This window comes from Castanea sativa, chromosome 10 (assembly GCF_040712315.1).
Source record: "Castanea sativa cultivar Marrone di Chiusa Pesio chromosome 10, ASM4071231v1".
NCBI classification, from domain to species: Eukaryota; Viridiplantae; Streptophyta; class Magnoliopsida; order Fagales; family Fagaceae; genus Castanea; species Castanea sativa.
The window spans coordinates 24,121,471-24,193,559 of NC_134022.1; the positions used below are offsets into that span (position 1 = coordinate 24,121,471).

The 72,089-nt window shown below is 35.1% G+C and overlaps 3 protein-coding genes across 5 annotated transcripts; 1 reads left to right on the top strand and 2 right to left on the bottom strand.

The window, feature by feature from the left end:
- Positions 1-13,659: 13,659 nt before the first annotated feature.
- LOC142612927 (uncharacterized) lies at positions 13,660-28,743 on the bottom strand. The gene is made up of 19 exons (XM_075785102.1): positions 28,423-28,743; positions 26,846-26,929; positions 26,540-26,767; positions 25,287-25,373; positions 25,054-25,143; positions 24,823-24,949; positions 23,674-23,777; positions 22,646-22,814; positions 21,978-22,099; positions 21,270-21,398; positions 21,063-21,161; positions 20,909-20,966; positions 20,756-20,831; positions 20,529-20,658; positions 17,718-17,875; positions 16,174-16,246; positions 15,883-16,077; positions 15,010-15,103; positions 13,660-14,746 (listed from the first exon to the last, which is right to left on the bottom strand). Exons 1-19 carry the CDS (start codon positions 28,705-28,707, stop codon positions 13,845-13,847), a joined length of 3,210 nt encoding a protein of 1,069 aa, XP_075641217.1. The 5' UTR covers positions 28,708-28,743; the 3' UTR covers positions 13,660-13,844.
- A 5,433-nt stretch (positions 28,744-34,176) lies between these two features.
- Positions 34,177-49,059, top strand: LOC142614274 (uncharacterized). 2 transcript variants are annotated; one of them, XM_075786858.1, is made up of 15 exons: positions 34,177-34,756; positions 35,366-35,493; positions 35,594-35,665; positions 35,741-35,854; positions 41,745-41,813; positions 41,905-41,961; positions 44,091-44,144; positions 44,266-44,328; positions 44,511-44,573; positions 44,704-44,868; positions 44,945-45,100; positions 47,645-47,725; positions 47,841-47,902; positions 48,059-48,207; positions 48,755-49,059. In XM_075786858.1, the coding sequence occupies exons 1-14, from the start codon at positions 34,561-34,563 to the stop codon at positions 48,138-48,140; spliced, it is 1,362 nt and encodes a 453-aa protein (XP_075642973.1). In that variant the 5' UTR covers positions 34,177-34,560; the 3' UTR covers positions 48,141-48,207; positions 48,755-49,059. The 2 variants fall into 2 exon arrangements, with proteins under 2 accessions (XP_075642973.1, XP_075642974.1); XM_075786859.1 differs by having other exon boundaries at positions 34,196-34,756; positions 41,745-41,804.
- Positions 49,060-59,507: 10,448 nt separating this feature from the next.
- LOC142611749 (NAC domain-containing protein 92) lies at positions 59,508-64,012 on the bottom strand. 2 transcript variants are annotated; one of them, XM_075783871.1, is made up of 4 exons: positions 63,875-64,012; positions 63,474-63,690; positions 62,624-62,895; positions 59,508-60,372 (listed from the first exon to the last, which is right to left on the bottom strand). In XM_075783871.1, the coding sequence occupies exons 1-4, from the start codon at positions 63,878-63,880 to the stop codon at positions 59,818-59,820; spliced, it is 1,050 nt and encodes a 349-aa protein (XP_075639986.1). In that variant the 5' UTR covers positions 63,881-64,012; the 3' UTR covers positions 59,508-59,817. The 2 variants fall into 2 exon arrangements, with proteins under 2 accessions (XP_075639986.1, XP_075639985.1); XM_075783870.1 differs by having other exon boundaries at positions 59,508-60,375.
- Positions 64,013-72,089: the final 8,077 nt, after the last annotated feature.

Here is a 72,089-nt window from a genome sequence, read left to right on the forward strand (position 1 = left end):
TTCAAGTACTTTTGCATCCTTTCTTCTTTGGCTTCATAATCTCCCTTCACTTGTCCAATTATTAGCTAAGAATCAACTTGGACGATAAGGTTCTTTGCTCTTAGAGCCTTTGCTAGACTTAGCCCTATTAGCAATGCTTCTTATTCTGCCTTGTTATTCGTTGCTGAGAACTGTAATATGACTGCATACTTTAGTGTTTCTTTTTCTGGAGATATGAGCACTACTGTTGCCCCTCCTACTTTCCTCTTTACAGACCCATCTATTTGCACCGTCCATGTTTCCATTGGAGATTCTTCTTCCTTATAGGAGTAAGTGAATTTTGCAATGAAGTCTGCTAGCACCTGGGGCTTTAATTACTGCTCGGGGCCGATATTTAATGTCAAATTGGCCCAATTCAATTTCCCATTGAATGAGTCGTCCTACTACGTCTATCTTGTTCATCGTCTTTCTTATGGGCTAGCTTGTCATGACGACAATGGGGTGTGCTTGGAAATAAGGATGGAGCTTTCTAGAGGCGACCAACAATGCAAAAGCTATATTTTCCATCCTTGGGTAACTTGCCTCTGCTCCTTGGAATGTCTAGCTAGTATAATAAACGGGCTTTTGGACGTTCTCTTCTTCTCTAATTAGTGTTGAACTAACTACAGTGTTGGATACTGCTAAGTAGAGGTACAACTTATCTCCTATCATCGAAGGGCTTAGTAGAGGTGGTTTCGTCAAGTACTCCTTTAACTTAGCAAGGGCTTCCTCGCATTCGTCAGTTCACTAAATGGCTTTCTTCAATGCCTTAAAGAATGGCATGCATTTGTCTATTGTCCTAGAGACCAAACTATTTAGGGCTACAACCTCTCCTATCAAGCTCTGCACCTCCTTCACTTTTTTTGGTGACTTGACCTTGATTATTTCTTTTACTTTATCTGGATTTGCCTCTATACCTCATTGGGACACCATGAATCCCAAGAATTTTCCTGAAGTAACAATAAAAACACACTTTGTAAGGTTTAACTTCATATTGTACTTACGTATTGTGCTGAAGGTCTCCTTTAGGTCATCTAAGTGATTGGCTTCATCCTTGCTTTTTACAAGCACATCATCCACATACACCTCCACATTCCATCCAATCTAGTGAGAGAACATATGGTTCACCAATCTTTGGTAGATGGCTCCTTGGTTCTTCAATCCAAAGGGCATGACTTTGTAGCAGTACAATCCTTAGCTGGTGACGAATGAGGTCTTCTCTTGATCGTCTTTGTTCATAAGAATCTGGTTGTATCCAAAGAATGCGACCATGAAACTCAAGAGCTTGTGTCCAACAGTTGAGTCTACTAGCTAATCAATCCTTGGAAAGGGGAAGTTGTCTTTTGGGCAAGCCTTATTCAGGTCTGAAGTCGACACACATTCTCCACTTGCCATTGCTCTTCTTTACCATAACCACGTTTGCTAGCCAATCTAAATAGAAGCCTTCCCTAATGAAATTTGTTTCTAGTAATTTCTCTACTTCTTTGGTTACAGCTTTGTTGCGTTCTAGTGCAAATACTCTTCGCTTTTGCTGTATAGGTTTACATTCTAGGTTGACGTTGAGACGATGTTGTATGATCTTCCTATCAATTCCAGGCATATCCTCATGTCTCCAGGCAAAAGCATCTTGGTTTGCCCTTAAGAAAGAAATCATTTTCTCTTTCTCTGCTATTGGGAGTGTTGTTCCAATCTTCAATACCCTCGATGAATCTTCGGGGACGATCTCAACTTCTTGTGGTGTTTTTGACGGTTTGGGAATGGGCTCTGGTTCATTGATCACTCATGTGTGGTTCTCGCTAGATGCTAAGGTAGCTTGATAGCACTCTTTTGCCAAAACTTAGTCTCCTCTGATTTCTCCTACCCCATAGGCCATTGAAAATTTCACCTTCAAGTAATATGTTGACGTTGTTGCTCTTAATCTATTGAATGCAGGTCTTCCCAAGATGACGCTGTTTGTTGAAGGACAATCAACTATAAGGAAATCAATATTCTTGGTAACTTGCGCTGGATAAGTTCTTGCAATTACAATTAGAGTGACGATGCCTCTAGGGACGACTCTATCCCCTGTGAAGCTTACCAGAGGTGAGGCGAAAGGCCTGATCCTTTTCTTATCCAGCTTCATCTGCTGAAATGCGAGCAAGTAGATGATTCCGCTGAGCTTCCATTGTCAATGAGCACTTGGTGGATGTGAGAGACCTTGCCTAAAGCGGTGCCCCTAAAAAAGGAAAGGGATTTTTGGGAGTGCTTTTTAGGGTACCTCTCTTTTTGGGTAAGTAGATTGAAGTCACCACTTATTTTTTATGTACAAAAAATAAGAAAAACTAAATACAAATTTACATGACAGAATTTTCTATTCATTAATTGAATAAATAAAAAAATACAAGTTCGAATATTTGAACTTTACATGGCTTTGGCTCCTAGTTACAATCTACCCAAGATAAAAACAAAGATAAAGCTAGATCTACTTAACCAAAAATCTAAATCTGGAGGCTAGGTTATGGAATGGGAAGATGTTAGGTACCCATTCCACCCAAATAGATTCTGGTCTTTTAGACTCTTGTGACCAATGTACCATTTTATGCATGATATGTTGAACATGTGAAATAAACTAATCACATAAAACCATTTATGAATGCATCCTCTTTCATATTTTAAAAAATTTCATACCTATTTTTATGATTAGAAGAAATTGATTTTGGCATAAAAAAAAAAAATCAGATTTGTTTTTGTATGTGGACAAGATTTTTGAAGAGAAAATTCAGATCTGTTTTACTTAATAAAAACAAAGTCTTTTGACTGGTTTAAAAAAATTCAGATCTATTTTTATATTTGAAAAAAAGATTTTTTATGTGAAGAGGATCTCATTCACAAAATGGTTTCATGCTTCATGAGTCAAACAAAACAAACAACAATATATGATCTCCTTCTTTATTTCAAAAATCTACATTCATTAAAAAGTCAGATTTGTATCTAAAAAAGATTTAAAAAAATCCGTTTTCATTTTAAGAAAAGCTCAGATCTACATCTAAGAAAGATGTAGATCCGTTTTGTTTTGAAGAAAAATCATATCTACATCCAAGAAAGATGTAGATCTGTTTTGTTTTGAAGAAAAAGAGTTAATTGCATGCAAATCTTTAAAAATAAGAAACATATTATAGTAACAATAAAAAAACAAGATCATATTTTCACAATCTACATTAATAAGTCAGAATATGAATGTTTAAAAACAAGACAGCATACATCATCACAATTCGAGAAATATAAGAACAAAAGGGTTAGAGAACAACCTCTTGCATGTGCACACTTTGTTCTTGAAAGGATGTTTTAGGGTTCAAAAAAATTTGTTCAATTCGCTTTGAAACCTAAAAACCCTAATTTAGGCAGTCACACTCGAAGAAAGGATAAAAAAATATGGGTGATTTGAGAGCCTAAAATGTATGCCTTTCAAAGCATTAAAAAAAAGTGCTAAATTATGAGGTTTAGCCTCTATTTATAGAGATTAGAAATCCCTAAAAAATATGTATGAACGATTAGGGTTTGAATCCGGATGCATCCTTTTGCGAAAAGGGTGTGCATTATCGCCACTCGAAGGCCGTTGGGCCAAAACCCATCCAAGTGCAAGTTGGCACTCCAAAAGTGCCAAATTGGCCCCTGGATGCCAAACGTACTTTCGTGTTTGAGTGCCAATTGGACTCTCTTTCTAGGGTTTTTTGGGCAATCCTTGTACCTAGACGTGTTTTTATCCTCCAGTTATGATTTTTTTTTATCTCTTTTCTAGATAATTCAGGCTTTTTAAGAACAATTATCTTGAATAATTATCTTGTGGATAAATCCCTTAAAATATATCTTGATAAAGTTTAGATTATCCACAATTTTATTGTTATCCAATCATCCCTTTTACTCCTATGCATGCCTCCCTATCTTAAACACTAATTATCAACCAATCACAAAATTATTTAATTAATTTTAATTGTTTGACCAATCATAATTAATTTAAATTAATCGTGTGTGGTCAACTCTTTCTAGACACAATGCATATGGACCGTGCAAACTTGATCATGCAATATCTTTCAATCCAATGGTCCAATTCAGAAACCAGAAACATCGTTGTGACCGATAGAATCTCAAAATTATTTTTATGATATGTAATGAATGACATGATGTATGTAATGTAAAGACAAAATGATGTATGTAATGCAAGAACAAAATGATACGTGAATGATTTTTTTCGGTACATGGATAGTCATTTGAGTCATTCTCTTTGATTGAATCATGGGTGCAAAATTGAGTGTCTACAATGGACGTTGAACTCTTCCACTCTAAGCATGATTACTAGTGGATCATCATGGGGTTGCCTGATGCCGCGACCATCTCTTTTTGAGAAAACAATATCAGGCTTGTCATTCTTTGGCATCTTCATTGGAGGGAGCAATCAATGGACGCTGTTTATTTCCCTTCCCTGTACCTTTTTCAAGGATTTTAGAATTCTGCCTGTCGTTAGTCCTCCCGAGATCATCCTTATTTCTCCTACAAGGGATTTGGTATCCCCTATCTCCGGAGTTCTGCCCTGGTCATCCTTTCGTTGGTACTTGTGTGGCTCCGTCTTTCTGATGTACTTCTGTAACTTCCCTTGTTAGATTAAAATCTCCACCTGGTATTTCAAATGCCTACACTCATTCGCACGATGCCCGTGGCCCTGGTAGAATCTATAGTACTTGCTCTTGTCTCTTCTTTCTACTGGAGTGCTAATTGGCTTTGACCATTGTAAGGAAGGATCGTCTCTTATTTGCATAAGGACTTGCTCAATTGGCATTACTAGAGGAGTGAAGTTGGTGAACTTGGGTTTCCTGTCTAGAAGCTCCCTCTTTTTCCTCGTGGTCTATCCAACACTTCATGTCTCCTTCTTCTTATCGCGATTGCTGCTTGTTCCTTTGTCTCTCTTCCTTTTTCCTTCCATCTCCTTTGCGAGTACTGCATCTTCTACATTCATGTACTTCTGAGTTTTATGGAGCAATTTCGCGACCGCTTTTGGTGGACTTTTAGTGATTGAGAAGAAGAAACTCCTGGCAGTAACCCTACTTGGAAGGTCGTTAAAATAACTTGATCTTCAACTTCGTCTACCTGTAGTAGCTCCTTATTGAATCGAGTGATATATTGTCTTAGTGACTCTCATTTTGCTAGCTGAATGTTGAGAAGATGACCAATTGATTTTTTTTGTCTTTGCCCCTTGATGAAATAACAAACAAAACTCTTGCTGAGTTATTCAAAGTTTGCAATGGTTCTTAGGGGTATCTTACTAAACCATACTCTGGCTGCTCCCTTCAGTGTTGTTGGGAATGCCTTACACATCACTTCGCCTGGGGTCATTTGTAATAACATCAGCGTCTTGAATGATTCGATGCGATCCAAGGGATCCTTGGAACCGTCATATGACTCCAACTATGGGAGACAGAATTTTGGTGGGAGAGGATGATTCAACACTTCATTAGTGAATGGTGAGTCTGTCCTTCAAATCATCCCATCCAAATTCTCTCCGCCTTTGTCCTTCATAGCACTTTTTAGTTCGTCCATCTCTTTCCTCATATTGTAAAGCTCATTCTCCACCTTGGTAGAGTCTTCTCCTAAAGTTCTGTCTCACCTATTGGCTTGAGAGTTTGATTCTTCTTCATCTTGGTTTTCACCTGTTCCCCGACGTTTTGTGTTTTGGGATTCCATTGTCTTTCGCAGTTCTTCATTTTGGCAAGTCAGCTTTTCCACATTGGCCAAAAGGGCTTGGCTTTGTAATTGTTGCACAACATTTAGCTGAGGTTTAGTCTTTGCTTCCATCTCGTACTTCGAGGAACTCTTTTGTCACTAGGAAAGATGGCTTGAATGATTAGTGTTCCTACAGACGACGCCAAACTGATGATGCAAAAAATCAACAGTTGAGATGCTTGTCGTAGCGGATGGACGATGTTGTGAATGGGGTCATCTCTAGGATGGAAAACCTACAAAAATGAACTGGGTGGAAGAGTAACACGCTAGTGTGGCTTTAGCCAAATCACCTCCGATGCTTAAGTCAACAAGGGAGAAAGATTCTAGAGAGAAATTGAGTATAGAGTGATTTCATAGAGTATTTGTGTGTGTGTGTGTGTGTGTGTGTGTGTGTGTGTGTGTGTGTTTAACTTCTGTTATCTTCTCTTTTATAGTTGTGTGCCTCATTAATGGGCAATGATGTGCTGCATTTATGCTCAACGGCTAGTGCGTTACGAAATCTTTGTCTGGATGTCACAGCTCATTCTGTGACTGTTGCTCCATCTGTTACTTTTCATCATCAATAATCGTAATAAATGTGTAACGTCTTCTCTGGGTGAATGACGATCTGTGTGTAATGATGATCATAAATTTCTAGTTCATCAATCGCCTTGCTCTATAGTCAGCAAGATGGACGAGGAGCGCTTATGCCTTTGATTTCCAATGAATTTATTGATGAACAACTTACTCAACTCCTCGAAGGAGCTAACAGTATTTGGAGGTATCTTACTAAACCACACTTGTGCTGGTCCCTTAAAGGTGGTTAAGAAGGCCTTACACATTATCTCGTCCGGAACCCCTTGAAGGTGCATTGTGGTCTTGAAGGTAGCAATGTGATCACATGGGTCATGTGTTCCATCATATGAGTCTAACGCAAACATCTTGAACTTGGAAAGCAGGGGATGACTGTTGATGGACGTTATGAAAGGGGAATCAATTCAATAAACTAAATCATCTACATGATTCGTCTTTCTCATATTTTCCCTCATCTCGTCCATGGCTCTCCTCATTTGATCTCTCTCCTTTTCCAAGTATGGCACCCTACGTGAAACGGTACCCCTTGAGTGATTCTCACGCTCAACATTTTCTCATTCTTTAGCTTCTTGACTCTAAGCTTGCCCTTTCACACACCATCCATGACATTGCCTTATTTGATTGATCTCCTGAGTTAAATCCTAATTCTAACGGGTTAACTCTGCCATGGTGGCTGCCATGGACTACATTTGTTGGGCAAAAGGCGGTTGCATAGTAGATGTAGACTGTTGAGCGTGATTGGGGTGGCTAGAAGCGTTTCCACTCTCTTGGTGGCCTGGACTAGTGGCCATTGACCTTGTCCAGACCATGTAGCCTTTTGTCAAAGAAAGATAAATTGTAAAGCACAAATTTAACTTCCCCACAGACGGTGCCAATTGATGATACACAAAAAATCAGTAGGTTGAATGCTCCGGGCTTCAATGGGTTTGAGGTTGTTTGGAAGGCCTGAAAAGAAAGAAGCCCAAGATTAAAGGTAACCGGGGTGAACCAGCCAAGAACCCTCCGATACTTAAGTTAGTTTTCTCTCTCTTGAACTCAGGAATTCCAACTCTATAAGTGGCAAAAAACTTACCTTAATTTGATATGCTTGAGTCCTTTTATAGTGAGTTTTGGAGTGGTTACTTGTTTAGTAACTTCCCCAACGTAGGTGGAAGTTAGAAGGTTCAGACTTAACTTCTACAATTGCTATTGAAAGTTAAGAACTTAGTGGGAAGTTAGAGCGATGAATAAAGATTTCGCTCCCACTTCAGAATAATAGAATGTGGTCCAAATTATAAGCTTTTGGATAGAGATTTACTCTGAAACTTTCTAAGTGTTGGGCGGTCGTCTAGGTGACTCCATGTTGAACGACCTCCTTGCACTTGGACGACCTTTCTGGTCTTGGACGAAATGGAGACAATTCAATTTTTTTGGTTCACCATCAATATGTAATTATAGTAGATATTAATAGATATATTTATAATGATTATATTTGTTATATAGAACTATCTATTATACTAATTAAAAAAAATATGATAGCACAAGATTCTAATTAAAGTGTTTAAATATGTAAAAGAATTCTAAATCAATTAAAGATATACCTTAAAATATTGACGTATAAAATCAAGAAACCTTAAAAGTTTGTGTGACATTACAAATTAGTAGTAAAATCTCAAACCTCCAGCTTCCCAAAAAGGTTACTATCCACAAATCAAAGTATCTTAAATTTCGAAAACAAATAAACAAGTAAAAAATAAAAAATAAAAAATAAAAAAGAAGAGGAAAGAAATGTGACATTTACAAAGCCAGCTGTCAACAAATCTCTTCCATTCTAACATTTGCAAAGCTTTGGGTGATGGGAGGAGTGTATGATTTCCAAACATAGTAGGACTACAGATTATGTATCTTTCATTAGATAAAATAAGTAATGATAGGATTGTCATTCAACCAGTGGCTTGCAAAGGAAAGCATGCATTCATGTCTTCATAATGACCTATATCTATTAGATAAGGAAACTAATGAAGGGTACATATGTACGTAGATTCATGATTTCATCACATATAAATATATATAAGGTCTCGATCAAACTCGTAGTACACCAAAACTCGAAAGCTTGTCAAGATGGTGATAGCCAGTCAAAATATGTTGTTCTTGGTGGCATTTGCTCTGTATGTCCTAACTTTTGCTTTTCCTACAGAAGCTAGAAGGCTTTCAACAAAGGTTTCTTCCAATTTGGAACACGTTGATCAGAATCAAGATAAAGGCCTTACTCTTTTTTAAGAGGGTGAGATTTGGGATGTTGGCCAAAATCCCAATATTACCTCCTTACAACTTGGTGCATGTTGAGAATGAAAATAAAGGTCTGACTCTTTCTAAGAGGATGAAATTTGGAATGTTGGCCAAAATACCAATATTGCCTCCTTACAACTTGGTGCATACTGAGAAGAGTATCAATTTTGGGATGTTGCCTAAAAATGTTCCTACTCCTCCATTTGAACCTAGCCCCATGCATAATCCTGGTGATCCTCCATTGATCCAATTACCCACAATTCATCCCACTTTAAAATCTGAGACTGTAAAACTAAGTCCTAATTTTGAGAGTATCAATTTTGGAATGTTGCCTACAAATATTCCTACTCCATTTGGACCTAGCCCCATACATAATCTTGGTGATCCTCCATCGACCTCATTAAGCATAGTTTACCCCTCACTAAGGTCTGAGAGTATAAAACTAGGAATTTTAAGAGTATCAATTTTGGGATATTGCCTATAAAATCCTATTATCTGGGCCTAGTAATGGTGGATAGTCTCCAGAAACTCTCCCATTACCCCCACATAAGGCTAAGAAAGTAAAACGATGTCCAAGTGGTGACTGAGAATTTCGGATTGCCAAGGACTAGGCAGGTTATTGGCCCACACGGAAAAATATTACCTAAATACCACGTTCTACTTCAACTCATATTTCCAACCACCTATTGCCAACAATTCTATGGTGTAATGTTATAAATCATAAAACTTCTTCTCGGTATTTGCAATTATTGATTTCAACTATGAAGTAATAATATATTTTGTGTTCTTTTTATTTGTTAGTCTTCTAAATAATTCATCCATCTTTTCACTTTGCTTGGCTTCAAGTTTACATTGCCTCATAGATTAGCATTGAACTTTTTACTCCATGCTACTTAGTTGTGTAATTTAAATGGGAACTTGAGATCACATCATTGCAATGTTGGCAATAGGGGTGTGTATCCAACCCACTAAAACAGCAAAGTCAATCAATCTAAATAAAGTCGATGCCTCTAGTGGAGTTTTTGTGGGTTAGTTTGGGTTGAGTTGGAATTTTATTTTAAGTCTTGAATTGGGTCGAGCTTAGGTTGATATTTTTTCAACCAATCTGGTCTAATCCAATTTAAGATATATAATTTTTTTTATTACCCTTATTTTAATGCATGTGTTTAGTTTGATTTATTTTGATATTTTGAGAACTAGTTTTAATGAATCTGGAAATTTAGAAAATAATTTAGGCATGTGAAGCATAATAATTTATTGACTAAAAAGTTCTTAAGATAATTTATAAAAGCCCAATTTTTACATGCTAATATAAATGCTCGTAAGGTCGTCAGAGAAAAAAGCTGGGTTTTCTTTTTTTAGGGGAAATAGATGGTGTTTTAACATTAACATTAACGTTGTTGTTTTTTTTTTTTTTTTTTTTTTTTTTTTTTTTTTTTGAGAAACAAACTAACTGTTAAACACACACGCACACATAATTACACTCTCTCACCAAATCAAACACATTAACATTATTAAACACAATCATTTATATATATATATATATATATATATATATATGAAATTTGATAATTATGATAATTATTAAAAGGTCTTCAATATGAGCAAACCTATAACGGCAGTTTTAAAACTGTCGTAATAGGTCATTTAAAATAAAAAAATACAAAAACTTAGGTAATATAGGTTTGGCAGAACTATAATGTTGGTCCCTCAAGTTTATCATATGTGCGCAATTGGTCTCTTAAGTTTCAAGGGAGCACAATTAATCCCCAGTTTTTCGTCACTAAGAACCTTTAGTGATGAAATCGGACTTTTAGTGACGAAACTCATTTCGTCGCTAAAACCCCGTCACTAAAAGTCCTAGTGACGAAAAATTTTGTCACTAAAAGTCCGATTTGATTAAAAAAAAAAAATTTAGAGACGAAAACGTTTCGTCACTAAATATTTTCCTCGCTAAAAACACCTTTCAGTGACGAAAATATTTCGTCACTAAAAACACTTTAGTTTATTAAATCATATTTAGTGACGAATAATTTCGTCACTAAAACTATTTTCGAGTACATATAGTGACGAAAAAGTTCGTCACTAAAACTATTTTTAAGAAAATCCAGGCATATATAGCGACCAAAATTTTCGTTACTAAAACAATTTTTTATTGCTATATTTGTGACGAAAAAATTCGTTACTATAACTTATTTTCTGCTTTTATTTTTTCCATGACTTTGATATTAACCTGTAACCTGTTATTACATTACTAAAACCTCATATTTGAAACTGAGTTGTATTAGTCTTTTTACTAACTGCCACTAGTGGTATTACTTATGTGACTAACAAAACAATGACTTGACACTTTTTTTAATGTTGTGGTATTTTTTTTATTAAAAAATTATAAAATAAATTTTCATGTAAGAAATTAACAAACCAATATCAAATTAAAACCAGTATTACAATTGATTCACAAACCCACACTTCTTTAAAAAAAAAAAATCACAAACCCACCCACGAGAGAGAGAAGGAGACTGACCCACCGCCGATGGAGACCCAAGCCCTAGCTGCCACCGGCGACAACCACTAACCGACGTCCCTACTTCTCTTGCACATTGGAAAAAAACAAATCCCACTATTACTTTGTTCATATTGGAAACAAACATGTACATACATAAGGGAATTCTCCACCCTAATTATCAAAATTGATTAAGTTAATCCCTATATATTTAAACGAAGAGAAAAGCAAAAACATTATATATTTCCAATCTGATTTAGAAAAGGGTGTTGGAACTTGCAAGTAAGTCTTATGTTTGAAACAGCGTGTTATTGCATTTGCACTTGAAGTAATTGAAACTCCGATTGCCATGGGAGTCTAGTCAAAGTACAATGAAACCAGAAAGTCGGAAACTATAAGGTTTTCTTTAGTTCTTTTATATTATTAATGGTTACGTTTTTATACAATAATGCACAACATTGCTGGTGTGGTGATTTCACTAATGTGCCCTTCTATATTGGGACCACCATGAGGTCCAAAGGGTAGATCATAAGGTGAATAAATATTCATTTTTGTTTGTTTCCAATAAGGTCACGAACTAGAATTTGTTTCCAATCTAGACAGAGTAACAGATTTGTTTGTTTCCAATGTGCAAGAGAATCAGGGACTCCAGTCAGTGGTTGTCGTTGGTGGGGGCTAGGGCTTGGGTTGTCACGGGCAGCGGTTAGGGTTTAGGTCTCCACCAGCGTGGATCAGTCCCCTTCTCTCTCTTGTGGGTGCGTTTGTGATTTTATTTATTTATTTAATTTTAGAAGCGTGGGTTTGTGAACAAGTTGTAATATTGGTTTTAATTTGGTATTGGTTTGTGAATTTCTTATGTGTAAATTTATTTTGTTATTTTTTTAATAAAAAAATACCACGTCAATAAAATAAATGTCAAGTCATATTTTTGTTAGCCAGCAAGTAACACCACTAACGGCAGTTAGTAAAATAACTAATACAACTCAGTTTTAAAACTTGAGGGACTACTTGTTCTCCCTTGAAACTTAAGGGACCAATTATGAACACATGGTAAACTTGAGGGACTAACATTATAGTTTTGCCAAAAATTAATTTCAAACCTGTAGTGACGGTTTTAAAACCATCGTAATAGGTCTTCAATATGAGCTATTACGGCGGTTTTAAAATCGTAGCTATGAATCATTAAGTTGAGACTATTTTTTTTTTTTCAAATTTTAAAGATCTATTACGACAATTTTAAAATCGCCACTATAGGTTTTTACATAATAAAACCTATAGCGGTAGTTTTAAAACTGTTGCTATAGATCATTAAGTTGGGACTTTTTTTTATCAAATTTTAAAAACCTATTATGACAGTTTAAAACCACTGCTATATGCTTTATCATATTTTAGAGCTATAGCGACAATTTTAAGACTGCCGTTATAGGTTTTATTATGTAAAAACCTATAGCGTCGATTTTAAAACCATCGTAGTAGGTCTTTAATATGAGCAAATTTATAGCAGCAGTTTTAAAACCGTTGTAATAGGTCATTTAAAATACTATATATATATATATATATTAACTTCAAACCTATAGTGGCGGTTTTAAAACTGTTGTAATAGATCTTTAATATGAGCAAACCTATAGCGGCAGTTTTAAAAAGCGGTAATAGGTCAATTAAAAAAAAAATACTAAGTTCAAATCTATTGCGGCAATTTTAAAATGCCATAATAGCTCTACCTATTGTAGCAATTTCTTAAAGCGCTGCAATAGGGTATCTATAACAATAGTTAGAAAAAACCCAACTTTAAACTATCATAATAGGTCAACCTATTGTGGCAGTTTCTAAAAACATTGTTTTAGGTCACCTATAGTGGCGGTTTTCAAAACTGTTGCGAAAAAAAAAAAGTGACTGTAGAACTAGTTTTTTGTAGTGATACCTAGGGCTGTCCATGGGTCGGGTCGGATCGGGTTTGGATCTAACCCGCAACCGACCTGATTGAATCGGGTGAACAAAAAATGGACCCGCAGCAAACCGAACGTTCAGGTCAAGCCCAACGGAGTGGGTCATCAGTTGAGCGGGTTGAAGCCAGATTTTGGGTCTCAACTCTCAAGCACAACAACATTTCAAAACCCAAAACAATCTTAAATAAAAAAAACCAAAACAATCTTCTCAAAAATAATAAATAATAAAAATCCCAAAACAATATGTAAGTTTAAAAAATTTAAGTGTAAGTACACCATATGTACTACGGCACAATATGTAAGTTTACAAAATATAACCTGTAGGAACAAATTTATGCCAGTACATATGTACTACAGCACAATATGTAAGTTTACAAAATATAACCTGCGGCAGGGGTGCATGGATTTTTAAATGAACTGGTCTCAAATGGTTAACAAGCATCTTGCGCCACTATATCCAACTCATCAGTATTTTGCGAGAAATTTTTAACCAGAAAGAATAAAGTGGAAAGAAAAACCCACAAAGATCCTGCACAAACACAATGAAGATACGAAAAAAAATTAATCGAAAAGGCTGTTATGTGCACATGCTGTCCATGCTCTTGAATCCAGTGTAAGCTATACTATATATATTAAGAACACTATAAAATCTATATTTTCCTTTGGTATACAACCTAATAAGAGTCGAAAGGCGTTTTTAAAGTTAAATATCAATGGATATGGTACAAGTTACAATTACAGATTACAATTTTCTAAAAGCTAGGGATAAAGTTTTCCCATTCTCAATTAATCAAAGGTCTCCCAAAACTCGACTCTGCATCGGCTCCCATCTCACTGAATCTTGAGAATTCAGCTGGCACTGGAATATTCAACTCCGAACAAACAAAATTAATGATGTTTCCAGTTACAGTGCCAAAAGACATTTTGTTCAGGGTCACAGCAATAGCAAACCTATTATTCATGTCAGCAAAGCCAGTTGATCCGCCCATTCCCGAGTGCCCAAAGCCAAGAAGGGAGCCCTCCTTAGATTTAGTCCTCCTGAACCCTAAGCCAAAAGCACTATTTGGCAAAGCGAGGTTTTCATATTCACCAACACCCAAGAATGCCTCATGAATTCTAGGATTGCTAAAAATCCTACCAACAGAATTGTTTTGAGGATTACTGTCTTCACTGCTGTCAGTCGTACTAATTCTATTGCTATTGCTGCTATCATTGACAAGCTTAGTAGAACCATCACCACTGGTATTTCTACCATGGCTAACATCATTGTAATTTGGTATCTCTTCAGATTCATTAGTTCTGTTAATTGAAACAGCAGATTCCTCCTTGAATTTGCGACCTTTCTGCCTCTTGCTGACATTTTGAGAAGAAGAGAATTTGGGAATGTGTGGGTGACTGCCAAGTGGTGGTTTGGAAGAAGAGGAATGGGGCCGGGGTACCACACCACCATCAGCTAGGGCTGCATAGTACCGTGCAAGTGCACGGGCTGAGCAATGTCCATTAGCAGCAGGTATGATAGCACGACGAATTTTGAGCATGTTAAATGCAACAGGCAGGGTGGTTGCAACTTGGGAAATATCACCAGGCTGGAACGTGGAGGGCATGTCAGGACGACTGCTGATCCCTGAGAGCTTCTGAAGATCATCTTTATCTAGTGTAAGTGTTGCAAGTCGAGATTCCACACCTGGAGAGGAGCCATTACACATGGTGATAAGAAAGATGATAACCCACTTACCATCAACACTATTTTTGATAAACAATAATTACCATAAACAAAGTCTGTTTCCCCTCTAAAAAGTACACACAACACTAAATATTATAACTACCAAAAACATAAACTAAACTGTAGTTCAACATGATTGAGGGAAGAATAAAATACAATCATTGTACAAATATATTTTACACAATGAAGCAAGAGAATCAACAAAGTATAAGTCCAACACTTGCCTGGAGGAATTCCAATATATAACTCTCCTTCAACTTGAAGGGGATGAACAAATGATTCTTCAAGAATCTCCTGAAATTTTTTCCCAGATGCGTGCTGTGATATCCAAACAGAAAATTAGAACAGCAGAAAAGGTAAGGTTTAAAACATCAAGAAAGTTTGCAAGAATTAAAAAAAACCACAAGATTAATAAAGCTCTTTGAGTTCTCCCATAGACCTGTCAATACAGATCAAACTGACAATCTAAACACAGAAGGCATGCTAGAAATCGATATCTGAAAGATGCACCAACCCCTACGGCCATTGCTAATAGAATGAAGGGATCACCAGTCTCCATGGGCGTGTTGAAAAGAGAGAGATAAAATCTATCAAAAGAAATGAAGTGGACATGTAGAGGGCAGCTAAAGAAAATATTTATCCAGCCTCAAAAGTCTTCTTTGTCATCAAGGAAGTCAGTAAAACTCAATTTTACTATGTTTTAGGGGTTACTAGACCATGTTCCTAAACAGAGAGGGCAAGATTACAGTTTCTGACAGAAATCCCTTCAAATCTTGGTATGTGCAGAAGCACTACAGAAATTGGGTCAGTTAAAAAGTCGGCAGCAATGTGAACAACTTTAGGCACCACTTCAGAGGAGTAAATGCCAACATTGACACTTATGATGACTAACTGCACGGTAAGGACTACAGACGCAGATTAAACTCAGCTTCTAGAGTATTTAACTTCCTCAACTTAAAATACCTATAGGGAATAATCAAAAACCATATTTTATTTCCCTAGTTTACTCAGAGATCCAAACAGGGCATTAAAATTTTCAGCAGAGTTTTTAGACAAATTTAAACATAATCAAAAGATTCTGAGGCAAGCAATTATACCTCAATAATGCCACCACATAGCCAGCCATAAGAAAGATAATGATACAACTGCTCCTGACCAGGTTCAGACTCAGGAACTGACACAGCAATACGCTTCAAACATTCATCCCAATCAGACATTAGTAAAGGATTTTCTCTAGGGATGTCTGATAAAGCATTATGAAGACCAGATGTATGGTTAAGCACATGATGGACCTAAAAAGATGAAGAAAAAAAATCAAACAAAAAATTAATTAAGAATGTCAGTTGATACAGGTAGAAGTTTATCAGTACGTGAGACAAAATTTAAACCTTGATGAGATCTTTCCTATTTGATCCAAATTCCGGCCAAATATTTGCCACATTTTCCTCGAGCGTCAGCTTTCTAGGCAATAAAATGTTCATAAACAAATATTAAGGTCCATAAATATGCCCAGAGAGCAATTATTAAAGAATTTCTTCATTCATGGAATATAAAAGGTTTAGGTTTTAAATTTGTGTACCTTTGTCAGTGTTGAAACAAGCATCAATACATGTGTAGCAGTACCCCCTCCCCCATCCCCCCACCCAAAAAAAAAAAAAAAAACCATCCCAAGTTTGACATGATTCATGTAGATATTTAGAATTGTGAATCATCGAGCAAAAAAATTATGATTTGAGAAAACAAGGGTATATGATATGGTTTACAATTACTTCATTCGAGAATTTCCCGCAATTATGTCAAACCTTATTAATTATAAAAGTAAATGTGAGTTGTGTATGGCTTAGAATGTTATGTTCTGAAAGAAACTATGTAAGAGACATTATGTTGTGGAAGAAGATGTTAAGAAATTTGTCATCCCAAGTTTTTCTTTTTCGCACCAGATTGGCTGTATTTGTTCATTCACTTGAAAATTGGGTGGAGTATGGAGAGTTGTATTCAATATCAATGACATCAAAATACTAGCATGATGTGCAAAATATAATATGCATGCCCAAACATCTGTGAATCTTAAATTGAAATATGATGAAGAAAGTGAGTAATGTTATAGTCTCTTCACATGTTCCTAGTTGTTCCTAGTTCTTCAAAAAAATTTAGGAACATGTGTAGAAACTACAAAATTACTATACTTTCTTCATCTTATTTCAATTTAAGATTCACAGATGTTTGGGCATGAGTACTATATTTTGCACATCATGCTAGTATTTTAATGTCATTGAGATTGAATACAACTCTCCGTACTCCACCCAATTTTCAAGTGAATGAACAAATACAGCTAATGTATACATTCACACATAAATACAAGTTGCTGACTCCACAAATCCAGATATTAGCCACATGCAAAACCCAGCATCAGAAAGACTGGCCTAAACAAGTGCCTGCATATCTAGAAGAAAGCCCTACTACTTTTCATGCCATGTTTAATGTTCTTAATTTAGAATGGTCAATTAATAAATTGATTTTTTTTACAGCATAAATGGCAGAGGGATGCCGCGATTATGCATGGACTGAAGTTCTGAAAGTCATTATACCATAATAAATTTACAAAATGAAGCCAATATACACCCATCATTCAAAATCTTGGATTAGGTTATGCAGGTCAAACTGTTAAAGCTCAATCCATGTCAACTAATTTTAAGCGGATCATACTAATATAAGTCAAAGGTGTAATAGATTCCTTTGATGTGTAGAATGGCTTGGACCGTCAAAACCAGAAGTAAAAATAGAAGATGAGCCCTTATCCTAGTGACCAGGGGATATATATTATAAGACCCAAAAAGGGATTCCAGTTATTTCTTTATATAAAAGTAAACAAAAAGGATTTGTATCATTTGAAAACATAGAACTTTGCTGTTCATAAAATTATGTAACGCACCCTTTGTCAACCAGCCAATGTAACATTCCCGCAGTGATAGCCTTTGTTGCAGAGAAAACAGGAAAAAGGCTATCAGGCTGCACTGGACGAGGATCATATCTTCCAAGCATTCCAGCGGCAGTGTCAATTATGACTTCTCCATCTTTGTAGGCACATACCTTTAGAAATATTATAAAAACTTTATCAGAAAAGAAGGGGAGGAAAAAGCTGGGGTGTTAATGCATTAAACATTGAAATACCAACCCCAACAACAAATTCAAACGAGATACAATTATGAATAACAGTAAACTGATCGTCAATTGTAATGGTTAAGAAACATCTAGATGCTTTGATTATACCACCCAAATTCATTTTTTTACCTGTGGTAATTCTATTGCTTCCAAATTTATAAAATGGAAAAACTTCTCTTGGTTCCATTTGTTTATTTTATAGATACATAGATCTTTTTTACTTTCTTTTTTTTTTTTTAAGCAGATACAAAGATCTTAAACACAGATTTCTTCTGAATTACCATATATGTGCAATAATGGAGAGGGGTGTTCATACTCAGGAATTAGACTTTGTATCAAGCTTCATGGATACCAATATGGCGCTACAATAAAGGGGTTTGATGTGGATAAGATGTGTTGGAAACCAGATAGAAATAAGGGTTTCATGGTTAATAATTAATATAGTCTACTAGTGGGCTCTAATGATTGTTGTTTTCCATGGAAAAGTATTTGGAAGCAGAAGGTCCCTTCTCAAGTGGTGTTCTTTGTTTGGACTGCCGCTTTAGGGAAATGCTTGACGATTGACAATTTACATGACAATTTACGTAAAAAGAAGGTTTGGATATTGGATATATGTGCAAGTGTAATGGTGAATTGGTTGACCATCTATTTCTTCATTATCCAGTTGCTATGGATTTGTGGTCTAAGGTTTTGGGTTAATTTGGCGTAAGCATGATTATGCTGTAGTCTGTTGTGGGGCTCCTAGCTTGCTGGCAAGGCAAACTTGATCGTCATAGAAATGGTCATATATGGTTAATTGTTCCCCATTGCTTAATATGGTGCCTTTGAAGGAAAAGAAATAGTAAGCGTTTTGAAGATAATGAGAAATCCATACTAGACCTCAAGCTTTTTTTCTTTAGAACTTTATTAGATTGGTTGGCTACTTTGCGAAACCAATCTTTCTCTTCCTTTCTTGATTTTGTTGATTTTGTTGACCCTCTGTACACTCCCTGTGTACTAGGATGTCCCTTTTTTTTATATCAATAAAACTTAGAACTTATCAAAAATTATTTCTTCTGATTTCAACATTACCAGAAAATGTTTCTAATGAAAAGAACTTAAATGAGGAATCTTCTAATGTATTTAAAAGATAGAACTTCTGCTTGCCGCAAAGGAACTTGATATAGGATTATCATCTTTATGAATGCAACATACAAATAACAATAACAGCTTCCAGTGAATTTAACCGAATCCAAATCTACAAATTCTCTTCAAAACATTGTAAGTCAAGCACAAAACTGAAAACTTAAACCTAACATCACAAACCAAAAAGAAAACCAAAAAAACTTTTTTTTTAGCACATAATGACCAATATACTTTTGCTTGTCCATTCAGAAGTCAAGTGCAGGAATCATTATTTGCTCTTTGCTAATGTTAGGATAATGGTTGGTGATTAAATTCATGTCCAAACAGTTTTAAGTTTTTTTTGACAATCGGTAAGTATCAAAGTAGGTGGTCCTGAATTTGAATATTGTTTCCGCCCAAACTCCAATTTAAAAAGTGAAACATCTCATTTATTAGCCCTAGGTATTAAAGGGGAGTCTGGGCCCACTCATATGTGGTAGTGTTAGAATAATGGATAAGTGATTAATTTCACCATTTCCTAACAACTTAACCTTTAGGGACAATCAGTAATTTATCAGCTACAAATCTAACAACCTTCAGTACTCAACCAATAAATGGATCTTCACTAATCCTCAATAGCCTATACCTTGAAGCATTAAATCTAACTAGAAATGCGGATACAGATAGTAACATATAACCAGATTGTCCAACTATGTAATGGTAATTCAAGATCTCTTCATAATCAGAACTGGCTACAGGGTTTAATTCCAAATTGCAAGGCATGAATCAATAGCCTACCATTGTTAAGTGCACTTTCACAAAATATAAAGCATTCCCATGGATCTGTAATTCGGTTTCATCTTGGAACACATTGGAGAGGGGCAAATGGCTATGAAAGGAAAAGATAAGAGCTCATTATTTGAATTTAGTATTTCTAGCAACTACTTTCATTAGTCATAGCTATTGAAATTCCATCAGACTTTGCTTTAAAAAGTGTTCTTCCTGGTCTGACAAGTGACAATAAAATTTCTTGACTGATGGAAAAAATTAAATAAAGTATGCCATTTCTAAAACGCCTCAAACATTTCTAGCAGTTACAAAAGCACCAAATTCCTGCCAGCAGTTAATAGTATTACTGAGCTCTCCTGTGGCAATAATGGAAGATAAACATGCAAAAAGATGTGGGTGGTGACAACATCATTAAACTAACTAGAGGAAGGAAAAATGACCTTGGCAATAAGGAAGCTATGCCTGACATGACAAGCTAGTATTCTGTATGTACCCTCAACCACATATAAGAATAAGTAAAGGCGCTAAAATTTTTCCTAAGGAATATTAAATTCATGTGTCTACAGTCTCATATCCATCCAAATAACTGATTACTATAGAACCAGTTCTTTCATACATTAAAGGACAACAGAAAGTAAACAGTCAAGGCAGATACAATACCCATGATTAGTTAAAAAGTGCTGCATACCTGTATTCCAAGTATTTTATCATTATTCCCCAGCTCAACTAGGAACTGCCTTAACTTGGCCTCCACATCAGAATGGACAGGTGTGTCATAGATCCACTGATCATTAAATCTTGGTCCCCTACTAATATTTCTGATAAGGGCATTCCGGATTCAATCAAATATAATACATAAACAAGAATTATAATAAATAATAAACTACGAAACACCAAGATTTAAAGTAGACTCACCCTTGCAAAACAGATTCCGCAAATGGCCTCATGATATCTAGATATACTATGCGAACATTCATCAAGGAAGAAAGCCCTAAATCCATAATATAGAAAATAATAAGGGACAACCATTGGAACCTATATTTAGCCACAGGTATTCCAGTTACAGACCTCTTAGAAGATTAAGGACCCGTGAAAATATTACAATGTCTCCAGGAAATGCATCAACCTGGAAAGAAAGGTTGTTACTGAATTGAAAATGGATAAAAATAGTCAGTAAACATATTAGAGAAACATTGATGAGAAAGAAGACACATTAGCTTACAGGATTAAAGCGTTTAACTTCTTTCTGGTTGAGTTTCATCCTTTCTTGTATAACCTTCATGTTTTTTGTTCTTTTCTCGTTCAATGATTTAATTGTTTCCTTAAGAGACCAACAAATAAGTAAATAAAAAGTCACGACTTATTGAAGTTGGAAAAACAATGAGTGAAGTAAGAAACAAATGCTCACACAAGCTTAGTGCATACTTACAAGAGATTCTTTTGCTGACGTTGAAGTTCGAAAGAATACAGTTGTTACCTCCATTGCCTGTTCTGGCATATCCAGGCGCAACTTAAGTCCCATTTCTGCAAAAGCAGACAAAAGAGCTGCGTGGTCCATCTGTGGCAAAAGCATCCAAAGTATTTCACCACTCAAAGAGAAAAGTTTGAACTTCAAAGCAATATTAGATGACAACACCAATAAATCGGTTGTATAGCAACAATCATAATTTATTGAAACCCCTTCAATCAATATCATATTGGTAAGTAATATTCTCAAATATATATATATATATATATATATATATATATATATATATATATATGCACCTGGAAAATTGCACATCAACATACTTTATTAGTCATGAGTGAAAATAGATTATTCCCAATTATTTGAACATGATTCATTATGATTAGTTCGATTTCATTTTTAACACTCATCATGACAACCTAGTGCTACATATTAAAATAATAGAAAAGAAGAAGAAAAGAAAATAAATATGTTGCCCTATAAGGAACAACCAAAATGAAACACAATAATACCATTTCATCTTGGAAAGCATTGACTGATAAAGGCTCACAAAATCAAAGTCAAATATTAGTATTACTCATCAGATATAGTTCTTTAGATGAACCAAAAATCCAGAAAAGTATCAGTTTTAGCAAAGAGAGAAAAACCACAAAAAAGATTTTTACAAACCTCAGCAGATGCCAGAAACATTTTAGCCAGTGCTTGCTTGACAGAACTTGATAGTTTTTTTGTAAGCCCAAAATCAAGTAAAATTGGACGATGAGGAGGTTCCTTGCTCACAAGGAAGTTTCCTGCATAATGCTCCCCAAAAAGCAGTGAATGCATTATTTCTTGAGCATGTAGACAATTAAAAATAGAGTCCAGCTACTACGAGTGTGCCCTGATTACAATGTCATCACGGTTTCATTTTGCCATTAAAAATTTTTATTATCACACATGCCGCATCACATTTTCATTGTCGAATTTGTCTCTCAAGCAAAAAATAAACAAATTAATCTCAAGATCAGGTCATATGCTCTAGCCAAATGTTACAAGGAAATATGATCAACCTAACAATGAAAATCGAACACTTGAAATTACTAACTGAGCATATGATTCCATTATCAATGTTTTAGGCTAAAATCTTGACAAAAAAGGCCCATTTGAGGGGATATATCTTCATGCATGGCACATGTATAAAGCATGCATCAAAATTTCAGATTACAACTTATAATTACAGCACATTACTACAAAATAATCCTCACTGAAAAAAATTATTTGATACAACCCCACACTAAACTCCAGCTGAAAAGAAGAAGGGGGGGGGGGGGTTGAAGGCAATGAGAGTGAGAGAGTACCAGGATGAGGATCACCATTAAAAAACCCATCAACATAAATTTGGTGGGCATATGCACGTGTTATTTCTTCAACAAGCTTTTTTTTGTCAACACCAAATTCTTCCAGTGCTGGCAAATCATTCAAACGAATGCCATCCATATACTCTAAAATAAGGACTTTTTCCGCTGACTACATTTGAAACAACAGGATGCAGAGTAAGGTACATGAAAATGAAAAGGCAATATTTTCTGCTTCAAAAGAAAAAAAGGTAAGTATTTAACCAAGTCAATCATCTGATCACCTCAGGTAAATTGTAATAAAAGGAAACACTTCTTTTAACCCACTCGAAGATCTACTATGCCAAATGTTTTGACATTACCTAAGGACTCATATAGGGAGCAACCAATAGATTTGCCTGGGAGGAAAGAGGAAGGGGTCTGTTAATTATAGCCAAAAGTTAAGAGCTTAGGCACGGTGGATCTGTTAGCAGATATCTTAACTAGTTGACTACTGTGCTACTCTAGTCTTATGTCAAAAGTAATTATAGTAGTGAAGAACTAGAAGCTTTTATTTTTACTTCAAACTTTCTATACTTCTTAGTACACCACATGCAGAACATATTTATAATTTCTTTAAATCAAAACTTGATGCAAATTTAAATGGCAATAGTCTGATTTTTAAGAACTCCCAACAAGACTACTAGTGTCATGACCCAAGAAAAGCACTAGCCACATACATGCTTATACCCCAAAAAGACCAGTCAAATAACAATTGGGGCTCCTAGTAATCACTTATATAATCCTGCTTGGCCTATTAAACACCTAATGTAGGATTCAGCACACACCCACACAACACACACTCATCCAAGCAAACCCACATAATCTGGGGTATGACAACCATTTTGAAATTTTGATATTATGTTTGGGATCATGTTTCTTAAGAGAAACCATAAGAGGCCTCTAATCCCTGTATCCAAGATTCATAACACTAAGCCCAATGCACTCCTGTGTGCAGACATGCAGTATTAAATGTTTGTGAGAGATTATACCTGAACAACACCTGGAATCAAAACATCCACTTGATTGGCATTTGTGTTATCATCATGTCCAGTATTTTTGCAGCGTAGATTTCTAGATACTGTCCTAGTATTCTCTACAGACAGAGCAACAAATGCCAATAAGAATCAAATTTTGGAACCTGGGGGGGGGGGGGGGGGGAGGATTGGGAGGGTGGGGTGGCATTTCCAATTTGGGAATAACTAATGCGAAGTGCCAAAATTTAGAATAACAAGATAACAGTTCATATAAACTACATATAAAGTAGGCCAAATTGGAAATAAAATGGTTATAACTGGGTAACAGAAGAAGAAAGTCAGGTTAGACAATAGATTCCAAGCACAGCCAACGTACAAACAAGATAACAGTTCATATAAACTACATATAGAGTAAGCCAAATAGGAAATAATATGGTTATAACTCAGTAACAGAAAAAGATCGTCAGCTCAATAGATTCCAAGCATAGCCAACATACAACCACCCAATTATTCAACTAACATATTGAAGAGAATATCTATCTATTTATGTATCTGATAATATAAAATAAAATAAAATAAAAATCATCCCTTAAATGCAAATCAATAGTTAATTAGGACAAAGTTACTTGGTTGTAGCCAACTTACTTCCACTAAAAAAATTAACATGACTACATAATTTTATAATCTAACCATTAAATTACATGTTCTTTATGTTCTCAACACACATGTCAAATTTCATGCCAAACGGATGTAATTTACTATTCAATTTATAAACTTATTTTTTATACAAAATTTTAAACTACAAAAACTTGAAATTTAAACATTTTATTGATGACATAGCCATTGATCTTTGATCATTTGGAAATTTTGTAAGGATGGAGGATATAAGTAGAAAATGTAATCCAAATTTGTCAAAATTCACATCCAATAAAAAAATATTGAGTAGAGTTGTAGCCTTACGCTACAATCAAGTTTGTTGCCAAACTTTATCCAGTTCATTATGTACATTCCCTTAGTTCAAAAACCTCAAATAAATCCTTAATCCTCATCCATACACACCCTAAATAATGCAAGTGGTCAACAGAGAACAGCAATTTCCTTTTAATTACAAACAACTACTAAAACCAATTCAAAATGACTATTCCAGGCAATAGCTGAGCATACCAGCCTCATGATTGAAGTCAAGTTCTTTGGGAGCTTCTTTGCACCATTCATCTATCATAGGATTAAAGTCATACTGTGGCTCTGCCCAAGCTATCCAGTCAACAATTGCCTTTGCATTCTTCAAATCCTGGAGGGGAGGGGAGGGGGAGGAGGGAAGCAAGCACAAAAACTATAAAATAACTTCGACATAATCTTTTCATCCCAATATCTTAAAAGCCAAGCATGCTAAACCTCCAATATGATTGTCTTGATGCCCTCATGTTGAACTTTAACAACCACCTCCTGCCCATCAAGCAGAGTTGCACGATGGACTTGTGCTATCTGCATAGAATAGATAAGTAACTAACAAGATTGTCCCAGAATATACTTACTCTCACTCCAACCTTCAGAAATTCTATTATTACTATCCTAAGCTAAGTGCTCATATCTATTCACAACTAGCAACAACAGTTCTAGGATCTTACTGATGCTGTTGCCAAAGGAACTTTGACAAAATCTGAAAAAAGATCATCCATTGATTTTCCCAGCTCTGTCTCGATAGTCCGACAAACCTGCACAAGTCAGCCAATGAAGCACCTGGAGGTTATCTTCATATATTATATTTTTTATAAGTAATACTAATTAGATTCTATTGAAAAAATAGAAGGGCATGGCGCTAGTACACAAGGCATACAAGAGGTACATGAAACGAAAGAGAGAAAAAATAATCTAAAATTGCAAACATCTAAAAAGAACAAAAAGGAGGAGGAAATGGAAGCCCCTAATGGCTCTCATCCAATCAAAAAGAGATGTCCGAAGCTTTGGTTACAGTTAAAGAAACAAGACTTCAATTCCATAACAAGTCCTAGCACTCCTCTCCCCCCAAATACAGCACATCAAACATAGAGGCAATGCATTCTTCACATTAACACTACATATCTTTTGGTGCCACCTGTCAACATGCCAAAATCTCCCTCACTTGATTAGGCCTTACACAAGATATCCCAAATAATGAGTAAACTAACAACCAAAACTCCCAAGCAAAAGAATTGTTGAAGGAAAGAAAACAATGACAAAAGAGTACCACCAAACGGCATCACTGATACAACCCACTTTATTTTTAAAAATAATAAAAATGCATTAAAAAGAGCACAAGTGGCGCAAAGCTAGTACACAGAGATTATACAAAAGTAAGCCCAAGTTTTTTTAAAAATCAAGTCAACAAAATAGAAAGAATACAAATACATTAACAACTAATGGAAGCTCGCTCAAAGTGTCCAGGAACTCTAAGAAGCTCATAGTAGAAAAAGTATCCATTCATAAAGAATCTTCATGGATAAGAACTTCAACTTCACCAAGCTTAGCACCTTCCCCTCAAAGCAGTGGGCAGTTCATTCTCTCCAAAGACACCACATGCAATAATATTAACTATCTCCCCACTTACTTTGTACATACAACACCAATCAGCAATGATTTTTAATACATCTGAAAGAGAGGTCAAGGTAAGATATCCACTTAGAAAAGATTTTCATATATCTATATTTACATGACAGGACATGGGAATCTTATTTTCAGAAGAGAGAATCAATGGGCCAAGAATTCACAATTTAAGAAGTCAGACAGATGTAAATAATGAACAAAAACAAGTACAAAGAACTTCAAAAAATCTAGTCTAGGGGAGAAGAATCAACTGAATCAATCAATCAAAAAATTTCTAATTATTTGAGATCGAAAAAACCTCTTGCAAGGGACGAGGAGGAAGAGAGTCCTGTAACTGCTTGAGACGTGATATATACGCCTCAGGAAGCACATCTGCACGTGTTGATAAATACTGTCCCAATTTCACCCACAGACCTTCCAACTCTATTATCAAATTGTGCACACGCCTAGCATTGCGCTCATGAGCTTTTTCCCACAAAGCAGATTTTTTAGCACTGCTAGCCCATTTCTCTCTTTGCTGTAAAGCCTTCAGAGATATCCAAAAAAACAAGGTAATAAAATGCTCCATTTATAAGAAACAGTAAGCCACATTCAAAAAATTTACCTTATAGTCTAGGTATATTACTACAGCCATTGTGAATACTCTCATGCGTCTTCTGTATGTGTTTCCCCATCCCATTCGTATTCTCTATTCACAAAATGGAGACAACAAAAGCATAAGTTAACAGACAAAGAAATGATCAGACCCTACACAATACGGATCCAAGCAAACCAGCATAGACAAAGTCAATCAATACAGCGTACAAAAGCAAAAATAAACTCAAGACATTAAAACTTTGTATAATGAACACATAGAAGCACGAGCCCAAAAAAAGGAGAAGAAATAGCAGACAATAATGGCAGAGCTGAATGCTTAAGGCACTTATTCATATGCTAAGGTACACCATGAGAGACCTTATAGCAAAAAGTTATTTTTCAACAATCACTGCATGAACTAAACTATATATCAGGAACGTCAAAGCTCGAAAACCGTAATAATGAAATTAAGATCAGATCCACTCAGTCACATCATTATTATTAGTTGATTGGCTTTTTACTTTATATAAGTAATGAGTTTTATTAGAATATACTGTAATGCACCAAGTATACAAGGATGTATACTAGACATACACAGCTAAGATTTTTTTTTTTTTTTTCTTTTTAATAAAAGCACAATGATCAATAAAGTCTAATAAGTTTGAGAAGGAGAAACTTCCAGATGCCGACAACCATTTGAACAGAGTTCTTAGAAAATGCAATTTCTAATTTTCTGCCAAATGCACCACATCAAGCAATGAGGCATTATTAAGAGAAAACATGTTCAAAAAATAAGTGTAGCTAAAATGAGAGTATTGAGATGGATAGGTGAAAATACAAAGAAAGATAGGCATCAAAATGAAGAAATTCACCCAAAGATAAGAATAGCCCCTATCGATGAAAAGGTACATGAGACTCGGTTAAGATGATTTTGTCATGTGCAAAGGAGAGTAACTAATGACGATTATAAAGAGTAAGTTTATTCAAGTCAAGTCAAGTCAAGCAGTCAAGGACTCGAGAAAATAAAGGTGAAAGAACAACAATAACATTAGTACAACTGCACAAGTAGCAAAAAAACGACATTTCAATTAAGGAGATGACTGAGCATTTGATTTTGGATACGATAGAATCAGAGAATTTATAGCTGACTCCAAATTTTTGGGAATAAAACTTGGTTGACTTTATAGTTATTATCGCTGTTCCCTTGAATTAATAAATTTCTGAATTATCAATTATGTAATAAGAAAATTAACCATCTGAGTGTTCTGTATAGAGTCAATTTCCAGAAAAGCAACAATAAAACATATTTCATCGTTAACAAGAAGTAACAACAATATTTCAATTATGTAATTTTGCAATAAACAATTACAACTCATAATCCACAATTAACTAACAACAGTAAATTCAATTTCTCCAAATTTAACAGCGAATTCAACACAGGGACACACAAAATTGACATAAAAAATCAATATAATATATTAATATTCATCCAAGAATCATGAAAATTTTGATAATCCAACGCTAAATTCCGATGAACATGTTTATTATAAAAAACAGAGAAATTATGTTAAAAAACGAAAAAGAAAAAGGAAGAAAAGTCTATACCATAGTTGTCACACTAATCGGTTTGGAAACGAGAGAGAGAGAGACGAAGAAAAAGCGAGCGGAGAATAGGAAAATACTATATATGTAGATATGGATGAGCTTCTTGGACACGAAACGATCTGAATTTGGTATCGTTTTAAACGTCTGGACTGTGATGCTTTGTTTCTTTTCTCTCGTTTTTTTCTCTTCTGCTCCACCGCTCAAAAAATAAAAGTAAGGAAGAAATGATGAGCGATGGTAACCCGCTACGGAAATTTCTTGATTAAAACTGCTTGTTTGGGACATGGAGCTTAACCAATAGGGTGAAGACACGACGACGTGCGACATGAAAAGTCATTACGTGTCAGTCTCTGGGTTAAGTTCATTTCTTTTTGCACTGGAAGCCACCGACAAACAGTAAACTATGTGGGTCGATTTTTAAAATAATTTTCAAACACAGGGATTTTTAGTGAGCTGGTTTGGTATTTTTGTTTTAATAACCTTGTTTTAAGGGTTATGAAAATCCATATAAGGGAAAAAATATTGAATAAATACGTGTTGTTTTGTTTAAATAACAAAAATTATTATTTAAATAACACAATTAAACAGATCCCAAAACTTGTTAGTTTGTGTAATTGTGAATAGTAATGCCCGTTTAATATGTTTATTTAAACAATAGTTTTTAGTTTTATTGAAAATATGAGTGGGTGAAAAAATGTGTGAAAATGAGTATAATATTGTTTAAAAACTAAAAACATGTGTTTAAACACATGTACTAAATATGCCCTAAACATGTTTTTCTTTTTTCAATAAATTCAATGCCAAGTCAATAAGTTGTATGTTCTTATAAAAATTAAAATTAAAAAAAGCCATTTCTAAAATTAAGAGCAGTGTTTGTTATACACCCTAAATTAAACGTGGAAGTGGAAGTGTATAATAAGACCAGTCTTCTGTTCATCAAAAAAAAAAAAAAAAAATACCAGTCTTCTTTTCCTTTTTTGACTGTATAATAATATTAAGCTTTGATGGTCTTCGTTGAACCTCGTGGTCTTCGCCTTTATTAGTCAATCGTCGAAAATGATATGAGACCGAAATAGTGGCAAGGCCAAAGAGTTAGCGTGGAATAACAGGAAAAAAATTTGGCCGTTGGATTGGTTGGAATCTGGTACGCTCAAATCGTAGAATACTAGAATGGTGTGGATTCTAGCTAGCCACTGTCCTCATCTTTCAGTAGTCAAACAAAAAATAAAAAGCTTTTTCTAGAAGAAACCTTTTTTTTTTTTATAAGCTGATCAGTCTCAGTGTCGAATTTCTCAATCCTCCAGTTAATATGTGCTGCCAACTGGGATGCTGTGTAGTATATGATTCTTGTTCTCCAATTGGACTGATAACGAATTTTCATTTTAGTTTGAGAATGATTGTGTGGCATCTTCCATATGTATTTTTGGAGTGATTTGAGTGACAACCATTGTGGAGTAGTTGAGTCGTGTGACTTACATTCTATCCAAAGAAACTTTTTGACACTTACTATTACATTCTATCCAAATAAATTGACATACCAAGCCTATCATTAAAATTTGAGATAGACACCGTATTATTTAACTTTATCAATTCACAATCTAAAGAAATAAACTAGTCGATCATTTTTGTCTACAGTTATGCTGAGATCCTAATTTTGAGACCCAAAAGTATGAGAAAAAACTCCACCGAAAATACTAGTAGTATTATAAAATATCGTGTGTATATTTAAGTATCAGGGAGAAGTTTAGGCTAGCATCACACCAATGCTACCTGAGTTATTCAGTCTTTGTGTAGGTAAGGACGTTGTCCTCATTCCAACTTGGTTGTGTGGTCGTTGATATTTTCTTCTTCATTTGGCGTTGTAGGTGGGAAAAGTGGGGAACTATAGATAAAATTACCTGTTTTGCAAAGAAATATTACATGGTCCAAACTTGGTTGATGGACATTGAATGTAGCCATGTAGTTGGAAGCTCACAACCATCAAAATATGACCCCTACGGAGAAATAGCTTAGGGTTTGGTTGAGAGCACACAAAATCTCACACAACATAATCATTAGCTCATAAAACAACTCTTATAGCACCACCCCCCCCCCCCCCCCTTCCTCTCTCACTCTACCCCCTTAAAGGGACCAAAAAGTGTCATCAAATAAGAAGCATAGTTTGATAGCCTTGTAGCAAGCAAACAGTAAATCAAATACCTGTCAAGTCGACTCTCAATCTCAAGATGCAAAAAAATGAAAGCAAAGATATATGACAAAGTCATTGGCCAGGACCTTGAGTATCATCCAACAATAGGCTAGTTTCCTTTCTCGTTCCCCCTTCTAAGCCAAATGCTTGGAAATAAAATTTCATCTCTCTTTCTTCCCTTCCTGCTCCATTTTTTGTTAAAATAAATGAAGGGAGAAAAAAAATGTAAAGGAGAGAGCCAAAGTAATGTTCCCCGTTATTGGCTACATCTTTACTATGTTAAATTATTATATATACAATGAACTACATACAATACACACACATGAGCTGGGCTAAGCTAACTCTACATGAGCTTACCCTAAACATAAGAAGTAACCATATATCTTTAACAGTGCCCCTCATAAATGTAGAGGCTTGATCATACCTTGAGTTTGGAATCTAAGACCATGAAGATGCCTTCAAAATGATCATGAATAATCAAATTGAAATTGAATGAAAAATAGACTAACCACAATTAGAGACGGAACTATGATCAAAATTTAAGGGGGGTCAAAGCCTCAATAATTTAAAAAAAAAATACAAATTAGCATATATTTAATGTTTAAAAAATATCAACAAAAGAGAGGAGAAACAAAATAACTGTTTATTAATTCATTTTAAATTAGTAATTTAAAAATATAATTCAAAATTCTTTTAAATAACAAAAATCATCTATAGTTGATTTTGTTGTAAACTTTGTAACAATTTCCCATTCAATCATAATTTTCTTTTAATTAATGATACATGAATTTTTAAAATTTATGTAGTAAAATTTGTAATACTAATGACTATACACTACACATTGGCACCCATTTGTTAACGCAACTATTCAATTCCAAATTACCTCACATAAAATTAAACTAATTTACTAATAAACAACCAACAATAACAAGTAAGTAGTAAGTTAAAAAAATTAAATATTTTAAGTTAAAAATTAATTGCCAAACACACCTGCCATCCCACCCCACACACTGATTAATGGTCATCCACGGATCCCACTCTCACTCACTACAAGTACATTAACTTGGTTTGTAATTTATATTCATCTTTCTTCTTTTTTGCTTTACACATTTTTTTTTTCTTTTTAGCAAAAATAGTCATATCTTTTTCACAAAAATTCAAATAGTCAATCTTAACACTTATAAAAAAAAATAGCTTGGATCTAAGAAGAAAGAGTAAGAAACAACCAACACAATAACACATACGTTGTGGTATAGTTGTTTGCGAGTTGGGTTTTATCATTTTCATAGGTTAACTTGTAACTTATTGGGAGGAGGGGGGCCAAAAATAATTATTTTGGACTCAATTGTTAAAGTATTCATTAAATGTGTTGTATACTATTAGTATTTTTTAAAAATTCGGGGTCAGGGTGGGAAGCCATGGCCCCCTCAGTCCCTTAGTAGTTCCATCTCTAGCCACAATGCATAAATAACCGCATAGATAACTATCCATGGCAATGAACAACGATAACAAATGAATATCAAAATATGGTTCCAAGGCGAAGGGGTTAATAATGGTTGCACCAATAACAAAAAAAAAAAGCTACTATGGTCAAAGGACAGCTACACTAATTATACAAAGAATATCGGCAAATAATGAAGTTGTGTGCTGCATATGTGAGCAAGTTAGTGAATTTCACCTAAATTGGACCTTCAAAGAATGGGAGACAAGCCAATCTGTGTGGCTTCGGAGTTTCATAAGGGAAAATGGACCCCAATATCATCTTATCTAAATTAACCAAAATAATACTGTATAATTTCAGTCAAAAAATATATATATATTAACTACGATTTTTCACTAACATGAATTAGGGACAGTGGGCCTGACTGGAATAGAGCATGGGCCGTGGGCCTAACTGGTATAGAGCCTGCGCAACCCCACACACACACACACATATATATATATAATATTTTTCAAAATTCTTTTTAAAGGTGGTTTGTTAGAAAGTGTACCCAACTAGCCAGCTGTCTTTTTCCTCTTTATTTATTTTGTTTCAAGGTAACATTGTAGTTGAGCAGCAAGAGTTGACCCTTCAAATTATATGGAATGTATGAACTAATCAAAAAACATTTTATAAGTTAAAGTTAATAAAATTTTCTTAATAATTTTTTTGATGAAATTGTCTTAATAATCAAATGAATCACAGGACAAAAAAAGCATTTATTTTATAGCATGTAACATATGTTGAGTCATTTTGTACATACATAATATATAGAGCATGATTTTTTAAAATTAAAATATAAAATTATAATAGACAATCAAAATACTTATAAATAGTAATCTATATAAATTAAAAGGATTCAAAAAGTTAGTTATTATCTTTTTTATAGTTAAAAATACTCCTAATTTAATTAACTTATCATTATTCCATGGGGTTAAAATAGTAAATTGAAAAATATTAAAAATATTCCTTCCTACTTCCACTACCCTACTTTCTTATAACTCAAAAATTAAATTTTATTTTAATTTCGTAGCTTTTTGAAACTAAAACTTTAGTTGGAGTAGTTTTTATTTTATTTTATTTAGAACAAGTTAGAAGTCAAAGTAGTATTTCAAAATTCTTGTAAATATAGGTAATAGATTTATGCTTTAAGTAAATCATCCTACATATTGATAATTAACTTGATTTTTTATAATAGAGTTTCATTTAAAATAAATTATTTTAATTATTTACGAAACGCATAGCAAAACTATTATATGATATGATATGTAACACATACCTAATTTGATAGGATCAAGACTATTATTATTTAATAAGTATTTTTCTTTAATACTAGCAAATAGGATTGAGCCCCCTCAAAAAAAAAAAAAAAGGGATTGAGATCAATTGCAATTACATCACTTTCTTCACTTTTTTTTATTTTTTATTTTTTATTTTACATTTTTAACTTAAATTTTTTTATTTTATTTTTAATATTTTTTATTTAATGGTTGAGATTGAAAGTTGCTTTTTGTAACTTTCAATCTCAATCGTTCATTGCTATTGTATCAGGGTATTGTACCTGATCTCAATCCTAACAAATATATAGTTTCATATATGCACAATCATAATAAATGTTTATTAGTAATTACCAAAATTATTAAATATAATTAGAAAAAAAAGAAAAAAAATCATATTTTGTTAAACTTTTTATTACATTGCACGGATTCCCGATTAGTAATAATATATACCATAATTATCAAATTTCATATTTAATATTTCATAAATGAATACAATGAAGATTAATTCCTATTAATAATTATCATAATCATCAAGTTTCCTGATTATATACAAATAAAAGAGAAATAAATCATTAATTTTTAGATAAGATTATAATTTATTGCACTGTTGTTGACTATAAGGTCAAAATACCAATAAATTTTTGGTGTCAAACGAGATCTGAACCCAAATATTCCGCTCAACAAAAAAAAAAAACCTTTACTAGGAAAACTAACTAAAAGCCACAAATTCTCCCAAAGCTTAAAAAAAGTAACTACTTTGTAGGAAAGGAAGAAAATAAAAGTCACAGAGTCCAAAATTGAAAAGTGAAAAAGCCTAATAAAAGGTCTGCGTTGTGTGTATTTTTGCCATTTATACTTCCAAACCCCAACTTCCACCAACCCAACCAAACAACCAGATTGAAATCTCCGTCAAGCTCAATGCAAAACCCACATTTTACACCTGTCACCACCGTCCGATCTCAATCTTAACCGACACGTGTCGGGTCCCCTTAAAGATCAACCGCCCGAACTCACAGAAAACGAAAGAAAGCAAATCTGGTTCGTACTGATCTTTGATATTTTAATAGGAGTAGACGAGTCGTTGCGAGAAGTGAAACACCAAAAACGCTTCGAAAATCTTCTCTCTCTCTCTCTCTCTCTCTCTGGGTTTTGTGGAGGCTGTGAATGTGTGTGTGAGATTTTCATCTCTCATGGCGGCCTCAAAGCTTGTGATTTTCTCAATCTTTCTAGCCCTAATTTTCACTCACATTAGGGCTGATGTTTCGATCGAAGGAGAACTATCGGACAGTGAAGAAGAGAACGCTAAAGTCATCAGATCGGACGGACCTGATTCCTCTGCTTTGAAGATCGAATTGGACCAACTCAAGTCCAAGATCCAAGCTCTTCGTTAGTTTCCTCCTTACTTCCGAACTTCACAGCTTTTATTTTCAATTTTTTTAATAAAATAATCTTTCTTATTGTTCTGTTTGGTTGCTGAGAAAACTTAGCCATTTTTGTTCGTGTTTAAATTTTATCCGTGTGTTGAATTTTACGCAGTAAGACTTATGAATTTTTGAGGAAATATTGCTTCGGTTTATTGTTGACTCCAGTTTACGAAGTTTCTAAGATTGATTTTAGGAACGATTGGTTTGTTTAATTTCTGTGATAGTGTAACTATGATGGAACAAAATTAACGGTGCTGTGTTTGGTTCTGTCGAAACTAATCTAGGTTTATTTTTACAATTCTAGGTTTCCTTAGTCTTCTGTGTTTGGTACTATATGACTTATATCATATAGTACAAACAATGTTAATCAGATTGTAACCTAAGTCACTGATAAAAATTTATGTTGTTTCTTCTGTTTAAAAAATGTTGTCGCTTAATTAGTTGGGATTAAGGTTTAGTTGAGTGGTGTTGAGTATCAGAGTATTGCGGTTGAAGGAACTTTTACAAATTGAAATGGATTCTATGTTTGGTTGTGTTGGCTGACAACCTTTCTCCATATCTGTTATTGTAGAGTCCCATTTTGATGAGAAGTCCAAAGAATTGAAATCAAAGGAAGAGATTATAGCGGCGAAGGAAAAAGTCATTCAAGAAAAGTCAGATAGCATCGCGTTGTTGCAGAGTGAGGTTGCTTCCCTCCAGGTGAGGCATTAGCATTGGACTTCCCAAAACCAATAACTTAAAATCTGTGTCAACAAGATTTCTATGTTATTACTTATTGTATATATATTTTTATTTTCAGAAAAAAGGAACGGTAGATGTTGAGGAGCGGATCGGAAAGGCTCATGCACGTGCAGGTGAATTAGAGAAGCAGGTAAGATATTGGCAAGCAAACAATTTACTCTGTTGAAAACCATGGTTGCTATATGATCTGTCATATTTTATACAGGCTGACAAACTGAAAAGGGAACTAGAAACACAAAATGAGGAGAAGAAGGCCTTCGAATCTCGGGTAAATGAAGCTGAGAAGAAAGTTCAAGAATTGAGTTCGAAACTAGAGAATGTGAGTATTTATTTGGCCAAATTATATATGAAGGCCTAACTTGTTATGGCTATGTTTCTCAGTCTTTCCCCATTTTTTGCCTTCTTGAAATATGGTTGCTAGTAGCATACAATGTTACAAAATTTAATCTCCTTTTTAACTTTTGCTTGTTGACGTTGTGCATCTTTTTTATAGTATTTAAGGATTGCTGTGCTTTAACATCACAGAACCATGTTCATGGAAGCAAGTCTAAATCTAAACTTGAATGGTGATCTGTACGAGATACTATCATTTGTCAGATCAAATAGCGGCGTTGGTCACATGTACTGAGGAAAATTACTTTCTTTTATACACTCCTGATAAATGAAAGAGAAAAAAAAAAACCTTCACGCCTACTTGAGGAAAATATTCTACTAACTTATCAAAAAAAAAATATTCTACTAATTTTATTGAATTTGTTCTTTCTTATACAATCTTGATACTTGAGCAAAATTACTTTTCCTCTTCCTCTTCGATGTGGGCTGAGTTTGGATTGGGCGTTTTGTGGCCACGTCCAGCGTTTTGCGTTTTTTTTTTTTTTTTCTTCTTCTGCTGCTGTACGGGTCAGGGGACAAAGGCTACTGTTCATGCACTGTGCATGAACAGTAGCCCGCTTTTGCTGACTTTTCAGCACATTTGTGGGTCCCGTGTACTGTTCACGGGACCCACAAACTTCACTTTACAGAATTTTTTTATTAAAAATGGGTCCCACGACACTATTCACACATTTTAAAATTATTTTGGTACAGTGTTTTCAGTTTTCAGCAATAAGCTCTATCCAAACGGACCCTTGGTATTTGGAAAACATGCCTTTAGCTTTTCTTCAAAATGATTTTAGAGTTTACTTTTGTTCCCTTCCTCTGTTATTTATTTTTATTTTTAGAAGCCTTTTTGTATAGTTATTTTTTTGACAAATGAGGATATCCAAACCTTTTCAAGTATCTAACTATTCCCTCAGATGTATGCAACCCTCCGCCCTTCCTCACCCCGCGCCCCCCCCCCCCCCCCCGCCACGCTTGCGTTTCCCACACACACCAGGTTATTATAGGGAGGGGTGGCCCCATGTTAACAAGAGGTTTTGAACCCAGGAACTCATGGATATCATGAGGCCTTAGGAACCACTTAGCCAACCCCGTGGGGTTTGTTGTATAGTTATTTACATGAGTGAATTAACATGGCACCAGATAGGCCTAAAATTCTGTTGCAGAACTCTCTCTCTCTCATCTGTTTTACTATTTATTTCTTTGGCTGAATTTGGACATGACTTCTGTATCTTCTATGGCATGAATATATCAGTCGTAACAAATTTTGCCATTAAGTGAGTTGGATATAGATCACTAAAACTTCCAAGTGCAAAAATGACTAATCTCCATTTGAAAATTAATGTACAATGCTCAATAAACCAAATTTTGAGTAATCATTCACTAAACATGCTCATTCTTTTAAAAGCGCGCTTTCTTTTTGTTAGTTGTGGACGGTTGAGGTCCTGTGAGGGAATGATGAGCCTTTAGTTGTGGTACCTTTGGCTTCTGAAGGTCCGTTGGAGTTGGAGAATAGTCCTATGAAGGAAATTGGGTGTAAGGAGAGGGTGGATAGTTGTCAACTATCACAATGGGTAATCAATAGGATAAAGGCTTTCAAAAAATCTGTGGGCACTTCCCTGGAAGGTTTTGAGGAGCAGATTACAGGATTGTTATTATCCATTGAGGCTAGTAAGAAAGATAGACAGAAACTTGTGGTGGGTGATCAAAAGAAGTTGGTTAAGTCCGGTCAGAAAGGGCAGCGGGAGTTGAAGAATTTGCTGTCATCTTTACATGTTGAGTATGATACGAATAAAGTAAGGAGTGCAAGTTCCGAGCGGGCGGTAGTGTCTTATCAATGAATGTGAAGATTATTTCTTGGAATGTTAGAGGGTTGAATGAGCAGGATAAAAGGCTCAGGGTTAGAAATTTGATTAGAAATTGGGGGCCAGATGTGGTTTGTCTCCAAGAAACCAAAATGGGGCTGATTAATAGAGCAGTGATTCGTAGCTTGTGGGGTGGTCAACATGTTGATTGGTCTTACTTAGGTTCTTGTGGTGCTTCTGGTGGGGTGTTAGTGATGTGGGACACTCGGGTAGTGAATAAAATGGAGGAAGCAGTGGGGAGATTTTCAGTTTCTTGTAAGTTTACAAGTGTGTCAGATCAGTTTGTATGGGCGTTTACGGGTGTTTATGGTCCTAATTTACACCGAGATAGGAGGCTATTATGGGAGGAACTCTGTGGCTTGAATAGCTGGTGGGATGTCCCATGGTGTGTGGGTGGTGACTTTAATGTGGTTAGGTTCCCTTCTGAACGATTGGGGTCTACTTCTTTCACTACTGCAATGAGGGAGTTTTCTAATTTTATCTCAGAACAGGGTCTTATTGATCTGCCTTTGCAAGGAGGTACTTTCACTTGGTCAAATTCTAGAGAAGTTGTTTCGAAGGCTAGGCTAGACAGATTTTTGTTTTCTGCAGATTGGGAGGACAAGTTCCCAACAGTTTCTCAAAGACGGCTGTCTAAATTGTGCTCAGATCATTTTCCAATTGTCCTTGAGGGTGGTTCTTTTCAGAGAGGGAGTAGGCCATTTAGATTTGAGAATATGTGGCTAAGGGATGAAGGTTTTATGGATAGGGTTCGGTCATGGTGGGATTCCTACCAGGTTCATGGTGCACCGAGCTTTATTCTGGCTAATAAATTAAAGCTCCTTAAAAATGATTTGAAAAGATGGAATGTGGAGGTGTTTGGTCATGTTGATGTTCGAATAAAAAAATTGTGGAAGGACCTTAGTGTTCTAGAGAATAGGGAGGAGAGTCCGGGATTATCAGTGGAGGAAAGGGTGGAAATGGGAAGAATTCGTGATGAGTTAGAGAAAGTTACTCTGTTGGAAGAAATTAGTTGGAGACAGAAATCTAGAGTTCTTTGTGTTAGGGAAGGAGACAGGAATACTAAGTTTTTCCATCGTATAGCTAATTCTCATAGGAGGGCTAATTCTATTGATAGGCTCATGGTGGATGGGGTGTTGTCTTCGGACCCTGCTGCTATAGCAAACCGTATTTCTCAATTTTATAGACAGCTTTACCTTGAGGAGGTGGCTCACAGACCTGTCTTAGATGATGTGGAATTTTCTAGCATCTCGGTGGAAGATGCAAGTTGGCTAGATAGGCCTTTTGAGGAAGGAGAAGTGTTTGAGGTGATCCATGATTTTAATGGTGATAAGGCACCTGGCCCGGATGGCTTTTCCATGGCCTTTTTCCAGTCTTGTTGGGGTGTTTTGAAACCTAATATTATGGCTGTATTCCATAATTTCCATTCTCAGGCGGTGTTTGAGAAGAGTCTGAATGCTTCATTCCTAGCCCTTATTCCTAAGAAAGTGGATGCTGTGGAGGTAAAGGATTATCGGCCTATCAGCTTAGTTGGTGGGATGTATAAGATTATTTCTAAGGTATTGGCTAATCGGCTTCGTAGGGTGGCACATGGTCTTATTTCGGATTCACAAAATGCTTTTGTGAAGGGCAGACAGATTTTGGATTCCGTCTTGATAGCTGCTGAATGTATTGATAGTAGATTGAAGTCAGGAGTCCCGGGTGTGCTTTGTAAGTTGGATGTTGAGAAGGCGTATGATCATGTGAGTTGGGATTTTTTATTGTATATGCTGCAACGTTGTGGTTTCTCAGACAAATGGAGAAACTGGATAAGATATTGCATTTCAACTGTAAAGTTCTCTATTTTGATCAATGGCAGCCCAACTGATTTTTTTGGAAGTTCTAGGGGGCTTCGACAAGGGGATCCTTTATCTCCATTGTTGTTTGATATTGTGATGGAGGCATTAAGTCGTATGTTGGATGTGGCTGCCTCTGCTGGGCAATTTTCAGGTTTTTCTGTGGGCGGTGTGGTTGGTCCATCAGTGATGGTGTCTCATCTCCTATTTGCAGATGACACTTTGATTTTTTGTGATGCTGAACCGTCTCAGATTGCTAATTTGAGAGCGGTTCTTACTAGATTTGAGGAGGTGTCCGGGCTTCATATTAATTTAGGGAAATCTGAGTTGGTACCTGTTGGTGGCGTACCCAATTTGGAGGCTTTGGTGGGTCTGTTGGGGTGTGGGCAGTCTTCTCTGCCCTTGAAATATTTGGGCCTTCCTTTGGGTGCTAAATTTAAGGACTTATCTGTTTGGAACCCTATTCTTGAGAGAATGGAGAGGAGATTAGCAGGTTGGAAGAGAATGTATTTATCTAAAGGGGGTAAGGTGACCCTCATTAAGAGCTCACTATCGTCCTTACCTACATATTTTCTTTCTCTTCTTCCTTTACCAGGTAAGGTGGCTAAGCGTATGGAGAAATTACAGAGAGATTTTTTGTGGGATGGGATTGGTGGTGAACCTAAAATTCATTTAGTTAATTGGGCCAAGGTTTGTAGGCCACTGAAGGATGGGGGGTTGGGTATAAGACAGTTAGGTAATTTTAATTCTGCCTTACTGGGTAAATGGTTGTGGAGGTATGGCACCGAGATTGATGCTTTATGGAGAAGGGTTATAGAGGCAAAATATGGGAATATTTGGGGTGGTTGGTGTACGAAGAAGGTGACAAGTCCTTATGGGGTCAGCTTGTGGAGATATATTAGAAGTGGTTGGTTGAACTTCTCTAAATTACTTGTTTATGATGTGGGGGATGGTACTAGAGTGAAATTTTGGAAACATGTGTGGTGTGGGGATTGTACTCTCCAAGAGGCCTTTCCGGAGCTTTATTGTCTTAGTAGGTCCAAGGATTCCTCAGTGGCTGAAGTTATGGGTTGGTCTGCTGGGAGGTATCATTGGAATGTGCAATTTCGTCGTCCTCCACAAGACTGGGAAGAAGAAGCCTTTGATCGGTTTATGGGGCTACTTTACTCCTCGTCAACAAGAGGGTTTGGACCAGATAGGGTATGTTGGAAGCCTGCAAGGAATACAGGTTTTGAGGTTAGAGGTTATTACCGTTCTTTCTACCCTCATAATCTTGTTTCCTTTCCCTGGAATATGATATGGCAATCAAAGGCTCCTCCAAGAGTAGCCTTCTTTTCTTGGTCTGCTTCCTTAGGTAAGATTTTAACAACAGACAACCTTCGTAAAAGACGAGTGATTGTGATTGATTGGTGCTTTATGTGTAAGAAGTGTGGGGAGTCGGTGGATCATCTTCTACTTCATTGTACCATAGCTTGGGAATTGTGGTCTTTGGTTTTTTGTTTGTTTGGCATTCAGTGGGTTATGCCTCGTACTGTTCTTGAGGTGTTTGAGGCTTGGCAAGGAAAGTTTGCGCGACATCGTCACATTGATGTTTGGAAATTAGTTCCTCACTGCTTGATTTGGTGCATTTGGCGAGAAAGGAATGCTAGAAGCTTTGAGGGCTGCGAACGCTCTTTGATAGAGATTAAGTCTTTCTTCTTACACACTCTCTTTGAATGGAGTGTGGTTTTTTCTCATTTTTCTTGTTCTTCCTTTTCTATTTTTCTTGACCGTTGTTCTTTTGTTTCTTGATTTTTGTACCCATAGTACATCCCCAATGTACTCGGCTTGGCGACTTCTTTTTCATTATTATTAATAATATTCTTACGTTATTTATCAAAAAAAAAGAAGTTAAGAAAATTTGTGACGTTCCTGTGCCTTTTTTTTGGCTAAAAGAGATTCCAAGTGCTTGAGATCAGGTTATTGCATAATAATTTTTTTTTTTTCCATATAATTGACTGTTTATTATGTTACACTTACATATTCCTTTGTATTCCACTTTACGATTTTATGAATCACATAATTTGAAATTTTCTTGATATTATCATGTGGGGGATGGTTTATGATGTCAAACAATGTCTTCTTTTTACAGCTCCAAAAGACTAATGATGAACAGAAGAGCAAGATTCGGAAATTTGAACGTGCTCTAAAGGTTGCTGAGGTACTTCAGTTAGTGCTTACAAAAAATCTCATTTTATGTCAGATTCTAGGTGATGGTTCTTATGTGTTCCTCTTTTTTTTTTTTTTTTTAGGAGGAAATGATTAAGTTCAAGTTTGAGGCCACTTCAAAATCTAAAGAATTATCGGAGGTAAGAAGTTAAACTGACTTAGTTTCTCATGCTCTCTATTTCTCTATTGCTTATTGATGTAGGACAAATTGTTGAAATTGTTTGTGCACTTGTGGTAGGCTTGGGTTTGGAGGATTTGTGGATTTATGCTTTAGAGCCTTTAGAAAGAATGGTTAGGGTTCAAGAATGACTAGGGTTTTGTAGATAAGAGACAAGATTTGATTTAAGGTTGTAAAGAGGTATTAAGACAAAAATGTAAAGAGTTTGGAGCACTTCCTTATCAAAAAAATAAAGAGAGTTAACACTCTTTACCTTTTTTTGTAAACTAAACCCTAATTGAATTGAACCAAATCCTAATTGAATTAATCCAAATCTCACACACAGACCCATAGCTAGATGACCCACAACTGGCAATTACAGAAGTACGAAAATATCCTTATCTCTAGAGTAAGATGATGAGAATGTGAATTCCCAATCATTTATGTGTTGGAGAGACCATTTCCTTTTTTTGATAGGTAATCAAAGAAGTAATATTAATAAGAAAAAATAGTACAGGATGTTCATGATGATGAACAGTAAGATACAAAGAAAGAAAAACTAAGAGAAGGAAAATCTAAGGGAAAAAAAAAACTCTGAAAGAGACGAAGAATCAGTAAAACCCCAACAACGAGACCACTCAAAAAGGCTACGCTAGCATAACACCTTTAACTCATCCAAAGTCTTCTCCATGTTCTCAAAGGAGTGACGATTCCGTTCCAACCAAACAATCCACATTAAACACCCTGGAACCAAATTCCAAATATTCGAGTTATGCTTCCCAAACCACTGATGCCAACAAGATATCAACCCCGCCACTGATCTTGGCATAACCCAGTGGATACCAGAGAGACCATTTCCTATTTTTTGTTGAATCAATTTATTAAGCGCAGTCTGAATTAGGTGAAATCAAAGGGCATTACTTGAATGGTACTTCAGGCACAGGCAAAGAAATGATCAAAAGGGCTGTAGTTTCCAAACAAATAAAACATGAAATAAAATACTAAGAATCTAATTAACTACCATGGTCTTGTATTCTTGGGCTTTGCATATTTTTCCTCTAACTATGCTATGGTTGTGCCATCACTTCTATTCATGCATGGTTGTTTTTTATTTTAGAAGTTTGGGATAAAATTGATTGATTTTCTCTGCTCTTTTGAACTTGCAAATAGGCTATTTGTATTCTGGGCTTGGAAAGGTTTAGGTTGTGCTTGTCACTTTGTTCCATGAAATACTAATTTTTCTATATGCTCTTTTTTGTTTAGAGGGATGCCTATCAAAAATGTATTACCAAAGAAATGATAAAAGAATCCCTTATTTCACGCCACACTGAATTTTTTCGAAGAAAGTTTTAGGTTGTACTTGCTTATATCAGGGTTAAGTTATTGATGATATTTTGTAACTTTTGGGTTTTCAACAATAATAATGGTCTGTCCTCATTGTAACTGAAGGTCGTGGTGGAGGGGTTGGCACTCAACCTCACTGATCACATGAATACTGCCTTGTCCCTTAGGAGGTGATCATGGGCTTTTTAGTTTTTGGTATAGATCCCTTGATTGAAATACCCTTCTCACCACCGTTGGACTGATCACTCACTGCCATTGGCCTCTGCCACCTCCTCTGAGTCCCCTCCCTTGCAGCTTCCTGTGGTTCAGCTCACCCGTAGGATTAGGTGGAGAGAGAGATTTGTAGGTGTCTAAAAAATGAAAATGAGAGAGAAAGGGTGTTAGGTGTACAGAAAAGGAAAACTATGATGGCCAATGGGAGGCACCCATGTGTAAAGGAGAAATGTTAAGTGGATTGTTGTTGGTCAGGTTGGGTCTGTAGGTGAGTTTTTCTTTCAATGTCTAAACCTGTATCTGACCTGCCGCTGCATAAAAATGACTGGTCCTTGTTGGGCCAGTCAGATGGGTTGGGCTGTTTGGTTTTTAGTGATAGGTCTATGCATTCAGGCAATATTCTGTTAGACACATACTGTAATTCTAGCTGACATCGGAAGAAGCCAATCAATGCATAATATCTTGTATGGTTGCTGTTCTTTTCTTCTCTGATAGTTTGTTTGCTACAAAAAAGGTGTTGGAATTTGATTGCAAAGCTAATGCGATTTGTGTCAGGTTCATGGTGCATGGCTCCCACATTGGCTTGCTGTACATTTTATCCGTTGTCAGGTATGGTGCAGTTGTGTTTTGTACAATTGGCTTTTGTCTTTTGTCACATACTTATAAAAAAAAAAAGGGTTTCTTCACATGAATTCTAAAAATGTTTTTTTTTGTTTTTTGTTTTTGGCAGTCCTTCATGGAGACCCATTGGAATGAGCATGGCAAACCGGCCATGGATATTGTGTTCCAGAAGGTTTTTTTTTTTAACTGCTCATCCATGTTAAATATCGCACAGTTTTCTGACTATGTAATGGTGCCACTATTTTGTTTTATAATTAGTTTGTCTTGTTTAATTTTATATTGAATGACTGTTGTCCAGTCTTTCTTTCTCATGGTTTGTCAACAAATTTGCCTTATGCTTCAAATGTGTTCTAGGCCCAGGAGAAAAAGGTCCAAGCTGAAAAGTGGGCTGAACCTCACGTGGAAACAATTAAAACTGTAAGCTCTTTTTTTATAAGTGCCACTTTTGTGCTTTGTGTGTTTTGGGAATTCCAGTATCTGATTTCGTTGGTAATACATAACTAAACTGGGCATGTATTGTTTTCATTTTTTGTCCTGTCGCTTGAAGAAATGGATCCCAACTTTAAAGGAGCAGTGGGTGGTGGTAAAAACGAATACTGAACCACATGTGCAGTCACTAAGCAAGAAAACTATCGAAGTTTTTGAGGCATCAAAGAGTGCAGTAACTCCACATGTTGTCAGAGCACATGAATTTATTGATCCTTACTTTCAGGTATATATCATATTCTGTGCATCTTTCATCATCTTTTCTACTAATGCAAATCTGAAAGAATTCTTGCGTGTAACAGGAAGCTAAAAAGTTCAGCAAACCATATATTGATCAGATTGCAACTGTGACAAAACCTCATGTTGATACAGTACGAGTTGCTATAAAGCCCTATACAAAAAAAGTGGTTCATGCTTATGGGAAGTTTTTGAAATCTGCTACTACTTACCATCATCAGGTATCAGTTACTGCTGTTCCTTTACCACTAATTTGAGCTATTTCACTTATTTTAAGTAATCCACACTCCTCTAAAGTGCTGGTCATCTTTCTGGTGGAATTCGGTCATTATTATTATTATTTTTTTCCTTTAGGGGCCTGGTGGTAGGTTGCATCAATTATGTGTTTATCTCTTGATAGGATTGTTGAATGTAGACTTCAAAGCATTTTGAAATCCTTACTTTTTTTTTCTTCATTTTGTTGGAGACTGCTTTGTTGGGAAACTGCTAAAATATAGTTGCTATAGAAAAGTGCTTAAGATTAAGAAGTATTCTATGAGATTAGGTTTTCTTTCTTCTATTTTGGTATTATAGCTGAAGTTGGTAAAACTAGCTAAAAATAGCTACTGGCTAGAATTGCTTAAGTACTCAATTTTTGCAAACTTATCCCAATTCTAGCATTTTTTTTGCTGATAATTTATTTTAAAGTTACTCAATAAGACAATAACACCCTCCCTCGCCAATGATGTTGTGTGAGACTACTTCAGATGGATGTGTGTATGTTGTCTTGGAATGATATGAAGAGATTATTTAAATAAATGTTAATGAGCTCTAGCTCAATTAACACTCCTTCCTCCAAGAGAATGAGATGGAGGGTAAAGTCTTTGGTGCAAGACCCGAATGGGTATGTAACCTAGCAATAAAAAAATGCCAAGTATTTATGATGGTAATGTTTTTCTTCTCCTCCTCTTCTCTCTCTGGTTTGGATGTTTGGAATCCCAAAGCGCTAATCTTTTTGGGATCATGTCTCCTTGAGCTGTGACTTCCTTCAAGTTCTTGGTCAGCTGGTTTGTTTTGTTGCTGCAGGCTGCTGGATTTTGTGGGATCCATGTTATTCCCCATACCCCCCAAATTCTCCCCCTCACATTGTTCTCTCTTAACACACATAGCCACACACGTAAAGAGACGCATGCAGCGAATGGGAGTGGGTTCTTCATGCCTTCTGTGGTTCTGGCTTCATTTGTTAGATGATTGTAAAATGTTGTGCTTGGTCAAATGGCTGTTTTTTTTTTTTTGGTTGTAAAGTTGGAGGGAGTTTGCATGGATCAGTATTTTTTCTGCCCTCCTTATGAAATTAAAATTACAATATGTTAATTTCTACTAGTGTTATGCAAAATTAATTATAAGTTCAATTTTATTAATAGATTAATTAGATTGGCTGCTTCATTAGAGTGACTGCTAAATATGATTGATTTTAACTCAGTACTAGAATGTGATGCATTTTTCTTGATTTGACCATGATAGCTATGAGCAATGCATAAGTTTGGATTAATAGGTACTAATATATATGGTGTATACTATATACCATTAAACTGCATATATTAAATTAATTAAAAATAATTATGTGTTGATTATGTCAGAATATGGAATCACGATAAGATTCATCTAAATATGTCAGTATATTTCTCTAGGTTGCACCGACACGCCATTTTTGGCAAAGTACCGGTGTTTGACACGTGTCGGACACCGATAACGGTAAGACTCGCTGGACTCCGGTGTCTGAGCGGTGTCTTTTTTTTTTTTTTTTTTCCGACACAGCTCCAACATGGTCTGTTCTGGTCATTTCGGCCGGTAAGGAGGTTTCGGACCAGTACAAACAAGAAGAAAAAAGAAAAAGAAAAGGAAGAAGAAGATGAGAAAAATGGGTCTGTGACTCACTGACTGGGTCCCTAATGACTGAGATCTGTGCTCCAAATCTTTCATTTTTTTTTTCCCTTCTAAACCCTTTTCTAATTTAGATCCTATTCCTCTCCATTGTAGCTGCTGCTACATCTTCTTTATGTTCCTTCTTTTTTTCCTGCGTCCTTGGTTTCTTCATTGCTAATGCACTACAACTGTGTGCTTTCTGCTTTGTGTCTTTCAAATGTTCTTATCTAACTATTTAGTTGATGATGTCAGATGGTTAGGTGGGAGTGGTGTGGCAATTTAATGCACTTACTGTATATCTTTTGCTATTTTCGAGTCATCATGTGTCTATCTTTCTTTTTCTTTCATTCCTTCACTTCTTCTTTTTGGCTTTAATTCATTCCTTCACTTGTTGTTTATTGTAAATATTGTACTTTTTAAATTCAAGACATAAACGTATTTCATGTCTAAAAATATTTAAAAATATGCCTAAATATAAAATTTAATTAATTATTTAATTGCCATACCCACTCCGTGTCGTACCCTTATTTTTCAAAAATTGCCGTACCCCGTATCCGTATCCGTATCCGTACCCATGTCCGTGCCGGTGCAACTTAGATATTTCTCTTCTTCTTTTTTTCCCCCTTGATGTTCTAGTCACACCCCGTGAAGTGCTTTATGATGATTTTACTGTATTATGGTATCTCATGGCGTAGAAGCATCAAATTCTAGAATTTGATTAATATGTCCCCCCAAATTTGTTGGTTGATTAAGAAATCAGGACTCTATATTTGGAATTCTGGATATTACTTATATTGCTTTAATTGCTCATTCCTCTTGAGTTAGTAATATATTATGCTATTTTCTTATGCTTTGTTAAGATTCAAGCCACTGTACAAGAGACGTTGAAAAGGCATGAGCTTACAAGACCTCTTGCTACTAGAGAGTTGGAGTGGTTTGCGGTACGTAATGGTTGTGTATAGCCTTTCCTTTTGTGTATTTTGCCCCTGAAATATAATTATTCATTCTGTGTTTCTTGACACAGAACATGACTTACAAGTGAATTAAATGTTTCAGGCCTCTGCTCTGTTGGCCCTGCCCATCATCATACTGTTCAGAATCGGCTCTGCCATTTTCTGGTCAGTTTATTAATCAGTTCTTTTTAGCTCAGAATATCTGCCTCTGTCTCAATGGGTTCAAACACTTTTTTTTAAATGGTTGAATTTTGGTAAATATTTTTTTAAATGGTTGAATTTTAGTAAAAATTATGAATTTTATTTGCCTGCTTTCTGCAGCAAAAAGGCAAAGAAACCTACTCGAAATGGTCATACCAACCATGCACGTCGTAAGGCTAAACGTGGCCATCCAGACAAGTAGACTATGCAAAGTCATCCAATGGTCCTTTTCTATATTTGTTTCTGGTGGGGGGAGGGGACTGTCTAAGGTATGCCTCATCATAATCATTTGATAAGAGAACTCCATATTTTTGTGTTTCTGAATTCCATATGCCTGGTAATGAAATACTTTGCTGTATGCATAATGCATCTCTGTTTATCAGCTTTATAAGAAAGGAGAAGCTTTATTTATTATGGCAGTTTGAGATTTAGAAGCTATTTTTTTCCTCAATAAAGAAATATTAAAGAGGATCAAATGCTGTCAAGAGAGCTAACTCTGAAGTGGAGACGTAGTGCATAAAGTTATCTGGCACAAAAATTAGAACATGGTGGGAGACATTTAGGCTTGTAGGGGTTTTTTTTTTTTTTTTTTTTCCCATTACATAGGCTTGGAAACTTTGATCTATTGAAGAGTTGGTTTATGATTGAACTTCCTTGAATTATTATGATACTTACTGGTTGGTTATATGTATACATCAAGCATTTTCATGTTTAGTTTTGTTCATGTTGCTTGGCTGTATATATGGATTTGCTTTTGTTTTGCTGTCAAAGGCCTTTGTTTGATATGACTTAATACAAAAGTTTCCTTTACTGTAGGCTAGAGATGCACTCATTGCATGGGCTTGCTGGGGCTAACCCTCTCCTTTCCTCTGTGAACTTTGATGTTGTTTTTGAAGATCCTATCCGACAGTGGACTCCGATAATTTTGAAGATCACCCTTTTTTTTTTCTTTTTCTTTTTTTTGTGAAGAAATTTTTAGAACTTTTGTCACAATTGATAGTTAGATTTTTAAGAATTATATAAGTTCACGTACCACGGGCAGTGTGTTATTTATGTTGATAGCAGTGTAACCTTATTAGTATTTTTTTTTTTTTTAATTTAAATTCTTCCAAGTTCTAATATCTGTCATCTTCCTCCACAATATATTTTGTTTGTTAGAATAAATTTTTTTGTGCCTAATTAGCCACGACAATTACCCATCATAATATAACTATTAATATGTACTCTTTTTATTTAGTCAGCCTAAAGGGACAATATAATGATACTGCATATCTTCGTGAATTAGGACCTTCATGAGTGTTTAAGGGCTTGTTTAATAGGAGGATTACTGTTTTTATTTTCAAATAATAATTTTTATATTATACGTTTGGCTCTCACTTTTAAAATACTGAAATAAAAAAGTAAATGGTTGGGACTTGGTAGACTTTCTATTTTTTTTTTTTTTTATAAAAAATGTTATAATGATAAGTTTTAAATTTGAAGTTTGAGAATTTTTTTGTGATAAATATAAGCTCCTTCATTTAAGGGATAGAAGATTTTGGACAATTTGTAGAGTTAATTGTTTTTAATTTATTTACAACTATGCCATTAAATATATATATATATATATATATATATTTTTTTTTGTACTTTGAAAATATTTTCTCAGCTGTTTTCAAAATCATGTTTTGAATAAGGAAAATAGGATACAATTTATTTAGAGAGCATCAGTCAAACAATATATTCAACCTAATAATAACAGGGATGTTTACGTGGATATGGAATGTAATTGACAACTAAGAGTGGTGAAATAGAGTATGTCTCAAGAAATGTCGGTGAGGTCAAGAGAGGAAGATGAGGAATTGCAACGCAGCACTAAGAAAGTCAAGGAAAACCATCAGGAGAGGGCTCACTCATTGAACTCTTCTCCCCGATCGAATAGTGGAAGGGGTTCTTACAAGGAAAACCTCGTTAGAGAGATCTCAGGAGCCTATGAACAAGCTTTTGTCTTCAACAACAAGATGGAAGCAAAGGCGGAGTCCGACAATGAAACATCAGATATTGAAGCAAGCATAGCGGCGGTCAACCTCTTAGGTGATCGGAAGTCACATATTCGGGCCCCATGGTCATATGCATTGATTGTCAAAGTTGTGGGAAACACAGTGGGGTACCAATTCATCTCTAATCGCCTCACGGGTCTCTGGAAGCCAAGTGGAAGAATGGATTGTGTTGCTTTAGGTAAAGACTTCTTTCTTATCTGTTTTTACTTGAAAGTAGATTATGATAAAGTCCTTAGAGGTCCAAGGTTTGTTGGGGGTCATTATCTATCCATTAGAAACTGGGAACCGAATTTCAGGCCATCTACGACAAGGTTTTCGTTTATGACTATTTGGATTCGTCTTCCAGAACTTTCTATCGAGTATTACAAACCATCTGTGTTGCTTGATATTGGTAAGGCTATTGGCCCTGTGTTAAGGATTGATACTCATACAGCCATCGGGGCAAGAGACAGATACGCTCAGCTGTGCGTGCAAGTCAACTTTGACAAACCTCTTATCAAGCTCATTAGAATAGGCGGCCTTGAACACCCAGTCTAGTACGAGGGGATAAACTCCCTGTGCTTTTCATGTGGGTGGATAGGGCACATGGAGGAAGCATGTCCTTACACTGCTAGGGCAACAGAGGCACCTGGTGAGAAGGAGGAAGAAAGTAAAAGTCCTACCACACAAGACCATGATGCCCTTACTGATGATGCATATGGGCCATGGGTTTTTGTTACACGGAAAAGGAATGTCAGCAGGAAAACTAAGAAAGAAACAGTCTAACAAGACCAAATTGGAATGGGCCACCAGTCAATTGTCAATGTCGAACCTCCAAACCCAACACCTCATGTGTCTGATCCATCCTTTTGCTACGATCGAGACAAACCACATAGTGCCAAAACCTCATCCCAAGATAGTGCATCTGTTGCAGATCGCATTAAGTCCCTAAAGCCTAAAGACAAAACCTCCTCTCAAGCCATTGTGTTGACCAACACAAGCTCCATCCGGAATCAAAAAGCTAAACACCTAACTTGAGCTACCCTTGGAACCAAGAGAGGGCAGCTTCGGCATCCTTCAGAAGGTAAGAATGGCAGTAAAATCTCCTCGACCCCCCCCCCCCCCAAATCAAGCTATCACTTTATTATCCAAACCAGCCCCTAGCCATATGCTATTCACGGCGGGAGGATCAATGGAGAAACCTCCTACCACCTCCTCGAAGAAAAATTTGCTCACTCTGGAAGAAGCAAAGACGAAGGAAAAAATTTTGGGCAATGTTGAGACCTCACAAGGACTCACTGCGGTCAAAGTTCCCTTGAGGGATATATTCAAACACAAGATAAGCTCTGAGGAAGGAATGGAAACGATGGTGGCTTCGGCTATCTCAAAGGTCTCAAATGCTTCCCTGAAAGGCATTGATCCTAGACTCAGAGCGAACTTTGAGGGGGAGGAGGAAGACCTAGGTCCAGATCATGATCTTGATGGATCTTCTCCAATCCAAGTAGAAGAAATTCATGAGTCTCCGCTAGCGAGGTCCAATGAAAAGAGAGATGAGATGCTCTATGACGATGAAGGTGCTTCTAACACCTTCAATTGATTTCCCCTCTGTAATGTTATTTATGTTAGATATGAATATTTTACTTTGGAATTGTCAGGGTGCTCTCAACCCTTTCTTTCAAAGTATTGTTAGGGACATGGTTTAGATTCATCATCCTGCTGTTATGATAGTGATTAAGACCAAAGTTAGTGGTCTGCGGGCTAAAGATATCACGGATAGGCTCCCATTTGATGGGGGCAATTCACGCCAATAATATTGGCTTTACTGGTGGTCTGTGGTTGCTCTGGGACTCTGCCCAAGTGGAGGTTACTATTTTATCTTCCATAGAGCAAGAAATACATGCCACAATGAAAGATTTGTCTCTAAATGCTTCTTGGATGCTATCTGCTGTCTATGCCAGCCAGATGTATGCGAAGAGGAGGTTGTTATGGGACAATTTGACTACTGTAGCTGGTCTTCATTCATTGCCTTGTGTTATAGCGGGCGATTTCAACGAAATTCTGCTCGGTGAGAATAAATTTGGGGGGAGACCAATTAATGTCAATAGGGCTCTTAAATTTCAAGAATGTCTAAATGATTGTGGAATGATTGATTTGGAATTCACTGGTCCTAAATACACTTGGTCAAATCATTGCCTGCTAACCCAACCTATTCAAGATAGAATAGATAGAGTTTTTGAGAATACTGAGTGGAATGTTCTTTATCCAGTGCTCAAGTCAAACACCTAGAGAGATCTCATTCTGATCACAGCCTGGTTGTTTTATCTCTTAACAACAGCCCTGCTGCCAGATTCCCTCGCCCCCTTCGCTTCCAACCGATGTGGCTCTCCCACCCCACATTCCCAGGAATTGTAAAGGAGGCATGGGTTAGACCTGTTACTCTACCCAATGCCATCTCCTCCTTTACTTCCAAAGCTAAAGAGTGGAACAAAGACCAATTTGGAAATATTTTCCACCATAAGAGGAGAATATGTGCCAGACTTCAGGGCATTCAAACTACATTGGGAGTTAGGCCGAGCGAGTTCCTTTTGACCTTGAAAAGACCCTTAAGGCTGAACTTTCAGAAATTTCCAAACTAGAGGCTGAATTTTGGAGCATGAAAGCTCGCATCACCTGGGTGGTTGAGGGAGATAGGAATACAACTTTCTTCCATAATTCAGTGCTTGTGTAGAGAAAGAGGAATTGCATTTCTAGCATGAAGGATAGAATGGGTAATTGGCTTAATGATGAGCAGGAGGTTGCATCCTTCATTAGACAAGGGTTTATGGAGTTATTTACTTCCTCACAAGTCAGTGCATCTCTTGGTGAGTGGCACCCCCCCCCCCCTCCCCTCCCCCTTTTTGGCAATGTACCTCTTTGTTGCTCTCCGATCCTTCAAGCCTTACAAAGCTCCTGAGCCAGATGGCCTACATGCTGGTTTTTTCCAACGTTTCTGGCTCATTGTAAGGGATTCAGTCAAAAGTGAAGTGAAAGAGATATTATGCTTAGGACGAATTCCTGAATATTTGAATAAAACTTTGATCACCCTTATTCCCAAATGCAAAAGCCTTGAGACACTTAGCAATTACTGGCCTATTGGTTTATGCAACTTAGTGTATAAGGTGGTAACTAAGATTATTGTTGGCTGCATTCGCCCTCTGTTGGCTGGGTTAGTTTCGCCTCTACAAACTGCCTTTGTTCCCGGGAGGAAAGGAGTGGATAATGCGATCATTGCTCAAGAATTAATCCACTCCATGTCAAAGAGAAAGGGCAGAGTTGGAGTGATGGCCATCAGAATAGATTTGGAAAAGGCCTATGATTGCATCAAATGGAGCTTCATTAGAGATACATTAACTTTGTTCAATTTTCCCAAGCATCTCATCTCCTTGATTATGAATTGTGTATCTTCTTCGTCTATTTCTGACATTTTTAATGGAGGAGCTCTTGAGCCTTTCCTCCCTTTAAGGGGCATACGACAAGGTGATCCCCTCTCTCTTTACTTATTCATATTATGCATCGAAATCCTTGGAGCACTTATTATTGAAAAATGCAAAGCTAACCTTTGGGATCCAGTTCCCGCCTCTAGAGGGGGTATTGTGTTCTCTCATCTCTTTTTTGCAGATGATCTTATGTTATTCGCTAAGGCAGATAGGAGGAATTGCATGGCTGTGATAGATGCCCTAGATACCTTCTGTGCTTTTCGAGCCAAAAAATCAGCAATGAGAAATCCCGGGCTGTAATTGAGCGGATGCAGAGCCACTTAGCGGGATGGAAATCCCATCTTCTCTCCTTTGTAGGGAGACTAGTACTCACCCAAGCTACTATTTCAACCATACCATATTATACAATGTAGTGTGTAGCTTTTCCCCCCAAGATCACACAAAGCATAGATAAGTTGTGTCAGAATTTTATATGGGGCTCCACAGAGATTAAGAAAAAGTTGCACCTAGTAAATTAGAGGAAGATTACCAAGTCAAAGAAAGAAGGAGGGTTGGGTTTGCAATCAACCAAAGAAAAGAATACTGGTCTCTTAGCCAAACTTAATTGGAGATTTCACCAAGAGAAAGACAGCCTTTGGGCCCGTGTCCTATCCCACAAGTATGCAAATAGGCGAAGAACCGCTAATTTCAAACTTAAAGCCTGTTCTATCACTTGGGTTGCTATGAGAAAAGGCGAAACAGTGTTCAAGCAGGGTATAAAATGGTTAGCAGGAAAGGATAGCACCCTCTCCTTCTGGTATGATAAATGGATGAACGAGGGACCCATCAGAAATGTCATTAAAGGTCCCCTAAACGAAGGGGAAGATAACCTTCTCCTTAAGGATGTGGCATGTCTCAATAGCTGGAATTGGGATCGACTGTCTTTTGTTTTCCCTCCTCCATTACTCCAGAAAATTAAAGCTACACCCTTTCCTCTCTTTGCAACTGGGGTGGATCGAATTTCTTGGCATTTTTCTCCTAACGGTGACTTTGACAGTAAAGAGGCTTATAGACTGGCTCGATTGGGTGTAATCCTCCCAGCAGCAACACTTCATTGGAAATTGGGTTTGGAAGGTTTGCACATTACCAAAGATTAGGTGCTTCTTATGGCAATGCACCTATCGGAGTATCCCAGTTCGTGAAGTGCTTGCTGCAAGAGGTCTTAATACCACTAAGGACTGTCCCTTATGCAATATAGCTCCGGAATCCATCATTCACGTGTTGAGAGATTGTCAAGCAGCGCGTGCCTTTTGGAATGCCTTGTCTCCTCCAATTCAGTCAAACATATTCTTTGATGTTAATATGGAAGATTGACTGAGATTAAACTACCAAGCCCAGCAACCATTAATGACTGGCATTCCTTGGGGCATCATCTTTTCCTTTGGAGTTTGGAATCTATGGCTTCATAGGAACAAAGTATTATTCAAAAATGAGACCCCCCATAGACTCACAGACTCAGAAACTATTGCTAGAGCGACATAATTTGCCTTCCTCGGTCCTAGCAAAAACTTGAAAAGAACCAAGTCAGTTATCAAGGTGCAGTGGATTAGACCACTAGCCAATTGGTATAAATTGAATTCTTATGGTTCTTCTCTTGGCAATCCCGAACTTGCTGGTGGAGGAGGTATCATAAGAAATTCTAATGGGGAGTGGGTTTCAGGCTGTGCACGATCTATTGGGTGTACTACAAGTGTTGCGGCGGAGCTATGGGCTTTGAGAGATGGATTGAACATTTGCATCGATCTAAGATTGCCTGCTGTGGAGGTGGAATTGGATGCAAAATTAGTAGTGGATCTTTTGGAAAAAAAGATTCTGGGCTTGAATGGCAATGATGTTCCGGTAGCAAACTGCAAAGATAGACTCAAGAAAATCCCAAGAGTTAGAATTCTTCATTGTTTTAGGGAGGCAAATATGTGTGCGGATGCACTTGCTCGTCAGGGTGCTCAGCTCACTAATGATTTTGTTATTTTTTCTTCACCCCCCCCCCCCCCTCCCTCTGATGTATTGCTGTTGGTTAATTTGGATGCTGTTGGAACTAAAAAAAAGTAATTGACAACTATTCAGATTTATATTCAGCTGTTTACGTCGATATGGAATGTAATTGACAACTATTCAATAATGCTTGTGCCTTGTGGGCTAGTGAGTTGTGGCTATTAATTAGGACAGAAATAAGAATTGGGAAGTCCTCTCACACATTGTGTTTTACATACTGTATTCGTCTAAACTAAAAATGTGAGTACACTGTGAAAAAATTTATAATTAGTAGGCTCAAGACTAGCCCACCGGACTAGAGCCACATCAGCCTCTAGGATAGGAAAAAAAATAAAAAGAAAAGAGAAAAGAAAATAATTAAAATATAGACTTGTAATGGGCCACAATACCAGTTCGGAACTAAGATGCTTGTTTGGTTTTCGTTTGGGATGTTGAGGTCATGTTTTCATCGGTTATTTTTGTTTAAAATGACAAATTAAGTTGTTCTTACCTGACTTTTGTAAGATTTTTTAATTTATTTTTTAAATATTTTTCCAGATGTATGATGATATTCTCCATATCAATTTTATTTACATAACACGTTTTTTTATGGATAAATCAAGTCTGCATTATCATTTTTGTTAACTTCAATTTAAATTTAAAATGTAGGAAATGTGGTGCGCAAATGATATTTTTCTTACTAAAACTTTATATCAATGGCATGGAGTTTGCTACCTATTGGGTCTTGTCAACGTATTTTATCATTTATACTGAGTCCAAATCTTTTGTCACACTTTTCCTGTTCTATTATATATTCCACAAATAAAAATATGCCACATGTCCATCTATTTTATTAAATGCTAAATTTATGCATTTTATTAGTGGAGTAGGAAGAATGTGATAGAATATTTGGACTCATTTATATAAGTCCAAATCTTTTGTACCACTTTTTGTGTACTACTCTATATTCCACTAATCACTACTTGCTATTGTCAATGTATTTTATCATTTATACTGAGTCTAAATTTTCTGTTACACTTTTCCTGTTCTATTATATACTCCACAAATAAAAACATGCCACATGTCCATTTATTTTATTAAATGCTAAATTTATGCATTTTATTAGTGGAGTAGGAAAAATGTGATAGAATATTTGGACTCATTTATATGAGTCCAAATCTTTTGTACCACTTTTTGTGTACCACTCTATATTCCACTAATCACTACTTGCTATGTTTTATCTTACTTTCCTTATAAAATAACTGAAGTTGACATTCTATTTATATTATATATAAGAGGATTTTCCTCTTTCAATTGGATTTTAATGTGGTTGAAAAATACCCTCATTAATGAAGGGTAACTTTATTTAAAAATAAAGTCATAAATGTCAAATAGTAAAAATTTTCATTTTGAATTAAAAAAAGAGAACTCCTAAAATTTAGAATTTTTTCCCTTCACGTTCAAAAAAAATTAATCTCTAAAATTTATCCTTTTACCATTGCCCACCCTTGGTGTGGTGTCACTTTACAAGTATAAATGCTTGTAGGGTGTTGGGAGCAAGGGACGGAGTTCAAGTCTCTAGGAGGGAGCTTCACGCACATATTCACTTAAATTAAGCTAGAGTATAAATTTTATCTTGCATTAAAAAAAATTTATCCTTTTTATTTGTTTGAAAATTTTAAAAAAATTCTAAATTATAATAAATGTAAATTATTAACCTTTACTCAAAAAAATAGAAAAGCCTCTGAGCACGAGACTAGTTAAATTATATGTTTTCTCTATATTTATTATTAATTCCAAATTTTATGTCAATGGAAAGACATTTACTACCTCATTAATAAATTTATTATGTACTTGATATATTAAAAGCATAGAAATTTAAAAATGTTAATCATATATTTTTTTTAGTAATTTTTTTTTTGAGAAAGTATCTAATTATAGCTTGAGATTTGTTCATCATTGTAAATTTGTGGGTATAAAATTTATAATCCGAACAACGAGTTTCATAATATTTATTGAATAAGAAGTTATTGGAAAGCATAATTTATATATATATATATATATATATATATATATATATATATATATATATATATATATATATAACCGAAACCTTTGAAACTCTCACAATTTTCCACGTCAGCACAATATTTAAATAAAATTATCATTTTATTTAAATAAAATTATTTTTGTTTAGTTCAAACTTAACAAGGAGTAAAACTCTATCTCTCGAACAAGTCTAACTAAAACTCAATCTCAAACGTTGATAAGAAAAAAAAAAAACTTGAATAAATCCTATATTAAGATTATCCTAAATGTGGCTTTATTTGGATAAATATAAAAATCATCAACTATTGATAAAGTTCAACTTCTTTGGATAATAGAACAATTCTACTGCAACTTCTTTAAAAAGTAATTTTCGTATAAAAACCACCAAACTCTTTTTAGCTATCTTTTACAAGATAAAAAAATTTGCAATAATTGAAACTATTCTTTTGAATGTAACCCATTGATAAGGGTAATTTTGGAAAGGAATCAAACTCATCAGCTATGCTATAATTTTAATATAGTGGACGACGTCTACACACCCAAAGCCAACGACTCTGACCTTGACCTGTTGACTCTTCTTCCAAGCAGACGGCATTTTGAACCTGACGACTTGAACGTTCGTACAAGATAGGGATCTGACGGGATTAAGCTGACGGGAACAAAGAAGCTCCTGACGGACCCAACATGGCTTTGCTTGGACTCCACAAATTGGTATAAATGGAAACATCTTGTGCTCTACGAATAACCTTAATCGAGAAGATCTCTACAAGGAAAGAGTTCCATGAGATACGCACATTATTAAGAATCTCCTCTACAAGAAAAGATCTTCTCCTCCAAGAAATGAATGTCAACTCTATGCTACTATAAAAACTTCAAAGCCCTCACAAACCAAGGTATGCATAATTCACCACAGCTCTGACACTCTAGAGTTGTGAGAAATTCTCTAACTTGACCGTTGGAGGGCATTTGGCTGGTACCACACTGGTACTTTTCGTAGGGTCTTCTTTTTCTTCTTCTCTTTGTGTTGTACAGGTCTTGCTTAGAGCACGTGATGACCGTGTAGTTTATTGACAATTATCAGCATCATCACCCATCTTTCTTTTATATTTCTCTACTGTTTAGTCATATATATTTTGTTTTATTTCAATAATTTCTAAGCAGTGAATAATCTGATTCTTTAATATTTTGTGGTTTTTTAGAAGTTTTAATATTTGAATTTTTGAGTTTTTTTTTTTTTTTTTTTTTTCAGTATATAAAATTTTCTGACAAATTTTTTGTAAGTCATTGCACGTTCAAGTAATAACTTCATCAAATTGTAATACAAATTGAAATCATACAAGAGCAAGTCATACAAGATCAAATTATGCAATGATGTAGTTTCTTAATCAATTTAAGATTTTATAAAATTATTTTAGTCTACCTCACAAATATGTCGATTCTTGTGCATAGCACGGGTTAGCGACTAGTATTAATTAAAAGTAATACCTACCTATATATGTTTTTTTATACATAGAATTCTTAAGGTTATGTTGGACGAGTTTAAATTCAATAAAGATTTTCTTCCTATAAAACCCCCTCTGTTACTGTACACACTTCAATAAATCTTATCATATTAGATTTTCAAAATGATACAATAAATAGTTTTACATGCAAATAAAATCATAATAAATATTTATTAATTACCATAACTATCAAATGGAATTCATAGAAAAGAAACAAAAATACAAAACCATAAAAGAGTGAGAGAAAGAGAAGAAAGACATTAACTAAACTTTTCCTTATTACCAAGAAGTAAGAACCGCGCGCATACAGGTTGAATTTTTATATGATTTTATATTGTTTAATATTTATTCTCTATACCTACCTCAGAAAAATCCCATGAGATTAGTCTCAATAAAGGCACATTTTTTTTTTTTTTTTATAAATATTTTATATAGATATGATAGGAATTGAACCTATGACATCCTACTCATAATGTCAAATTTTCCACAAGCCCCTACTTACTACTAGTACTTATATAGCAAACTTCCATTGCATAAACCATTCACCTGCAAATGCATAGAAGTGTTACAATGCTTGGATAGCTAGGTTACTTGATAATCTTTTTAAGCACGGTTATTGTATCACTGAATTTAATAAATCCCTAATCGAGAAACTTTTGACTTCCATTGCTGGATGTTACCAATCCACAATGTGATTGTCAAGGGTCAACCAAATGTGTACTTAAACAGAGAAACAGAAGTATTTCTATGATCGCAACCCCTTATCTATTCTACATTTATCATAGACTGGACTAATATCCTCTATCCCGAATTCTCTCCCACACTTAGTAGGGAGGCCAGTAGTTATCTAGATCCATGCAATGGTCCATGCCGATATACCTATGACCAGGTGCGTTTGAATGATTCATTTGATCCCCACCATAGACTGCAGTTTCTGCAGCAAGAGAACTACTAGTCATCATGGAGGAATTGGCTACATCTTGTTGATGCATTCCTAGAGGAGGTTGTGCTGGTGCCATGGGCCTCAAAACTTGTTGTGTCCCTCCACCTCCAAGGTTCAAATTTAACCCTGATATTGTGAAGCACCCTCCTCCTAGTGGTAGTGGATAGTTCATCTGAGGTTGCATTTGCTGCAGGTTGACACTAGGTGATCCAGTGCCGCCGCCTCTAAAAACCCTCGTGAGTTCTGCTAGTTCTGCATTGCTCATGTAACTCTTTCCGTAAGGGAACTGACCAGGATCTCCCAGCTGCATCATTGGTTGTGGTAGAACACTTGGACCTATTTCCAGGTTGTAGGAATTCACTGCTCTTGATTGGGTTGAGGGAAATTTTTTTGCTCCAGCACTTTTCTGGAACACACGGCAAACCACCCATTCATCCTGCTGTACACAACAACAAGCTCACGCTATAAATTTCATCTGCTACCGAATCCATATACAATACATGGTATTCTGAATATAAATTCAAAATAAGTATGATATTATTTTTTCATTTGATACTTACATATTCATTTTTTGCTTCTAATTAATGAAATACAACTTCTTCTTTTTCCATGTAGTTATTTATACTATTGTTTGGCCCTAGTTTTTTAATCAGCTTTCACCAGTATTTTTGTTTAAATGTTTAAATAAATAGCATGTGCTAATTTGATTAATTTGATGTGTGAATATATAATTTAATTTAATTTTAGGAAATGATTAAAGGTTATTATTATTATTTTATTAAATAGGAAGAAAGAAGGGTAGTGTGGCAATTACGGAGATATACTTGGGCGTGATTATAGTAGTCCATGGACTACATACATGCTATAACCCTATAGGAACAAGGTGCGCTTGTTTCTAGAGGTGTGTTAGAATTTTTTTTGAGCAAAGAGTTGTGTTAGAATTTAGAACATAGAGAAAAACCATTGAATGGGTACATGGTAGAAAAAATTGAATAGGCACATCTTTACTATAATAAACCTTCTGTTACAATGACCCATTGACCTAGACTACATCCAGGGTTACTTTACTTGTATTATAAGTAAAGTTACTACAAGTAGAAATAATATTATATTATTTGCACCGTAAAATATAGTTATATTATAATGAAATTAAATCAGGATACATGACCTTGACTTGGATTGGGTTTTGATATTTTTAACATTACCCTCAAATTCAAGATGGAAGTTTGATGACACCTTGAATATGGAATGTAAGATCATTAGAAAATATGACCAAGTTGGAATAAATTGGATGTACAAAAGACTATACTCAATGCGGAGTGTAATTTATGAAACATATGTTGGTAGTAGCAAAAGGTGATGATCGACAATTGACAGTGGCCGGAGATAGCTACTATGGTTTGATGATGGTTGCACCAATGAACATAATGATGAAATAAGTAAATGAAAGTTTCATGGGTGGTTGGATGATAACAATACACTAACAATCCAATAATTAATGACATTTTGAATTACTTCCCCCACCTCCAAGAAGGCTCTTAAAATATTAAGTCAGTATAAATCCAACTTAATTGAAATCTTAAATAGTTTCACTTGAGATTTTAGTTTTTATAAATCAATATCCCGCATAATAATTATAATATTAAGTGATGTTGAAAATTTTCTTTAATAAATTAGATTTCATTATTATATACTTTAAAATTTATTTTATTCTTGTCATATTGTCATATTTTAATTTTATGTGGATTAGCTATTATCATTATTAAAAGATATATATATATATATATATATATATATATATATATATATATATATATATATATATATATAAATGGGTTTTGTATTTGCATTTTATTAATATCTCTTTAAATACGTATCTAAAAAAAAAAATGCATTTGCGTTTCATTAATATCTCTTTAAATACGTATCTAATATATATATATATATATATATATATATATATATATATATATATATATATATATATATATATATCATACTTATTAATATTTAAATAACCAAAAAAAAAAAGAAAAAGAAAAAGGCCCGGACACTGAAGATATTTTCTTTGGCCTATAACCTATGATTAAGACCAAAAAAAAAAAAAATACCGTATATGGTCCATCATTTTGCTAATTTCACATAATTGACCGTGCAGATATCAAGAGGAAAATAAGTTGAAAGAGAAAAATTCTGTTGCAATATCATGCCTGAGCAATCAATTTTACCTTCAGCTTCAGCAAAAAAAAAAGGGGGGGGGGGGGGGGGTGGGCTCAGATGAAGCATATAGATTTCATTTTTAGTGATCTTTTGCTACTTTTTTTCTTATGGTTCTTCCAAGTACGTCCAGTGAACACATGTAGAGTTTATTTAAACATATCATTATGAATTCATTCAACCAATTTTTGTGCACTTGTAAAGGTAAAAGCAAGCTTGTCTCTTCCAGTTGCGTCGTAGTGAATTAAGGATGATTATTTTTCTTTTTTCAACAAATAGGATTTGAACATTTGGGAGGATTTTATAATGGTTTGTAACACACAAAAAGTCAAGAAGCCTGTGGTAATATAGGATTTTTGTTGGGTTTCAATTATTGGGAGGGTATGGATACAGATTAAAATCTGACACATACCCTAATCTTTGATTAAACTAAAAAAAAGTGGTGCGGGAATAATGATCATATATGTTACCTTGGAATTTCTAAAGGCAGCTCTTGAGTGGATGCGATATTCATGCATGACCCAGTTGGTTTTTTCTCCTCTAGGAGCTCTTCCTCTATAGAAAACCAATGTCTTCTTCATCCCAACTAACTCTGACGTTTGGCTGTTGAAGATCTCTTTGTCTTTCCCTGTGGTCTTCCAGTAACCAGTGTTTGTGGCTCGGTTTGTTCTCACACCAGTTGGGTATTTCCGATCCCGAAGGCTGAAGAAATACCATTCTTTTTCTCCCATTTTTGCCTTCCCTAATAGGCATAACGAGTTGAACAAAAACAGATAGGAGAGGGATTCGATCGGTCAAAATTAGATAAGAATTTTGTTCAAGTTTGTTGAAGAAAAAAAAAGAAAAAGAAAAAGAGTCAAGAAATCTGTTCTCCGCATCACAAGAAACGAAGACAAAATTTTTCTTACATTATAACTTGCTAGTTTTTTGCAGGCTATTGCTAGCTAGCTAGTTTATTGAATTTAATAAGAATTCAAAATATATTCATCATTTTGTGGGAAACCCTAGATTGTCCTTGATAAATGAATATATTTAAATATGAACTACAGTTTAAAAAAAAAAAAAAAAAAAAATCCTAGATGCAACGTTTTCATATTTTCAGGAAAACACGGTCAAAATCCTTGAACCAAATTACTCATTTAATAAAATAAATAAAATCATGATGAAAGTTTTTTAAGATTGGTTTTTATTTGTAGGTGTAAAACTACATGATCAAAACTATCCTTAGAACTAGTCCTGAACCAGTCCTATAATTTTGATTGATGCCGAGATGATACTGCATGCAATTTATAAGACGGGTTTAGGTTACAACGTATATACCTGGAAGTTCCCATGGCTCGCATTTGTTAAGATCAACATCACCAATTGCCTTTCCAGTAAAACTGGCATCTGATAATTTGTTTATGAGATAGTATGTGATTAGTTCTTCATCAGTGGGATGGAATCGAAAGCCGGGTGGAAGAGTTTCCTCCTTGGCATGATCTTGATCTGCCATCTCCTTGCTTTGTTCTTTTCCTTTCTGACTACTTTGTAGCTTCTGTACCAAAGAAAAAGTGACATGAAATGAATTGTTTAGTTAAAGGTCTAGAGCCTCAAGAAACCATGGAAAGTTGAAGATGGATCTCTTTTTCTTGATATGATACCCTATAGGGTATCATATTTCTTGCTTAATGATGGCACTTGACAGTTGAAAACTTTTCAGGAGCTAAAAAGTAACTTACTTGCATGGAGAGAAGACGGATAAATCTTCGATTAGGTTTTGATGTATGTCATATCGTTTATTGACAAAAAAAGTATTATAGGTGACTTGAGGGATACTAGATAATGATGGTGCAAGAGTCTAGCTAGGGAGCTCACTGATCACCATGCACAAGAAATTTGGGAATTTAAGCTAAGGATATGTGAGATGAGGATGTGTTTGTGAAGCTCTCACCTACTATGGGTCTTCTCATACAAGCCACTTTGGCTTCGTCAAACAATGCGTTTAATTCTAATAGTCTATGATAGCAATAATAAATAAACATTTGGAAGTACTATTTGGGCTTGCATGCAAATAAGACAAAATCCCATACACCATGCCAGCTGCCAACATGCCACGTGGGTCTTCTTACCAATGGATGCATGCCACATCATCAAGTCTCATGGACAATAGCAAGCTACCTACTTAATTTCACAACATATTAAGTATTAACTTGTGATTAATTAGATTATAACATCCGTGAAATTATCACAAGTATTAGGTGAAAAGCGGATTTAGATAAATCAATTACAAAATTGACACTTATGCGTGTTGTTAATTTGGATTAATCCTCTCTAAAGTTTTCCAAGAATTATTAGAGGAGTATCACATGCACGGACAAGAATGAAAAATAGGAGAGGGTTGGGGATGGGTTCCCTAGAGTCCAAACCACAGAAATATTATAGTGATTATTTAACGGGAGGGCACTTCATTTTCCCCTAGACCATTCTCCTGGATTCCTTTCCCCTGTGTTCTTTTTGTTTTGGCTCCTTTAATTCGTGTATATGTATATTCTTTATGAAGCTTTCATTCTTAAAACAGTCACATTTGCATGCTTAAAAAAATAAATTAACAATTTTCTTTTACATTATAAGCTTTTTTTTTAAATTTATTTTTATGGGTATATCGTATATATGTATACCAAGATTTAGTTTATCATCTGATTATTCTTTTCTTACCTAGAGTTCAAAGCAAATCTTGCAGATTCATGGGCTGCAGAATTCCCATCCCTCCTAACCCAGCAGAAAGAACAAGACAAGAAACTAGAAGACACACCATGGGACTATATATATATATATAATACACCATGGGACTGTATATATAATACTCTATTAGCTTGTTTGCATGCATGTCCAAATTCGAAATTAAAGTAAAGTAGAGACCAAATTTGCGAGTGAAATTGTCCCTCACAAGCGCACACACACACACCTAGAAACAGCACACGGGCAAGGGGGCATGAATGTGAGCAATCCTATGTGATGATGTAATACGTATAACCAAATCTAATTATCATGTATTTTCTCATATCTTGACCCACTGTAGTGACGGCCTTCAATAAAAATCATAGCATTTTTCTAGGAGGAAGTCAATAATCTTCTTGGTCAATATTGTCTTGGCCAAACCACTTTAAAAACAAGCAGCCGCAGAAAAAGTATATATGGCAGAATGAGAATGGAGACCACTACAAACTAATCTTCTTCTGTTTTTAGAAGTGATACAAATAACCTAAAGATTGATATTTAGCTTCATATTCTGTTATAAAAATATAATACAAAAAATCATTATTCATCAATTGTTAACATTTAATCACAATGTATTATCTCTCTCGAAAAAAAAAAATCACAATGTATTATATGTGATCATTACGGAAAAATCACTAAGGTCATTGGATGATCTTGTGCCATCAGTAAGCTATCGAAGAAAAAGATGTAACTGTCCAAGTACATTCAACGCATTAAGATAGCAGTTACTTATTGATCCTAGACTACCATCAATACTATGACTGTTACACTCAAGATAATAATAATTTCTAATTATGTACAATAATTACCCAAATCACCTATAAAATAAACAATCTATCTCACTTACTAAGATATGAGAAAAATACAACAAAATACTATTTACATATAAAATATATGAGTTGATATTAACTGAAGTATTGGAAGCTTACCCATTAGGGATCAACCCAGTGGTGTCTTCAATTAGCTTTATTTTTCATGTAGATTTTCAAAGATCGTCAAAAGTTTTGGATTGGATGAGTGACGCAACTGATGATTTTAGACATCATCAATATGTATTACACAAACTAATGCCTAATATACAAAAGAGATAACCAAAATTCCTTAAGATTAAGTGTCACATTTGCGCATGCTTCACCTTCATGTGTGAGGATATTGTATATAACACATGTTATACACAATAATAAATTGTTGCTTAGTCGCATAATAAGTTACGAAAGTACCAAGTAAAATAACCATATTACTAGACCCATTCTTTCAACTCTTTTTTTTTATTATTTAAATTTTCCCCCATTGCTTTAGTCATGAAAGTACTAAGTAAAATAACCCAATAGCTAGACCCATTGTTTCTACTTCTTTTTTTTTTTTTTTTTTCCAGTACCTTTTTTCTTTCCTCTTCCAGCAAAGAATTCGTGCTTGATATTTTTTTCATCACGAGGTATGCTTTCTTGTTTGACTATAATCAAAGAAATTATATTTCATACGCTTGCTACCAAAAAGGAAGTTACAAGCAATCTAAAGCTGTCCGTCTATTATTCTCCTCATAAAAAGACTTGGTAACAATACATACGTAATGCTTGAGAATCCAATATTGCATGCCCTTTTGATTCTTGATAGGCTAATTTTCCAGTGATATGGTGGTGAAGACGTGAAGCCAGGGGCGTTTCTATTCCTTATTTATTCACAGGAAGTGTGTAAAGCTATAGATGATGCTCGAAAGTAATGAGTACACAATTTTGTAGGGCTAGCTTGGCTCTTCTTATTAATTCTGAACTCAAAAAAAAAAAAAAAAAAAAAGGTGGACCAAGTCCGTTATTAATTCTGCTAACAAAATGTCAGTCATGCAAATGGAAAAGAAGGTGTTTTACATGAATTCAATGGAGAAACTTTTTTTATAGTCAAATAATGCTGTTACATAGTTCAAGTGATAAGCCCAAAGTTATGGTGTTCTATGTATGGGATTCGAACCCAAACTCCATTTCCTTCCGCCTAAGTATCTATTTATCTAAAAATGATAATCATGTCGTTAATAAAAAAATTATGGATCAGTTATAATCCTTTTCTAGGAAATCAATGGATGATTGAGTCTGCTTCCTTGGGCAATGAAACTAAAGGATTTTGGAAATTAAACCAGCCTCATATTAGACATATATCTTTATATATATGTTTGTGTTTGTTTTGAAAGCTGTACAAAAATCCAACTCTGGGACATATCACATAGTATTAGTTAGGCATACTATGGCAAATTTATCAAACAAGTGTCGATGTAATTGGGGACAAGCCTTCCCTATATATATTCTGTGTATGTTTGGGTATAAAATTTTTCTTCATGTTCAGATTCATCTTTTTCCAAAAGATACTTTCATCAACTACTTCATAAAAATTATGACTACGCCCTTCAATCAGTCATTATCTCTTGATGGTGCATCTAGAAACACCCTTACCCAATCACTTGCTTTTTATTCAAGGCAATTATGATTCTGTGTTTTCTTCTCGTCAGCAATTTTATGCATTATGTTAAATATTTTTTTAGCAGCTTTCATCAATCAGAAGAAAAGAGTCAACATATACATATGTTATATGTATGACAGTGTGAGGTTTAATAATTAGATTATAGATGATCACTAAATCAGGTTAACAAAATGTTACTTAGTATTTTCTTGGATTAACATATATATGTATGTTTGATAACTAACCCTATCTCTAAAGTAGCTCACTTTTTCGTATTGTTCAAGTGCATTTGTCGGAAAATTGGGCTATAATTTAGTCATTTGGATTTCGGTGATTTTTTCTGAGGTAGGTTAGTTATGATTTTGGAAAGATTGGGAGGTTTAGAAGTGAATTATTGAACAATGGGTCTGCAAAAAATATAAACAATTGCATTAGTAGCAATCGATCACAATCTTTTGTTTACTTCTTGAACACTTCAAATATCATATTTCAAAAGGGTCATGATCACGCTTATTTTTCGCAGAGGACCCCGTAATCTTTACTGGCAAATTGATTGAAGCTGTATAGTGTAGAGCAAGGGTCTTGATCAGGCTTACATATACTGCACACATTTTTGAAAATAGAACAAGGAGGTAACTCAGATACATACTGGGACTGATTTAGGCTGTTGACTCATCAACTCAAAGTCTAACCTGTAATAGAACTATATATAGAAGTTACAAAGTTCTGCATTTGTGCCCAATGATAATTATTATCCACATAATATCTACTGCTTGAAGGATATCAGAGTGTACGGAATCCAGAATAATTGGGCTACAATTAATTAGGATTTAGAAGCACTAATTAATTACAAGGTAAATTCCATAAAAAAATAGTAGTTTTATTTTGGCATAAATGCATTGAGTAGTACTTATGAAGAAACTGAAAATGAAGTTAACAAAAAATTTCATAGAAGTTAATTGTTTTAGTGTAGGTTAAGTAGGTATACTGATAGAGCACAATATATATAACCAAGCTATAAGTGAAGATCTACAAATAAAAACATCAGTAACTCTTAGATCAACTAATACTTTTTGGAAATATATCAAGGTTCAAATTCCCTACCCTATTTAAGATGTATAAAAAAGATCAAATAAAAACAAATATATCGTGTATTGGACTGAGTAAATATTGTCTGTCTAATTAAGCGCATGCGAGATTCCTCCTTCATCTTACCGGTGAATTATGTTCAACATCTCCTATCAAAGAGTATTTCTTAAGTTTTCTTATTATAATTGGTGTAAGAAAAAATCACTCATGGAGCAGAGGTAGATTTTTGTCAGAAAGTACTGACTGTGAAGACTTCAAGGAAGACAAGAACAATTTGGCCAAGAAAGACCGCTAACTTAATTACTTGTCATCCAATTTAAACTATAAAAAACTCTCTTAAAGTTAAAATTCATGTCTTGAATCTCTTTGGAGTGTATATATTTGATTAAAACTTAAACTGACCACTGATTGAGAAACATATCCAAGCTTATAAAACTTGAAATTTACTCTACGGTACCTTTGTATATACAATTAGGGTTTTTGAGAGGATTACATGATGCTAATAATCATGGTTAACTCCACAAATAACTTAAATTGTTGCACTTTTTTGGGTGGAAGGGTGCACAATTTCTAAAATCTTGTTGACATGGATTTTGTCTTGAAACGTGACACGGTTGAAATCTTGTTATATAACCAAAATAATAAAGTAAGGTTGCGTATTCATTTGTTTCGACACCATAAAATAAATTTTTATTATAATCAAATTGCTTTGTAGTGACGATCGTAAGATACGTGTCTGATCACCATTTTCGAGAAAGATATTCACTTTTGAAAATTAAAATTATATTTTATGAAAATTTCGTCAACTCTCATGTCGAGTGGTTGATAGGTATTATATAGTCCCAAAGACGCTAAAGCGATGAGGAACCCTAAACCAATCACAAATTCATACTTGGCATGCTACTTGTCAAACACTTCAAAATGAATACCGGACTGCTGTTTTAGTTCATATTGTTACGTTTTTCCCGGTATGCTTCATCATAACAAAATGATTAAACAACTTGAATTTGTGAGATAAAAATTCAAGTAGTTGGAATAGCAAAGGATGCAAGAAAAGGATGGGGATGAGCATTATTAGCGGTGAGATAAATTTTGTTCCAAAGGGGACACAAAAAATCAAAAGAGTAGTTGCATATGAAAAAGAAAGACGAAGTTGGCTTAAGATTTACGCGTTCCAAACTTATAATAGCTACCATTTTTTTTCCTGGATTAATAAATAGATGGCTATGACTACTATACGTATGTATTGACTTCCATCTACGCAAACTTAGTATTTAGTTGTGTTGTTTCTAGCATTTCGTGTTTAGATTGCTCAGACATGTTAGGTTTGAAGTGCCACACTCTATGGACTTGGCACTATCATTCACAGCTATCATGAAGCAAACAAAAACTCATAGGGCACGTTTTGCCTTATTTTCCCTAGACTTTGAAGGTTCGCTTGAGTAATGAGACTAGAAAATCATTCATCACCAGAACTATCACTTATTTAATGTCTAAAAAATCATTCATCACCATATTTACTGTACATCATTGCCACACCATTACATGTTACAACCACTTTAATTCTTTGCATTTGAACTCTCTATAATTTATCTCATGATCTTTTAGGACATTTCATTCAAGTTATCCGCAATTGCGTGATATGTTATTCCGAATTTTCAGCTTGATAGATAGAGAAAGAATACTAATAGCTTGCGACTCTTAGGAGTTAGGATGGAAAATTTATGAGTGATGTTACAGTCATAAATTATTTTACAACAATTTTACAAAATATTGATATGACTAACCTCTTATTGGTTTTTATCTAGACCCATCATTAATATCACTTATTCATTTACCAATAATCACTCATTACATCAGCAGTTTATAAAAAAATTTGTAAAATAGTTTGTATATCTAGTATTATTCAAAACTTATGACAGATGATCATCTCTCTAAATTGGGGGATTCACATGGAATCATCATTTTATTTTATTTTTACACTAAAAAAATAGCCCCAAATTTTATTGCATCAAATTAATACAAACTCAACATGAAAAGAAAGCAAATGACTTCAATCTTAAATACAATCTAGGAAGGGAAAAAAAATCAATACTTTGGCCCTAAATAAAATCAAGGTTATTGAAATTACAATGAAAAATCCAAAAGGAAAAGTACAAGATTAAGGCTTAATTTACTTTCCTAATTTGAGTTTAAAGGTTAAGTTATAAGGTGAGAAGATGCTATATACTCACCTCACTTGATCCTAAAACCTAGGGTTGTCCAAAACTGAACTGGCCTAATCAATACGTCTAGGGATGACAATGGGGAGGGGCAGGGCTGAAGCATGGAGTCTTTGCTCCCACACCACAAGGTTTTGTCTTACTCCATCCCCATCTCACCCCGCATGACGGGAAAAATTTTCTTACCCCATCCCCACCCTTTAGGGCCCACAAAACCTCACCTCATCCCGTACAACTTTACTTCTTGTTAATTTGCTCACAACTATTACAGTTCTTTTTTTTTAAAACATGTTTAATTAATAAAAAAATATACTTGAAATTACAATTAAGGGCATGCTTGGTATAATGTAATGATGATTACAATGACTATTACTATTCATTTCTTTGGTGACAACACATGAATAAAACCTTAAGTGAAATTATATTTAAGTCCAATTTACTAAATTACCATTATTTATAAATTTATATTTACACTTTTTATAGCTCTAGCTTAACAATTTATTATGTATAAATTGAAAAAAAAATTATTAAATAATATACGTCTCCTTTGTTCAAAATTAGTAACTCCATAAATGATTAAATAACATGGTGTTCATGATATGATAACAAAGTTTCAGAATATTATTTTTTTATTCGGCATGGAACTATAATAGTCTTGAACTATTTTATAGGACTGGGTTTTGAATTTATAGGGGGTTTGGCAAATAAGAGTTCTAGAATCTACCAAGAACAATTGCATTTCATACGAATATGGATAGTTTTAAAGCATTTTGGAGACTTGAATTTCGATTGATATATATGGGTTTTGTTCTGGAAATTCATGGATGTTAATCCACTATGGGTGATCTTTGCAAAATGAACATATTTTGTTAGAAATTTTAAGTTTGATAGGTGAAAATCAGCCACATAACTTTACATACCTTTTAATTTCTATATAGAGAACCTAATTTAGCAAAAAGCCGTGGCAGTTTTTGTGTGGGCATTTTAGGAATATTCTTTTAGAGAGTACTGAATAGGTTAAGGAATACTCATTACATAGCTTTTGATAAGAAATAGTTATTCCTCATTTTAAAGAATAACTATTCATTAGGAATGAGTATTCCCTCTAATAAAAATATAACCAAACAATTGAATAACAATTTCTTAGGAATAGCTATTACATTGCAACGTCTATTACAGTGTACCAAACGTGCCCTAAATTTATCCCATCAAATCAAATTAGTTTTTAGCAAAAACTAAGCAATATTATCAAAGTGTTTAACAAGACAATATCACAACAAAAAGATAAATCTCATAATATAGCATGTAACAAAATAATTCAAACTCCTAATACATAACAAAATAAAAATTGCCTAGTTCTTTAAAAATAATTTCCACTTTCTTCTATCATAATTCAATAGTATACAAATTTGTTTCT

Bases quoted from the DNA above. Each gene is read 5' to 3' on its own strand.
- LOC142612927 (XM_075785102.1), bottom strand. From the start codon at position 28,707: ATGTCCCAAACAAGCAGTTTTAATCAAGAAATTTCCGTAGCGGGTTAC. The intron at 22,100-22,645 runs GTACTCTCTCAC...AGCATTATGCAG, and splicing joins TAATGGTGATCCTCATCCTG to GAAACTTCCTTGTGAGCAAG. The intron at 16,078-16,173 runs GTTTAAATTTTG...TCATCTTTTTAG, and splicing joins ATAGGAAAGATCTCATCAAG to GTCCATCATGTGCTTAACCA.
- LOC142614274 (XM_075786858.1), top strand. From the start codon at position 34,561: ATGGCGGCCTCAAAGCTTGTGATTTTCTCAATCTTTCTAGCCCTAATT. The intron at 35,494-35,593 runs GTGAGGCATTAG...TTTTATTTTCAG, and splicing joins GTGAGGTTGCTTCCCTCCAG to AAAAAAGGAACGGTAGATGT. The intron at 47,726-47,840 runs GTACGTAATGGT...TAAATGTTTCAG, and splicing joins GAGAGTTGGAGTGGTTTGCG to GCCTCTGCTCTGTTGGCCCT.
- LOC142611749 (XM_075783870.1), bottom strand. The intron at 62,896-63,473 runs GTATATACGTTG...TATGCCTATTAG, and splicing joins CGAGCCATGGGAACTTCCAG to GGAAGGCAAAAATGGGAGAA. The intron at 60,376-62,623 runs GTAACATATATG...TGTTGTGTACAG, and splicing joins CTGCCTTTAGAAATTCCAAG to CAGGATGAATGGGTGGTTTG.